Source organism: Dipodomys merriami, unplaced genomic scaffold, assembly GCF_024711535.1.
Source record: "Dipodomys merriami isolate MVZ:Mamm:240054 unplaced genomic scaffold, mDipMer1.0.p SCAF_915, whole genome shotgun sequence".
In the NCBI taxonomy this organism is placed as follows: domain Eukaryota; kingdom Metazoa; phylum Chordata; class Mammalia; order Rodentia; family Heteromyidae; genus Dipodomys; species Dipodomys merriami.
Window position 1 is genome coordinate 290588 of NW_027206530.1, and position 65237 is coordinate 355824.

At 61.6% G+C, this 65237-nt stretch overlaps 2 protein-coding genes across 2 annotated transcripts; one reads left to right on the forward strand and one right to left on the reverse strand.

The window, feature by feature from the left end:
• The first annotated feature begins 25611 nt into the window (after positions 1-25611).
• Positions 25612-28479, forward strand: LOC138821421 (uncharacterized). Its single transcript, XM_070013626.1, has one exon. The coding sequence runs from the start codon at positions 25612-25614 to the stop codon at positions 28477-28479; it is 2868 nt and encodes a 955-aa protein (XP_069869727.1).
• A 9909-nt stretch (positions 28480-38388) lies between these two features.
• Positions 38389-59207, reverse strand: LOC138821422 (fibroblast growth factor 18-like). Its single transcript, XM_070013627.1, has 5 exons — positions 59197-59207; positions 58963-59029; positions 57403-57583; positions 44118-44224; positions 38389-39387 (listed from the first exon to the last, which is right to left on the reverse strand). The coding sequence occupies exons 1-5, from the start codon at positions 59205-59207 to the stop codon at positions 39121-39123; spliced, it is 633 nt and encodes a 210-aa protein (XP_069869728.1). The 3' UTR covers positions 38389-39120.
• Between the last annotated feature and the right edge of the window lie 6030 nt (positions 59208-65237).

Below are 65237 nucleotides of genomic sequence, written 5' to 3' on the forward strand. Positions count from 1 at the left end.
CCCGCCGCCCCCACGCCGGGCCCGGGCGCCCTGGGGTGTGGACCAGCTCCTTGGTGGCCGCCCTGGCCAGCCGCCCGGAGCCCAGCCACCTCCGGGGACAGTCCTCGAAGAGCGGGGAGGGCGGGGAGGCGCCGCCCCGAAGGCTGGGGGTCGCGCAGCTGCAGAGGAGGCCATGCGTGAGAGGGCTCCACCGCGGGCCGAGGGGGGCCAGCCCTGGGGGACAGGGGCCCCTGGGCCCCCGCTCCCTCCCTCCCTCCAGTTCAGAAAGGAAAAGGACGCCTTTCAGAGAAGGGTCTCGCATAGCGCCCCAGCCCGGCCCGGGCCGAGGCCTCGGGCTGCTCTGTGGCTGTGAGCCAGGTCAGGGAACCCCGACATTTGCATCCTGCACTTTGACTTCCGCCTGAGTGTCAAGGGGCCATCTCAGGACCTCCAGACCGGCTGGAACTCTGCCCTCCTCCTAGCCTGGCCAGGAAGGAGCAGCCTGGAGCCCGTGGGAAGCCCTCGGTTCAGCAAGGCAGAGACTCCACAAGCCAGAGGTAGCACAGCCAGGCCTTTTGCTCATGGTTTGGCTGATCAGCAGAGGCCTGGAGAAGCAGTGGAGCCTAACGCGGCGCTCGGCCCTGCCCTCAGCCTTCTCTTGGCCTTCCCTTCTCTTCCCTTTCCTTCCCTTCTCTTCCTTTCCCTTTTGGCTTTCTGAGAAGAAGAACTGACATGTGCAAAGGCTCTGAGGTATGATATACCCTGAGCTTTACCACTGGCAGCATTTATTACAGTAACAAGAACAGTAGCCATTGGCTACGTTTATTACAAAACAAGAACAATACCAAGTATTTCTAGGGCACCATATGCCAAGCGGGGTTGTTTGCATTTGCTGTCTGAACTCATTAATCACCCAGTAACTACATGGCCTGATCTGCTTCCACACACGCAGCTTTGAAGATGTTCCTTCAAAAGGTAGTCTATGTCCTTATCACTTAAGTCTGGGCTGGCCTGACTATTGTTCTAAGATTCTGCAGGAAAGAGGCAGAGAAGGCCAGGAGTTTGCCCAAGGGCTCAGAGTTCGTTAGCAATGGGGAAATGAGTTGGAAATTAGGCGAGGGACGCTGGCACCAACTTGGTGCAGGTATTTACCAGGCAACGCCGTGTTCTGGACCTTGACCAGTGAAGGGCTTTGAGCAGAGGAAATGTCTGTGTTTCCTCTGTGATCTTCCCCGGGCTTCCCGTGGGTGTGCGCTAGAAAGGAGCAAGAAGCACGGGAGACATACAGCAGGACGCATATCGCCGCCATTTTCACAACAGCAGGAGCACAAACGCCCGTCGGCGGGATTGTGGATGCGTAAAGTACGCTGTACACACGCGCTCGCCGGAGGGGTCCACACAGCCGGGCGGGTCCGCGAGCCGGGCCTGGGTGTGTCCACCGTGACACCGTGAGACCGACCGCGCACCACGGCACACCACGGCACACCACGGCACACCACGGCACACCGCGCCGTAAGCAGCAGGAAGAAGCTCCCTGAGCCGCCGCTCAGCCCTGGGCGGCCAGCGAGCGCAGCCAGCACGTGCACCCAGCCCCTGGGCGGCCAGCGAGAGCACCCAGCCCCGGGGTCCCAGGAGGAAGGCGAGCAGAGCTGATTTTAGTCCGTCTTCTCTTGCTGTAACTGAAGAGCACAGGCCGGGGGCGGTTAGCTCACGGATTGGAGCCCGGGACATCCAGGGCTGGCCCTGGTGCCACACTGGACACGGGACCATGGCACGGGATGCCAGTTCTCACAGAGCCACCACCTCCACGGGGCCGCGGTCCGTGTGGGGACGACAGTCAGGGCCGTGGCCAATCCAGAGTGAGGGTCATTCCAGAAATCCCTCCCTCCCCGAGCCTCCCCTCCAAGGCCTCCCTCCCCTCCCCTGCCCTCCCCAGGCCTCCTCCCCTCCCCAGGCCTCCCTCCCCAGGCCTCCCTTGGCCGCCTGGCTTTCTGGGGCTCTGGCTCCCCCCCAGCCCCTTCGTCCACAGCCAGCTCCCCCCTTAGGCCTCCACTCTGAAACCCTGGGCCAAGCGTGAGGTGGTGGCCGGCCGAGGGGCCCCCGTGGCGCGCCCCCGCAGGGCCGGGGACCCCAGAGGGGCCGGGCTGTTTGTGCGGATGACATGTTTATGGCGCGGCCTGTCCTTACTCATGCTCTTGGCTTCCCCGCGCTGATTTGGTTGGGTGGATCCCAGGCCGGCTGCTGGATCAGGGAGCCTCGGGCCGGGCTAAACAGAGCTCCCTTGAACGGCTCCAGCCCCTGCCCCTCCCCTGCGCCTGGTCTTTCCCACACTAGCTCTACTACCCGAGGCAGCATCGGCCTGGGAGGCCTGGGGGCACTTCTGCAGCACCTCCTCTCAGAGGGGGAAACCGAGGCCCCTCCGGAAGGGACTGGCCCAGGGTCACCGGGCGAAGGGGTCAGGGAGGCCGGGCCCTGAGCCCCCACCGCCACGCCTCCTGCATGCTGTTTGTCTGGGAGAGGCCTCGCAGCTCTGCCCCGGGGGGCGGCAGACAGTGACGGCTCTGCTTTTACACTTTCATTCCATAGGAAACTGGAAACTGGCCGTCAGAGGTGCTGGGCGGCCCGGCCACCGGCCACCCCACACGGGCCCGGGCTGCCCCGCCCGGACCTGGCTGCGGCCGGCCGGAGGCCCTCAGAGGCCCCAGCCTCTCCCTACGCCTCCGGAGCCCGGCGCGGGCCGCCAGGCCTGGCTGCCCTGAACCCTGACATTTAGCTGTCTCTCCAGCCCAGGCTGGGGAGTCTTTGGCCAGAGCTGCTGCCAGGCTTCAGCATCACCTCCTGCCCGGAGGTCACAGAGCACCTGTAGGGGGTCATAGGGCATCTACAGCGGTCACCGGGCACCCGCAGGGGTCACCGGGCACTCACAGAGGTCACAGGGTACCAACAGAGGTCACGGGGCACCCGCAGGGGTCACCGGGCACTGGCAAAGGGGGCTCTGAGCCTCTTCCAGGGACTGGGAACCCAGCGCCCGAGAGCTCGGTCCGCTCTGCAGAGCACACCTCCTTCCCCGAGCTCTGTGCTGCAGCAAGGCCGAGGCCGGTGCCCCCCGGACGGGGCTCCCAATCCTGGGCTAGCCTCCCCCCTCAAGCTGACACGAGCACTGAATGCTGTGTACTATGTCGACCCTTAGCTGAGTGCTGTGTGATAGGCATGGACAAAATACAAACATCTCCAGACGCCCAAGGGAGAGGAGCTCGGGGGCCGTAGACCTGTGACCTCGGATCGTTACATTAGGAACCAAGACACACGGCACTCACAGACGGACATAACCCCTTACGCGACTATCGAAGGATCATACAACATACATAAATAACAAAATTATAAAACTACATTGCATCTAATTACATGTTTTTATCATACATACTTTTGGAAGACATTCGCGTTAGCCTCCAGTCATGCCAAATCATCTTACACAAACTTACAGCGTGTGAAAGTCAATGAGAGGTATCTTAAGTCAAAATTCAAAACTTGAGACGGTTTCCGTTGAGTGCTGTCATTTCACACCATCGTAAAGTCAGAAAGCGAAGGTGAAACCTACCCCATGTTTTCTTTAAAGCCCAATTCGGGTAGAAACCAGCGTGGCTGCAGCAATGGTGTGCAACTCCTAGCTCCTTTTCTATGTGATTTAAGAAACACCAGTAAACCAGAGAAGAACCGAAACAGAAGAGCAATGGCACACACTTGTCAATGGTACTGAAGTTAAGCTGCTATTAGTTCAAATTTAGGACGTTGTAACTTTGGAATGTTGAGTGTAATTCACATAATAACCATAGTAAAAGCATGCAATAACCAGCAGTGTAAATTCTGTAATATGGTACCCAATTTAAAAAGGATCAGGTATTAGTTAGTACAGTCATTATAGAAAACAGTGCAGAAGTTCCTCCAAGAACTGGAAACAGGACTCTGCATGGCACAGTAATCTCACAATGGGTATACGCCCAGATAAAATGACATCACCAGGTCAAAGAGACAACAGTGCTGACGTTCGACTCAGTCCTCTTCATGGGCAGCCAAGAGTGGAACTAAGCAAGCCTGGGTCCTGACTGGCGTGAACTACTTCACAATGTCTATACACTTCAGAAGCTTACACTCAGAGCCCAGAATGAGAGTCATGTGGTCATCTCCATTGGTGGAGAAAAGGCCTGAGAAGAGGTATTTTAAGATTTCTACACACAGTGAAAAGTATATATCGCCCATCTAAGAAACCCAACAAATCTCTGGCTGAATGAACATATAATAGTGCACCAGAGACAGCATGATTAAACTGCTGAAAAATAGTGATAAGCTGGTGCCAGTGGCAGACATCTGTAATCCCAGCTGTTCAGGAGACTAAGACCTGGAAGATCATGGTTCAAGCCCAGCCTAGAGAGGAAAGTCTGTAGGATTCCATGTCCAATTAACCAGCAAAATGGCAGACTGGAGGTGTGGCTCAGGTGGTAGATCACCAGTTGTGAACAAGAAAGCTGAGCAATAGGGTAAGGCCCCGAGTTCTAGTCCCAGTACTGGTACATACCCCCCAAAAAAGGGAGAAAGAAAATAGCTTATAAACAGCCACAGAAGAAAAGATAAATAACAGGATGGAAATGCCGTTAATAGTCTTGCTGCAAAAAATCAAAGAGCAACATTGTAAATTACTCCAAGGAAAATAAAATCTACTAACCCACTGGTAAACCCAGAAAATATATTTTCCAAAACAAAAGTGTTTCAGAATGAACATCCTTAATGGGTGTTCAGGGACATTTTCCTCAACCAGAAAGGAAAACATGGAAGATGGACGTTTCAGAAGAACAAAGAACGCAAGAAAAGGCAAATAGATAAATATGAAAAAGTCCTCTAAATTATCGTTTAAGCTTTAACAAATAGTAGTATTGAGTGTGGTCTGTAACTTATACATCAATAAAATATAACAATAACAATATAAAGAAATACATGTACCACACAAAAGCATGCGATTGTGAGGTTCTCATACTATGTACGGAGTGGCCTACAACCAGGTGATACTGTATCGATACTGATACTGTTTGATACTATGTATTTTGTCATACTTAGTATACTGTGTATGAAGATCATTTGACTGTAATAAGTTAAAGATTTATACTACAAATCCCACTAATGTTACAAAGGAGTTACAGTTAATAATCCACAAAGGGACTAAATAGAATCCTAAAAATACTCAGCTAATCCAACAGCAAGTAGAAAAGTGGGGGAGAACCAAACAGAGGTAGGAATAACAGAAAGCAAATATCTCATAATCACATTAAATGTAAATGTTCTAAATACTCTCAATTAAAGGGCAGAGATTTTCAGAGTCACAAGTCTCAACTGTACAGAGAGACCCAATTATCTATAGAAAGTATGAACTGTGAAGTATAATGACCCCAAAATAAGTGGAAAGTAGAAGGATTTTCACCATAGATACCAAATTACCCCTAGTCAAACGAAAGGTGGCATTGCTTCATGAATACTGGACCACGTGGGTTTCTGAGCAAAAATCTCAACAGAGTAAAGAAGGTCTTTTACCCATCAAGAAATAACAGTGCAGCGAGTTCATACACTTAACAGAGGAATTGCAAGAAACAGACAAGCCCAAGATTACACTCAGAGCCTTCAAGGCTGTTCTTCCCGGAATGGATAGAAGGAAAACCGGTGAGAATACAGAAGGACTGAATCTCCCCATCGGCCACTTGACCCAACTGGCATCCACTTCAGGCTCCACCCAATGGTGGCACGAGGCACATTCTTTTTGAACGCACACACACAAAACATCTACTAAGATAGACCACATTTTGGGCCACAAAACAAGTCTCAATAAACTTAAAAGGAGTCTAGTCCTACAAAGCATGTTCTCTGACCACAGTGAAATCAAATTATAAATTAATAACAGAAAGATCTTTGTAAAATCCACAACTATTTGAAACTAAATAGCACACTTCTAAATAATTGGGGGGTCAAGAAAAAAACAAAAGAGAAGTAACTCAAAGTAAATGAAAGTAAAAACACAACATATCAAAAAACCATGGGCTTCACTTAATGCCATCTTATGAGGAAATTTGTAGCACTCAGTGCCTACAGTAGAAAAGAAATGAGTTTGAACATGAGAGACCGCAAGTCTACTTTAAGAAACTAGCAAGCAAATTAAACCAAGGAAAGCAGAGATGACAAATAATAATAATAATCATAATAATAATTTCAACAAAAGTCAAAGACACATAAAGCAGAAAAACAATGGAAAAAATCCATTTAATCAAAAGCTGGCTAGTTGAAAAAAATCAATAAAATCTAGAAAACACGTAGCTCAATTGATCAAACAACAGGAACCAGTATGCACATCATTGATACCAGAAATAAGCTAATGAGATCATCATAAATGGCATCATTAAAAATGTTCACACAAGTAAAATGCAGTTAAAACATCCCCCAAACAAAATTCCAATACAGATGGTTTCACTGGTAAATGCTATAAAACACTGATGAAATAAATAATAGCCTTTCTACACAAACACTTTTAGAAAATTGAAAGGAATGGAATACATTTCAGCTCCTTCTGTGCGGCCAGCATGACCGAAATCAAAACCAAACTAAGAATCACAAGATTGGAAAACTCTGGAGCAATGTCTCTTGTAAACACAGATGCAGAGCTGATGGTAGGACTACAACACGTAGAGTCCAATAAGTCAAAGACAGAACGCTGCTGCATAAGGAAACGGACTCCGGTGCTAGGAGTATGTGTGAGTACGATCGTCACCGTTGGTGCCAGTCATTACGGCAAAAGCTACAAGAAATAATACCGTCCTCATAATAGGTGCAGAAAAAGCAAGAGACCTGCCCCCCACACACAACAATCTAATTTCTCTTGATTTAAAAACAAAAGCCCTTGTAGCAGCGCTTGAATAAAGGAAATCCCTCAGTAAAGAGTGAGCTACCAGGCTCAGGAGTCGGTCTGGTCTGATGTCCCACGGCTGGAGCAGCTCAGCCATGTTCATGTGAAAAAGTCAAAGGACTCAGCAAAGACTACAATGAATATGGTCAGCAAGGTTGCAGGACACAAGAGCAGTAGACACACGCAAAAATCAATTGTGTTTCTATCTGCTAGTAATAAAATTGAAATCACAAGGTAAAAACTAACACCACTTACAATACATCAAGAATATAAAATGTTAGCCAGGAAGACTTAAACGGAAAGACAATGAGCAGGACTTCCTAGTACTAAAGTGTGATGTCTCCTCCCATTCATCCAAAGATCTCACACAGGCTCAAACAAAATTACCAGCGGGGGGGGTTCTCCCTTCTTCTGTAGAAACTGACCAGTATATTCTTAAATTCATACAGAAACTCACTTTTAAACAACTCTGAAAAGAATAAAGTTGGAAGACTAATAACTACCTTCAAGACTGGCCTTAAAGCTCCAAGGATCAAGGCAGGGTGTTAGGAAGGTAGAGGAGAAATGGACCAGAAAGACCGAATAGGGTCTAGAAATAAATCACACACGATGACTGCACAAAGACGTTCAGAGGAAAGGGGTTTTCTTTTTTAATGATGGTCCTTGGGCAGGAGAAGGGGAAAAAAATCACTCACAAATGACTACAAATAATAATGATGGAAAGCAGATCACTCATCATCTGAGATGACTGTGATTGCAGAGGTGTGGGGAAACTTCTAGAGATAATCCATGTGCTCGCTGCCTGGACTTGGGCATCACATATCAAATCATGTGGTTTTTAGCTTGTGTACTTTACGACATGCGAACTACATTGCTCTACGCTCATCCCCAAACAGAGATCTGGTTGGTTTTATTTTATTTTTACATGGTACCAAATTACGTACTGGACTCAAGTACCTCGTTCTAAATGCAAACACACAAACAAGGCAAACGACATACACTGCTAGACACAAGAATTGAGGGAATTCCAAAAGTCAGGCTTCTGGCAAAAGTATAATTATCTCAGAGGAAACTTGAAATGTGAGCAGGAATGGAAATGGTGGAGAGGGTAACTATGGGCGTGGTAGACTCTTCTCAGCCCGACTCCCTCTTCAGGAGGGTTTTGGCTAGTTGTGGTTAAATCTTAACATAGGTTTTCTTTTGAAAAACACAATGATATCTAACGTGGAGGGAAATAAAACAGAGCAAAGAAACCATCAAAATCATAGTTCAGAAGGAAATTGGAACAACAGCATTTGAAGATGATTTTGTTGTTCAGTAGGGAACAACAATATTAATTTTCTGTCTTATTGTTTAGTTCGATATGTTTTAGAGCAACTAGGCATGTAGAGAAGTTTGACATGTAATTCACATGAAATAAAATTAACGCAAAATTAACAACAGAGTTAAATATAAGACCTAAGACTACAGAAATTTTAGAAGAAAACATGGACCAGTTCTTTGTGACTTCAGATTAGGCAAAGATAAAGAGGATCAAAACATGTAAGAGAAAGCTCATAAATTAGACTCCATCAAAAATTTGTAATATTTGCTCTTCAAAAGACCATGGAAACATGAGCCACACAGTGCGGAAAATGAGTAAGCCGCCGGTTTAAGAAGCAGCAATGCATTTAAAGGTCAGATATTAAAAGCCCGTGATAATAACATTCACACAGTGCAGCTTCCACCACACTTTAAGGCCAATGTATAGCCTTCGATGTTTACATTTTCAGAGAAGAAACCCAAAACAAAATGCCAAAGAGGATACAATAAGGAGAGCAGTATTGAGAAATAAAACGTATAATACATGGGATTAGCAAAACCAAAAGTGTTCTCTTTGAGAGACTCATAAAACAGACTGTGGTGGCGGTGTATGCCTGTAATCCCAGCACTCAGGAGGATTAACAGCTCAAGGCCATCCTAGGCTAATGGCAAGATGCTGATTCAACTGAAGAATGAAATAAACCTCCTGTCAGACTAATCAAAACAGACGTCGCAATAAGCAATATTGAAGAAGCAAAAAAAACGAGAAATACAAACAGATGGCATTAATATTAAACAGACAATACAAAAATGTCATGAAGAGCCAGGCACCGTGGTTGCTCCTGTAATCCTAGCGCACAGGGGCCTCCGTTCCAAATGAAATTTCAACACAGCAGTTCGTGGAGCTCAGCCGATGATTCTGGTGGTTTCAAGAGCCACAAACAGCCAAAACACTGCTGAGGAGGGAGGCGGGGTGAAGGAGAGCCCGCCGCGCCGTGTCGGGCTCGGTGGCTGTGAGCGGCCATGGGCAGGTAGATCAGTCCAAAGCACAGACCTGGCCACGCCTGCGTCCTCTCTGGGTCCTCTCCCCGGCCGGAGGGAGGCCCGCGGCTCCGGGGGAGAAGCTGTGCGGGGCAGCGTGGGACAGGCCAGGTCCTGAAACCCTGGCGCTCTTGGGCCGTTCAACAGAGAAGGTGGCCAGGCCTACGTTCCGGGGCTTTCTGTCACCCACTGCAGATCCAAAGTGCTCCCCAGAGGTCCGTGGGTAGGAGACTTCACCCCTGTGTTCCCGGCCTCTGTGGAGGGGCTGAGTTGAGGCCCAAAGACCGGGGCCCCGGGGGGACGTTAGCCGAAGAAAGGAGGGCTGGGCCGCCGGGCCGCCCTGTCACCGGAGCCCCTCGCCAGACACCCTGCCGCCCGAGCCCCTTGCCAGACACCCGCCAGACGCCCTGCTGCCCAAGCCCCTTGCCAGACGCCCGCCAGACGCCTGCCAGACACCCGCCAGACGCCCTGCCGCCCGAGCCCCTCGCCAGACGCCCTCCAGATGCCCGCCAGATGCCCACCAGACGCCCTGCCCCCTGAGCCCCTTGCCAGACACTGCCAGACGCCCCCCAGACACCCACCAGACGCCCTGCGGCCCGAGCCCCTCGCCAGACGCCTGCCAGACGCCCTGCCGCCCAAGCCCCTTGCCAGACACTCGCCAGACGCCCTGCCAGACACCCGCCAGACGCCCTGCCGCCCGAGCCCCTTGCCAGACGCCCTCCAGATGCCCGCCAGATGCCCACCAGACGCCCTGCCCCCTGAGCCCCTTGCCAGACACTGCCAGACGCCTGCCAGACGCCCTGCGGCCCGAGCCCCTCGCCAGACGCCTGCCAGACGCCCTGCCGCCCGAGCCCCTCGCCAGACTCCAGGCTGTGGACTTGGACTTCCAGCCTCTGAACCTGGGGGACAAACACACTTGGGTGGTGGCTCTGTCTCCGCGTGTGCGTCAGCAAAGCCAGCGGCTGCCGAGATGCGGACCGTCCACCTGGCAGGTAGACTCGGGCCACCAAGCCAGCGAGGAGACCACAGCCCAGGCCACGCAGAGCCCACGGCAGCCCCTCCGTGGGAATGGGCTGGAGGACTGAGCCTCTCCCCGCAGCACTCGGACACCTGCCCCAGGACGCCTCCCAGCCCTCTGCCCTGTCCTGGCCCCATGTTTCCAGCCGGCACTTTCTAGAATCACCTTCCAAGTCAACTCCTTGCACACACACACACACACATCCTGGTGAAAAGAGCCAAATAAGAGCAAGGGAGGCCAAGAGGGAGTTTCTAGAAAGTGTGGGAGGAGGCGGCTGGAGGACACTGGCGGGGAGCGAGCCAGGTGTGCGGTAGCAGATGGGCTGAGGGGAGGAAGGCAGGGGCCTGGGCCCGGCCCCGCCCGCCCTCCTCTTCCTGCCCTCCTCTTCCCGCCCTCCTGCCGCCCTCCTCCCGCCCTCCTCCCGCCCTCCTCCTGCCCTCAAGCGCTCCACCCACAGTGCCCCGTGCTCCTGAGCCCAGCGAGCTGTCGGAGCCGGTGTGGACACCCGTCTCACCAAGTCTTTCCTTGGCACCGGAGCTGGTTTGGAGAAAACTAACCGTACCACGGGCTGAGCTGGGCTCTGAGCCCGGGGTGGAGGCCAGCAGGCCGGGGCGGGGTGGGGGGCCTTCCCCGGGCCCTGACCCCCGGCCGGACCCCGTACGCACACCCGTGCCCGGGTCACAGGCGTGCGACCGCATCCTCGGTGTCCGGGCCGGGCCCGGGTGTGAGCTGCGGCCGGCCCGGTCACCAGTCAGAGCGGATGCTTTGAATTTAGACCCAGGTTTATGAGCCGCGGCGGCGGCCGCCGCACACACGGAGCCCAGCTCCCCGGCCAGGGAGCTTGGAGCAGAATGAAAGCCGAGGGGCTAATTTTAGCCAGTACCTATGAATGAAACTTGACCCGGGCCGGCGGAGAAATGCCTTCCACAGCCCGGGCCAGGCCGGTGTGGTGATTTTCTGCTAAATTAGGCAGTGCCTACAAACAGGTTACCACGAGGCCTCAGATCTTTTCCCTTCTTCCCGCTGAGCTGGTCGAAACCCTTCCTTTCTGAGTATCTCCTGCTCCCAGAGGCCCCGGGTTTCACGGAGTTCCCGGTTACTAATCCATCGCGTCTGGGCTAGTTACCCCTTCATTCTCCCTCCCTCTCTGCCCTGCCCGTCCACCAGCAGCCGGGCTCCAGAGGCCTAGCAACACGGGAGGGCAGAGCCCGCGGTGCAGCGGGCGGCGCTCCTAGGCCGTGGACCGGTGAGCGCGAGGCCCACGTCTGCCAGTCCCTGCCATCTCCAGCATGGCCAACAAGGATGCTGTGTTTAATTACGGTACAACCACACGGTACAACACCATACACCGTTCAAAATGGTGACTGATAGATAGACATATATATATATGCATATGTATACATCGACGTGGAAAGGCACTCTGGTTACATATTATCTGGATTTTATAAAAGGGCTCAGTTGGTCCTGTGTGTGGCACCAGTGAAACTCACATGGAAAAATACTCAGAAAAACACTGCGTGTGTTCTGGTGGTGTGCACACCACTTTTTGCCACGGCTCCCTGAGCAACACAAGTGTGTATACAGCAGTTACATGGTACCAGCAATGAACGCACGCAGGAGGTGTACGCGAGTGCTGTATCGAGTCATAGGAAGACTCCAATTTCTGTAGAGAGTCTTGGAACCAACACTTGGAAGACACTCAGAGAGGACTCAGATACCGTCCGCTGCATAGAAGCAAAGATCATATAAGAAGGTACTAACAGCCGGGCCCTGGTGGCTCACCCCTGTCATTCTAGCTACTCAGGAGGCTGAGATCTGAGGATCCCGGTTCAAAGCCAGCCCGGGGAGGAAAGTCCGTGAGACTCTTCTGTCCAATAAACCACTCAGAAAACCGGAAGTGGTGCTGTGACTCAAGTGGTAGAGCGCTCACCTTGAGCTGAAGAGCTGAGGGACAGCGCCCAGGCCCAGAGTTCAAGCCCCACAACTGACAAAAAAAAAAAGAGTGGTATGAGCAAAGGCCAGGAGCGAATGCATCCAGACCGCAAGCCCAGGCAGCCGGGGAGGACACAGCAGGGAGGGGAAGGTAGAAGGAGGTGGATGGATGGGTGGATGGATAGATGGATGGATCGGTGAGTGGATGGATGGATAGGTGGGTGGGTGGATGGATGGATGGATGGATGGATGGATGGATGGATGGGTGGGTGGATGGATGGATGGATGGATGGATGGTAGAGGAAGACATAAATTAATGAAGAGTTAGTGTTTAGACAAGAGAAATTCGGGAAGTTTAGTAGAGGAGCTGGGTCATTTTGGGAGCTCTGAGTGGGAGCTGGAGGCTGAGCTCACACCACGCCCTGGAAGCCCACTTCCTCACCACACGTGAGTGGAGACCACCCTGAGCCGTGGCCCTCTGAGAGGCAGGTGAACGGAGGAGGCACAGACTGCAGGCCCGACAGAGGTTCGGACCTCACCACGGCCGTGCGCCAGCTACGGTGACTTCTCCTTTATGGCCCGTGGGTGGACTTGTTCCATAGGGTGTCCTGAAGTGCCAGGCACAGAGTAGGGGTGCGGAAATGAGGCTGCATCGGTTACAATGGGCTGGGAGCGGACAGAGGGGCCTGGGCCAGGTCCGGAGCCCCGGCCAGACTGTGACCTGTGCCGTGGCTTTGAGCAGGGAGCCAGCAGCCCAGCCAGATGCCCCGCTGCATCTGTCACTCTCCCGGCCATCAGCTGAGTGGGCCCGCTGGCTGGCCACCCTGGAGTCCTGGTCAGGCCGGGAGGGGGGTGCGGGGGGGGGAGGAAAGAGGGGATGGGGGGGCATAGCACCTGCCCTGCCCCACCCAGTTCAGGGGCAGAACTTGGCCTCTAGGTTCAAAGCCCAGTTTCTCAGGAAACTCAGACACGGGGAACTTTCCATCCACATGGCAGGAAAAATTTTTTTTCAGAAAGGGAAAAAAACTAAACTCGTTATCCTTTGGCTTGCGGGAGAATATTCCTTTTATGTTAAACTGTCGGGGGGGGCGGATTCTAGCTTCTTCTCCTTTGCCTAATTGATGCAAACATGACACATAATGACGTTGTTTTAATAAGACTTCGGTTTTCCAGCAAGAGTGAGGGGAGGAAAAAAAGGAAGAAAGCTCTTCTCCTGGTCCAGCACATTTCTAGCACAAATATTTTGCTTGCCTTGGCCCTCCCCCCCCCCCCCCCCCCCGCTTCCCACCCCCCGCGGCCCTCCCCCCCTCCCCGCGGGCCCCCCACCTCTCCCCGCGGCCCCACCCCCACCCCCGCCTCTCCCCGCGGCCCCTCCCCGGCTTCAAAGGCACACCAGCCCGGATCTGGGGTGCAAAGCTGAGCCCACACTCCCGGCCCTCCTCCCTTCCCCGGCGTGCAGGCCGGCCAGGCCGGGCCAAGACAGGAAGATATGTTTTCCAGAAGCAGCACCTGGCTGCCAGCAGCCGCTGGCTCCTGACTGCGCTATGCCCCGCCCTTCCCACCCTACCCCTCCCAGAGGGTGGGGGCGCCTCAGACACCCAGGGCTCCCCCCTCGCCTCTCACCCCAGAAACCCACTGGGCCTCTTCCCTGCAAGCTGGAGCCGGGGTGGGCAGTGGAACCTCTCTACGCCCTCAGCTCCCCCGGTGGAACTGCCCTCAACGTAACCCGAGTCCCACCTCCACCTGACTTCCCGCTGGGCTCTCTTCCACTCCTCCTTCTCCGAAGCCTCCATGTGTAGCCCCAGGGCCTTTGCTTCTCTCTGGATGGGCTCTCATGGCTCCTTTGTCCTCTTCAGCTCAAAGACCTCCAGGACAGCTTCCCTGTCTCCAGTCCCCGTCCCCCCCCTCCCCCCCCCTGCCTCTCAAGACAGGGCCTGAGGATGGAATGGAGGTCTGCCCGCCGCTCGGCTCTCCTGCGTACAGCCCTCCATTCTTTCCTCTCAGCGAATGGAAGGAAGGCAGCGGACGTGGGCCTGTCCAGGCCTCTGCGGGAAGGCCGCCGTCGCTCACTGCTGGGCTGGGTGCCGGTGCTGCTGGTGACGGCTAGCCCGGCTAGCCTGCTGCAGGGAGGTCCCAGGAGCTGAGGCTGGACCGTGGCTCTGATGACAGCCTCCGGGGCAGGCCCCTCCCCGCAGTGCCATGCTCGGCTGATCTCCATCATCCTCCCAGGACCTCAAAATAGCACTGCCGATCAGATGGTGATCATCAACCCCCATGCCATAGATGGAAAGCCGGGGCTCACAGGACAAAGCGCTACAGGAGGCAGGCCGGAGGCCTCGAAGCGGGCGCGATCTGAGGCCAGGGCGAAGCCTTCATCAGACTGTTTTCTGTCGCTATCATGAAACACCACCAACAGTCACTTGTAAAGAACGGAGGCTCACGGATCCCACGGCTTTGGACGAGGGGAATCCAGACCGGGGCACCGCACCACGGCGCATCCGCTTGGCATCCGGCCAAGCCTCTGGCTGTCTGTTGGCACGGCCAGGGGCAGGGTGCGGTGAGGCCAGCGTGCACCGCGCTGCTCTCTCGGCCCCACCAAGCTATTCACCCACAAGTGACGCAGTCACTCCCAAAGGGTGTGCCTTCAAAGGCCATCAACACGGGCACGGCGTTCCCAACAGCCAAACCAGAGGGGCGCACACCACTATCCTAGGATGTGTACTCTGTTTTCTAATGTCCCCTAAATGCTCATTTTTAATCACACACTCAAAATGTGCCTGTGCTTAACAGTAGACAGATGGATGGATGGATGGATGGATGGATGGATGGATGGATGGATGGATGGATGGATGGGTGGGTGGTGGGTGTGGATGGGTAGGTGAATGGTTGAGTAGATGGATGGATGGGTAGATAGATGGATGAGTAGGTGAGTGGATATATGGATGTATGTATGGATGAATGATGGATGGATGGGTAAGTAGATGGGTGGGTGGATGGATGGATAGATGGGTGAATGGGTAGGTAGATGGGTGGGTAGTTAGGTGGATGGGTGGATGTGTGGATGGGTGGGTGGATGGGTGGATGGGTGGATGGATGGATGGATGAATGATGGATGGATGGGTGGATGGGTAAGTAGATGAGTGGGTGGATGGATGGATAGATGGGTGAATGGGTAGGTAGATGGGTGGGTAGTTAGGTGGATGGGTGGATGGATGGATGATGGATGGATGGGTGGGTAGGTAGATGGATGGATGAATGGGTGGATGGGTGGGTAGGTAGATGGATGGATGGATGGATGGATGGATGGATGGATGGATGGATGGATGGGTGGGTGGGTGGGTGGATGGATGGATGGTTGGATGATGGATGGATGGGTGGATGGGTGGGTAGGTAGATGGATGGATGGGTGGATGGGTGGGTAGGTAGATGGATGGGATGGATGGGTGGATGGGTGGGTGGATGGGTGGGTAGGTAGATGGATGGATGGGATGGATGGATGGACGGATGGGTGGGTGGGTGGATGGATGGATAGATGGATGGATGGATGGGTGGGTGGGTAGATGGGTGGGTGGATGGGTGGGTGGGTGGGTGGATGGGTGGGTAGGTAAATGGATGTATGGATGGATGGGTGGGTGGATGGGTGGGTAGGTAAATGGATATATGGATGGATGGGTGGGTGGGTGGTGGATGGGTGGGTGGGTGGATGGAAGGATGGATGGGTGGGTGGATGGGTGGGTAGGGAGATGGATGGATGGATGGATGGATGGATGGATGGATGGGTGGGTGGGTGGGTGGATGGGTGGGTAGAGAGATAGATGGATGAATGGGTGGATGGGTGGGTAGGTGGATGGATGGATGGATGGATGGATGGATGGATGGATGGATGGATGGATGGATGGATGGGTGGGTGGGTGGGTGGATGGATGGGTGGGTGGATGGGTGGGTAGGGAGATGGATGGATGGATGGATGGATGGATGGATGGGTGGGTGGGTGGATGGGTGGGTGGATGGGTGGGTGGATGGATGGATGGATGGATGGGTGGGTGGGTGGGTGGGTGGGTAGATGGATGGATAGCATACATGGATACATGTATGCTAATAAGGACCAAGGTTCCAACTCTGCCTTTGTACTCTTCTGTACCCAAACCTCATGCACATCCTAAAGCCAACTTCAGGATCTGTTCCTGCCCTGGGAAATGGCCCAATGTGAAATCCAAGCAGCCAGGCCTCGTCCGTCTCTGTCCCCACCACCCACAGAAGGCGCTAACACCTTCCTGGGCCACGGGCCTGCCCTCCTGGAGACCTCAGGATGAGGGCGTCGGCGAACACACTCAGGCTGCAGGGAGACAGAGGCTGGGGGAAGGGAAAGCACCCGTCACGGACCCTCAGCCCTGAGTGCTGGGCTTGACCTAGGTCTCGGCGGGAGGGTCTCCTGTGCTGTTCTGTGTCCAGCTAGGAACTCAGCAACCCCCTCAGCGCAGGGCGGCTCAGGCGCAGCCCAGGCCCATGGAGCCGTGAGCTGGTGTCTTCCCATCTTCTGGCTGCGTGGACAGCCCTGATAGACAACAGGAACCAAGAGAACATGTCTCGAGACAAGCCCAGGGCCTCTGTTCTCTGCCCGGACTGAGGCCCATCTGGCGGCCTCTTGTGCCCTGTGGGGCCCTTGCAAATGTCCCTGACCCTCTCCTCCCTGCCTTGAACTTAGAGGTGTAAGGGCAGAAAGGCCCAGGCAGGAATGGGGCTCTGGCATTCTGCCAACCCCCTCCAGCCTGCTCTCCCCACCTGCTGCTGCCCGGCCTGCTCTGGCAGGAAGGCAGGTCTGGGAGGGGCAGGTGGGTCTGGATGCCAGCCAGCCAGGCCGTGTCCCCCCCCCCGCCCTGCTGCCCGCCGCAGCCAGCTATGTGGTAGACATTCCTAGGCCTGCTCATTGATATTCAGGAATGGAACATGAGCGGCTCCACTCTGGGTGCCCAGAACCAACAGGCAGGAGCTCAGTCCCTGCGCCTGCCTCTCTCCCCTCCTGGGCCTTGCCAGCCTGAGAGAGCATCCCAGGACACAGACACCAGGTCTGGAGAAACTGAGGCCTGAAGCCCCCGGCGCTCCCAGATGGGTGGGTAGACATGTGTCCCCCAGAGAGGCCCAGCAGGCAGGCCCTCCCGGCCCCAGGGGCTGACCCCCGCCGGCCCAGCAGCCTCACACCTCTGGGTTTTTGCAGATGGGCTTGTTTTTCCATCTCTGACCTGAGGGTCGTGAGGAGGAGGGGCCATGGGAGCAGCTCCAGGGACTTGGGTGCAAAGGCCCCCTCACCCCTGCTCACCCTCCCCGCGGCCAGCACACCACCCTCCGGGGCCGTGACGCACCCCTGCGGGTCTCCGACGGACCCTGCTGGACTCAAGTGGCCGCTGGGAGGACCAAGGCCAGCCCCTGAGGGCCACTGCCCCCCCCCAGCAGCATCGCACAGACAGACAGACAGACCGGTGTCCCGGGTCCCTCCTGTGTCCCCACCGCCTCCTCTCACGCACAGCTCTCCCCTCAGCCTGGTCCCACGTCCTCGGGTCCATCCGTCCTCCAGGAGACCTGCCTGGCCTCTTCCCCGATGCGGGCCTGCGCTCTCCACACTCTCCCGCAGCAGCCCAGCTCACCCCGCAGCCGCCCTGTGGGCTCCCCTCCACCACACTCCACACCGCTCAGGTCGCTCGGACACCTGTTCCACCCCCCGCCCCCGGGCCTTGCCTTAGACATCTTCCCCAAGGCATCAAGTGGCTCCTCCAACCACCCTCTCCTGGCCACCCTCTCCAGGCTCCCGTGGCTCTGATACACCTCTGATCTATACCACCACTGCTCTACATACGGGAGACCCGGCACTGCCTCCTGGGCACAAGCTCCTCGCGCTAACCGGGCCCCTTGGAGAGCCGTCTCCTGGGCGGCGGGGGCGGGGCATGAGCACACGTGCACGTGTGTACACATGTGTGGGGCGTGTGCCTGTGTGGCCTCATCTCCCACGCTCCCCGCTCTCAAGGAGAAAGTGCTACTGCAGCCAGCGAGCCCACATGTGTTTCTCATCACGTCTGTGTGTCGTGAGAAGATGTGAGGAGGAGCGGTGGCCAGGCCAGATGGCTCCGCTCCCTTGGGGAAGGGCTGTCTCGGCTGGAGCGCGGGGTTCAGCCGCTGGGGTCCCCTTCGGGGCGAGAGAACCGAGAGGGGTTATTTGGCGTCTGGGGTCCCGCAGCAGTGTGTATAGGAAGGCTGGGAGGAGCCGGTGGAGATGGAAGCTCCCACAGGGCCCCAGGTCAGCCACGCAGGGGGGAGAGGCCGAAGGACACAGCCACGCAGGGGGGAGAGGCCGAGGGTCACAGCCACACAGGGGGGAGAGGCCGAGGGACACAGCCACGCAGGGGGAGAGGCCGAGGGACACAGCCACGCAGGGGGAGAGGCCGAGGGACACGCAGGGGGAGAGGCCGAGGGACACAGCCACGCAGGGGGAGAGGCCGAGGGACACAGCCACGCAGGGGGAGAGGCCGAGGGACACGCGGGGGGAGAGGCCAAGGGACACAGCCACACAGGGGGAGAGGCCAAGGGACACGCAGGGGGGAGAGGCCAAGGGACACACAGGGGGGAGAGGCCAAGGGTCACAGCCACGCAGGGGGGAGAGGCCAAGGGACACACAGGGGGGAGAGGCCAAGGGACACACGGGGGGAGAGGCGGAGGGTCACAGCCACACAGGGGGGAGAGGCCGAGGGTCACAGCCACACAGGGGGAGAGGCCAAGGGACACGCAGGGGGAGAGGCCGAGGGACACAGCCACACAGGGGGAGAGGCCAAGGGACACGCAGGGGGAGAGGCCGAGGGACACGCAGGGGGAAAGGCCGAGGGACACAGCCACGCAGGGGGAGAGGCCGAGGGACACAGCCACGCAGGGGGGAGAGGCCGAGGGACACAGCCACACAGGGGGGAGAGGCCGAGGGACACAGCCACGCAGGGGGGAGAGGCGGAGGGTCACAGCCACACAGGGGGGAGAGGTCAAGGGTCACAGCCATGCAGGGGGGAGAGGCCAAGGGTCACAGCCACGCAGGGGGGAGAGGCCGAGGGTCACAGCCACACAGGGGGGAGAGGCCGAGGGACACAGCCACACAGGGGGAGAGGCCAAGGGTCACAGCCACGCAGGGGGAGAGGCCGAGGGTCACAGCCACGCAGGGGGGAGAAGCTGAGGGACACGCAGGGGGAGAGGCGGAGGGACACACAGGGGGAGAGGCCGAGGGACACGCAGGGGGAGAGGCCGAGAGACACAGCCACACAGGGGGGAGAGACCAAGGGTCACAGCCACACAGGGGGAGAGGCCGAGGGACACGCAGGGGGAGAGGCCGAGGGACACAGCCACACAGGGGGAGAGGCCAAGGGTCACAGCCACACAGGGGGGAGAGGCTGAGGGACACAGCCACGCAGGGGGAGAGGCCAAGGGTCACAGCCACGCAGGGGGAGAGGCCGAGGGTCACAGCCACGCAGGGGGAGAGGCCGAGGGTCACAGCACACGGGCATGTGTGAGAACACAATGGTATCCGGGCACAGTGCCAAACCCTCGGACTTGTCACAGGCTCGCAGCGCCCTGCCAGGTGGATACGGGACAATAGTCCATGACGTGATTTCTACCAACCCTGGCGGCCATCTGCCTTTCCCACACTCAGCATCTTCTCAAGGATTTGCAGATCCTCATCCACCTTCTGTCTGCCACGAGCACCTGCACCCAACCGCGCACCTGCCCGCGGACCCCTCCGTCCACGCATGTGTATCGCAGTCCCATGGCTACAGCCAACCCAGGCCCAGGCAGACACCAGCCCTTCATCCAGACAATGCCCACACCCAATCAATCACCCATTGGTCCACCTGTTCCCACACTTACTGCCTGGCCAATCACCATCTGCCTCTACTTATTCAATCAATTATTGCAGGATTTCTCCACCCGCCCATCCATCCATCCACCCATCCATCTATCTGTTTGTCCATCTGTCCATCCATCATCTACCCACCCCTCCATTCATCCTCCTTCATCCCCTGCATACGTCGTCCGCCCCGCATCCGCTCCGACATCCAACTATTGCAGCCCACATAACAAAACACATGCCTGCTGAGACAGCCAACTCGGCCAGGCCAGGGTGCCTAGATATTTGGGCCTAACAGCGGTCCCAAGGCTGCTGTGAAAACATTTTTATTTTTTTGGTCTGCTCTGGTTTTAGAAAAGATTTGTGTTTAGCATAGCAGATGCAGAATAAAGCCAATTACCCTTTACCCTTGGATGAGCATGACGTCATCCAGTCCACTGAAGGCCTCAAGAGAAAATACAAAGCAAAGCAAAAGCCCAGGTCCCCAAGAAAGCAGACCGTCTCCACGCTGCCCTCCGCCCAGCCCGGCCTGGGGTCTGCCTAGGTCCCCAGCCTGGCCCTTCTCCAAACGGGTCTGTGGTCTGTGCTGTGTGTCCATGGCCGTGTGCATAGCCACACCCTGTTGTTCAGTTTAGGGGAGGAGACCCTGGAAGCCCCACGGCGGCCATCCATCCTGACCCTCTGCCCCTGACCGTCTAGCTTTAAGCGTCCTGAGAACTGTTGGAGGTTTCGTTGCATTTTTAACTACTTGAAATGCAGGTGTTCACGCAGTATCTGGTGTTGGTGCTCTGGGACGATCCACCACGCTGCCCGGCGCCCGCTGGACGCCCCTGGAGCTGAGGAGGTCAGCCCGTCAATCAGGAGAGGCGGGAGCAGAGCAGAGCCAGTGGACGCCTGGGGAGGCCGGGCGGGGTGGTGGGGTGGACAGTCCGTACAAGCGACGGCAGGACTGGCAGCGAGAGGGAGAGGTGGAGGTGTCCTGTGGCCTGAGGTGGCTCCGGGGCCGGCCAGGGCAGGGGGACGGGGGGCCGGAGCTGCAGACAGGAGCTGGCAGTCAGGCCGGGGCCGGGGCCGGGGCCTGTGCCCGCGGCAGGTGCTCCGTGAGGGGTCCCACTTCCTGCCTGTGTGGCTGGGGCCCGTCCCGGCTGCTCCCCGCCTCCCTGGGGCTCCCGGGGAGCTCTTGGAGCAGCCTCGCCCCTCGGGGCCCCTGCACAGATGGAGAACAGCCATCTCAGGCCAGGCCAAGCAGGGGCCCCGTGTCCAGCTGGAAACCCCATCTGGGTGCTGCGTGGTAGGTGTGAAGCTGCTCCTGGCTCAGGCTGACCAGCTCAGAGTGTAAACCGTTGCTGCTGCCATAAATCCCCCTGGCCATAACATCCCTCCTTCCCAGGGGTCCCGGACGGGTGTGAGAACCGAGGGCCGGCCGGGCGGGGCAGGGGGGACCTCCCTGACTTCAGGGCCTCCGGCCTCCCAGGCCCTCACATCATTCCTGTCATGACTCAGGGCCCCAGCACTGAAGCACAGCTCTGGCCTTGTGATCAGGGCCAGATTCACCCCAACAATGCCCCAGTCCCCCGCCAACCCCGCTGTGAGGAACGCTGTTTCCTCACAGACAGGAAGCGTCCGCACAGGCCAGCGGCCCTCCTGGCCCGACCTCTCCAAGCCTGAGCCCAGCGTCGTCACCCGAGGCTGTGTGGTCAGCAAGGGACGTGGGCCACGTGCACCCACACCCGTGGCGTTGTGAGGCGACACTGCGACGTCCGGAAAGTGCGGTCACAGAGGATCTTACGATCGCCTGAGAGGTGACTGCTCGATGGTATGAAAAGAAAGCCGGTCCTCGGCCAGGGCCCCGCGAATCAGTCCTGAGCCTGCAGGCCCTCTAGGAACCCAGACAGGACAGAGGCCCCGCGGTCTACCTGCCTGTCTGGAGAAGAGGGCAGCCATGAAGCAGCAGATGCAGGTGCTGCCCCAGTGTTGTCTGACCTCCACGGCCACTTCCATCTTGGGACCTCGGGTTTTACCCACAAAACAGGGAGAGGAAACACATCCTGGGATTGGGGTGCTACAGGGTTCAATAAAACTCCCCTCGGGGATGCACATCACACCTGGGTGTGGCAGCTCATGCCTATAACCCCAGACAGCATCCAGACCCCATCCAACCAGCGAATCGGTTGTCGTGGCTCAGGCTTGCAATCCAGCTACATGGGGGAAATAAGATCGCAGTGCCCGGCCACACAAAGACACAAGCAACTAAAGGAAAAGGGCTAAAGCAGTAAGCGTATGCCTGTCTGGCAATCACAAGGCCCAAGGCCCCGAATTCAAACCCCAGTACCACCAAAAGAAAGGAAGAAAGAGAGGCTGAGAGGAAGGAAGGAAGGGAGGAAGGAAGGAAGGAAGGGAGGGAGGGAGGGAGGGAAAGGCTGGGAAGAGAAGAACTGGCCGTCCAGGCCCCCATCTCCTGCCTGCACCTCTCCTCGCTCGCCGCAGCTCAGTCGGGCAGAGCTGGGAGGCAGAGGCCGCTCGACCAAGCCGCGCATCAGGTTGCTAGTTCTGGAGACTGCGCACCCCAGCATGCCCGGCCAGCGGACCCCAGCCCGGCGGTGGCCACACCCCCCGCTGAACCCGGGGACGAGGCAGCTCAGGTCCACGGGCCTGGACTGCCGTTCTTGAGCCGAATCCCGGGGCCTGGCCTTCCGGGGAGGCCTAAGAGGAACTGACGGCTCAGTGCCCAGAGGAGGGAGGGCCGCCCCGGACCCACCTGGACCATCAGACGGGCCGGGCCCCGGGGACCCCGAGAGCCCTGGCCTGGCGGTGTGTGCGGGGAGCCGAGGGGCCTCGGCCAAGGCCGGCTTGCTCGCCTGCCAGTGTCACCATGTTTCCGCGTCACCACCCTGGCCAGCTGTCATCGAGTCGAAGAGACGGCACACACCAGCCAGCCGCCGCGTTGGGGCGTGACTCCACCACGTTTTCCTGGCTGTTTTCTGTCAAGCCTGATCTGGAGCCACTCCTGTCTGACGAGCACCCAGATGCGGTCCACCGGCACCTGTCCACCCTTACCCCGCGCTCCGGCCCTGGGCTCCCCCCCCCCCCGGACGCTCCCCTGGTGTGGCACGGTGCTGGGCACGCTGCAGGTGCCCCGGGGACCCGGCTATCGGCGGGGATCAAATCAACAAGAAAGCAATGTAAAGGCCGCGGCCCAGGAGTCTCAGTTTCTAGGAGACCCGAAAAGAAGGGCCTCTATCCGCACGCGGCGCGTCTGCGGCCACGGGCACCTCCAGGAGCCCAGGAGACGGGGCCCTGCCAGCTTGCGATTCTGATGTGCCAACTGGACGGGGCCGGAGCCCCCTGTGCGTGGAGGGTGTTCAGGTGTGTGCACGCGAGTGCAGGTGTGTGCACACAGAGCCCCCTGGAGAGAGCAGAGCGGCCTTGTGCCAGAGCAGCGGTGTGGCGCTTGCTCTGCGCCCCCCACGCCTCCTGCCGCGAGCCCTCGGCACTGGGGTCCTACTGTGCGCCGTCCCTTGTCACCCTCGGCCCTGCAGGGGTCTCAGTGGCTCATTCATCCCGTGAACTCGCGGACCAGCTCTGGGTCTCATGGGGGGGGGGTCATGTGACCCCCAGGATGAAGATCCACATTTGCTGCCTGGTCATCTCCTCTCCCAAAGCAAGCCAGGGACTGGAAGCGGAGCGCCCAGGCCCACAGCCCAGGCCCTGGGATCTGCAGGCAAGATGGAGCAGGCAGTGCCCCATGCGGAGCTAGGAAGCAGGTGTGAGGGGCCTGAGAAGGCTCCCGGCACGCCCCCAGCATGCCCCCCGCCCTGTGGAAAGGACCGGAAGCCGGCAGAGGCGAGGGGGCCCCCTCCGCCCCCCTCCGTGTCACACAGAGCCACTGAGGAAGGTCACAGAGCAGCCAGCACTGGACCCCGGTCCAGCGCCCCCTCCCTACGCCTACAAGGAAGCAGGGATGTTTCCCTGGATCGCAGGGAGGAGCAGCAGGCAGAGTTCCCAGCCGCCCGGGCTCAGACAGGCTGGGGACAGCGCCTGGACCGGCACAGGTCTCCGGTGACCTGCGGATGGCCGCAGCCAGGACGAGGCTGACCCGCATTCCCGTCACGACTCAAGGGGTCCCCCGCCCCCACACACTCGAACAAACCTAGAGAGGCCCCTGGGCCCGCAGAGCCGGGTGCCGGGCACAAGGGTTAGGAGGGGGTCAGGGGTCAGCTTGGAGCAGGGGAATTCCCCAAGGCCAGGAGAGGGGCGGCCGAGCGGGCGTCCAGCCCCAGCTGTGGGCTGTGGACAGCGCCAGCTCCCTGCCGGCCCCGCCCTTCCCAGCCGTGCGTGCTAGCGGGGCTCCCTGAAGGGGCTCTGCCGAGGCTCATTCTGCCTTTGTCCAGCCATCACACCTGCAGATGGGGGGCTCAGGCCACGGGAGGGGGGGACTGCAGACTTCGGAACCACTCCTAGCCAGCACAAAGCCAGAGGCTCACGCCTGTCATCCCAGCTACTCAGGAGGCTGAGAGCTCAGGATGGCGGTTCAAAGCCAGCCTGGGCACGAAAGGCTGAGAAACTCCTATCTCCAATAAACCACCAGAAAACTGGAAGTGGCGCTGTGGCTCAAGTGGTAGAGCGCTCGCCTTAAGCGGAAGAGCTGAAGGACAGCGCCCAGCCCCAAAACCAACAAACAAAAAAGTGCATTAGAGACATCAGGGGCGCCGTGCAGCTGGGCGTCCATGACAAGGCCAAGGGCGGGTGACCAGGACATCCGGTCCCTACCAGGGTCCACTGGGAACAGATGGAGACTGAGCCCGGGAGATCAAAAAGACCCCCGGGTCAGGAGAAGGCTCCGGAAGAGCCGGAGGCCCCTTCCCAAGTCCTCCCATCCTCCGGCGTCACTGGGAGTCCCAGGCCGGGGCAGACACAGAAACGGCTCCCCCCTGGCAGCCCACAGGAGTGCTCCACGGCCCACTGCCGGTGCGAGGCCCTCAGATCAGATCGCCCACCCCCTAGCCTAGCCCAGGAGGGGCCCTCCAAGCTCGCCTGACCCTTTAAGAAGAGAAGGGGGGCCCTTCCCACCCAGCACCCCTCGGCCGCAGCTGCAAGGATCCCGGGATGCCCCCCCCCGACCTCAGCAACCCCGCAGCCCACCACCCCAGGGCCCCACGCCCGGGCCCCAGCCCGGGGAAGCCCCCATGGTCCCATCTGCTCTTGATTGTTTCTGGCCGGGACTCCCCACTGGACTGTGGGGCCGGCCCTTCCCACTCTGAGTTGGCAGCGGGGAGAGTGTCTGTCCATCTGTCCAGCCCTGGGCCTCCGGGGCCGGACCTGGGCCAGCCAGTGTGAGGGGCGGAGGGCAGGGCTGTCCGGAGGGAAGCCCCCTTCCTAGGAGCCAGCTCTGCCCCACACAGGGCCGCCCAGGCCAGACTCCTCGGAGAACTGATTTGCCAAGAACAGCCAGATCCCATCTCCTTCCACCTATGTCATGAAGCCACAGATCCTGAGAGCACCACCCCCCTGGCCTGCTCAGGGATGGCACCTGCGCTCTTGTACACCACCCCTGCACCCTGTGTGATCCTGTACACCACCCCTGCACCCTGTGTGATCCTGGACACCACCCCTGCGCCCTGTGTGCTGTACACCACCCCTGCACCCTGTGTGATCCTGTACACCACCCCTGCGCCCTGTGTGATCCTGTACACCACCCCTGCGCCCTGTGTGATCCTGGACACCACCCCTGCACCCTGTGTGCTGTACACCACCCCTGCACCCTGTGTGATCCTGTACACCACCCCTGCGCCCTGTGTGATCCTGTACACCACTCCTGCACCCTGTGTGCTGTACACCACCCCTGCACCCTGTGTGATCCTGTACACCACCCCTGCACCCTGTGTGCTGTACACCACCCCTGCACCCTGTGTGCTGTACACCACCCCTGCGCCCTGTGTGCTGTACACCACCCCTGCACCCTGTGTGCTGTACACCACCCCTGCGCCCTGTGTGATCCTGTACACCACCCCTGCACCCTGTGTGCTGTACACCACCCCTGCACCCTGTGTGCTGTACACCACCCCTGCGCCCTGTGTGCTGTACACCACCCCTGCACCCTGTGTGCTGTACACCACCCCTGCGCCCTGTGTGCTGTACACCACCCCTGCACCCTGTGTGCTGTACACCACCCCTGCACCCTGTGTGATCCTGTACACCACCCCTGCACCCTGTGTGCTGTACACCACCCCTGCACCCTGTGTGCTGTACACCACCCCTGCACCCTGCGCCCTGTACACCACCCCTGCGCCCTGTGTGCTGTACACCACCCCTGCACCCTGTGTGATCCTGTACACCACCCCTGCACCCTGTGTGATCCTGTACACCACCCCTGCGCCCTGTGTGATCCTGTACACCACCCCTGCGCCCTGTGTGATCTTGTACACCACCCCTGCGCCCTGTGTGATCCTGTACACCACCCCTGCGCCCTGTGTGATCCTGTACACCACCCCTGCGCCCTGTGTGCTGTACACCACCCCTGCGCCCTGTGTGCTGTACACCACCCCTGCGCCCTGTGTGCTGTACACCACCCCTGCGCCCTGTGTGCTGTACACCACCCCTGCGCCCTGTGTGCTGTACACCACCCCTGCACCCTGTGTGCTGTACACCACCCCTGCACCCTGTGTGCTGTACACCACCCCTGCGCCCTGTGTGCTGTACACCACCCCTGCACCCTGTGTGATCCTGTACACCACCCCTGCGCCCTGTGTGCTGTACACCACCCCTGCACCCTGTGTGATCCTGTACACCACCCCTGCACCCTGTGTGCTGTACACCACCCCTGCACCCTGTGTGCTGTACACCACCCCTGCACCCTGTGTGCTGTACACCACCCCTGCACCCTGTGTGCTGTACACCACCCCTGCGCCCTGTGTGCTGTACACCACCCCTGCGCCCTGTGTGATCCTGTACACCACCCCTGCACCCTGTGTGATCCTGTACACCACCCCTGCGCCCTGTGTGATCCTGTACACCACCCCTGCGCCCTGTGTGCTGTACACCACCCCTGCGCCCTGTGTGCTGTACACCACCCCTGCACCCTGTGTGCTGTACACCACCCCTGCACCCTGTGTGCTGGACACCACCCCTGCACCCTGTGTGATCCTGTACACCACCCCTGCGCCCTGTGTGATCCTGTACACCACCCCTGCGCCCTGTGTGATCCTGTACACCACCCCTGCACCCTGTGTGCTGTACACCACCCCTGCGCCCTGTGTGATCCTGTACACCACCCCTGCGCCCTGTGTACTATACACCACCCCTGCACCCTGTGTGCTGTACACCACCCCTGCACCCTATGTGATCCTGTACACCACCCCTGCACCCTGTGTGCTGTACACCACCCCTGCACCCTGTGTGATCCTGTACACCACCCCTGCGCCCTGTGTGCTGTACACCACCCCTGCGCCCTGTGTGCTGTACACCACCCCTGCACCCTGTGTGCTGTACACCACCCCTGCACCCTGTGTGCTGTACACCACCCCTGCGCCCTGTGTGCTGTATACCACCCCTGCGCCCTGTGTGCTGTACACCACCCCTGCACCCTGTGTGCTGTACACCACCCCTGCGCCCTGTGTGCTGTACACCACCCCTGCGCCCTGTGTGATCCTGTACACCACCCCTGCACCCTGTGTGATCCTGTACACCACCCCTGCGCCCTGTGTGATCCTGTACACCACCCCTGCGCCCTGTGTGCTGTACACCACCCCTGCGCCCTGTGTGCTGTACACCACCCCTGCACCCTGTGTGCTGTACACCACCCCTGCACCCTGTGTGCTGGACACCACCCCTGCACCCTGTGTGATCCTGTACACCACCCCTGCGCCCTGTGTGATCCTGTACACCACCCCTGCACCCTGTGTGCTGTACACCACCCCTGCGCCCTGTGTGATCCTGTACACCACCCCTGCGCCCTGTGTACTATACACCACCCCTGCACCCTGTGTGCTGTACACCACCCCTGTACCCTATGTGATCCTGTACACCACCCCTGCACCCTGTGTGCTGTACACCACCCCTGCACCCTGTGTGATCCTGTACACCACCCCTGCGCCCTGTGTGCTGTACACCACCCCTGCACCCTGTGTGATCCTGTACACCACCCCTGCGCCCTGTGTGCTGTACACCACCCCTGCACCCTGTGTGCTGTACACCACCCCTGCGCCCTGTGTGCTGTATACCACCCCTGCGCCCTGTGTGATCCTGTACACCACCCCTGCACCCTGTGTACTGTACACCACCCCTGCACCCTGTGTGCTGTACACCACCCCTGCACCCTGTGTGATCCTGTACACCACCCCTGCACCCTGTGTGATCCTGTACACCACCCCTGCACCCTGCCGGTCTGCTTAGAACCTCAGCTTGGGAAGGTTTAGGTTTGGGCTGCATACCTGTCCACCAGGCCAGGCCTCTGTTTGATCTCTAGCACTGCAAATCAACCAGGTTAAATGCACCCGGCTCAGTGTGCTGGTGTATACTTTAATCCCAGCACCCAAGAGGCTGAGGCAGGAAAGTCTCAAGTTCCAGGCCGGCTTAAGCAACATGGCCAGGCCCCACCAAGGGAGGGCTCCAGCCGCACCGCCTGCCCCTCCGTGGCCTGAAGCCAGGGACACTAGCTCACCGCCTCAAAGGGCAGGGGTGGTCCTCCCCCGGGACGGCTGCCAGGGGAGGGGCCCCGCCTCCCTCACCCCTCCATGGGGCCGCCCCTCGGCTCGTGTCTTCTCCCTTGTCTGTCCCTGCCCAGAAGAGGATGTGCAGACCACAGCACCACAGCGTTGCTCCCTGCAGAAAGAACGGGCACGTTGGTCCCAGACCAGGGTCCCCACAGACCCACCGCTCCTGTCCCTGCGCTGTCACCCCTGGAATCAACGTGCGGGGAGAAGAGGGACACGGTCAGGAAGCAGGGAGCGAGGCCAAGCTGCACCGCCCTGGCCAGCATGGCGGCCCTGCCTGCCGGGGCCTCGCGTCCCCTCCGTGATGTCCAGGCTCCTGCAGGGGCTGTGGGCCGGGGCTGAGACGCCAGGACAGGCAAATTCAGCCTTCAAGTGGCCCTGGCCTTTGTTTGCTTTATCGAGTAAAAGAAAATACATGGAACCTCTCGTGGAGGGGACGAAGGGAAGGAGGACCTTTCATCCAAGAGAAACCCCCTCCAAGGAGGCCCCGGCCAAGACAGGGCAGGCCAGAGGCTCTCCAAGTGCGGCCGGTGGGAGGCTGGGGGAGGCCGATCGGAGAACGCTGCAGAGGAGCCCCACAGAGGCTGCTGCGTCCCAACGCTGAGCAAGAGAGTCCTCCCGTCTGTCAACGCCTCAGGGCCACCCAGAGCCCCCATCTCACGCTTCCTACTCCACGCACCCCTAGCCGGGCAGACCTGCTGCTCCTCCACGGTTCGCAGCCCAGGGCCTGCCCTGGGGAATTCTGGGTCCCTGCACCATAGTTTTTAGGACAGGCCTGGAGGCAGAAGAGGCCACCGGTCTCCTCAGAGGAGTCTCAGACCCCCGCCTCCTGCGTGGCCAGAATTGTGGGTGAGAACCACTGTTCCTGGCCAGGAGATGGGGCTCCAAACAGTGTGCCCTCCCTTGCCCGTGACCTGGGGCAAGCTGGAGAGCTCTTGGAGACTCTGTCCATGGAGCGGTTGGCTGTATCGGATTCTCGGCAGATTGAAGTGAGGTAATGGATGAGGGTGTTCTGTAAACTGTACAGAGTATTCCTATCACTGCCAGGATGGAAGAGAAGTTGGTAGCAGAGTTGTTGACTAATTGCAGAATACTGGGCCAGGATGAGGCAGGTAGCCTCTTTGTCCAGAAACAGTTTGTGAGGCAGTGTCTTTGTGAAGCTGGAAGTCTCCAGAAACGTCATTCAAGCCAAACGAAAACCTGTTGACTGCAGACATTGGAAAATCTTTGGCCAATGTCTGCAGGTGAGATGTGACCTAGCGCTTCACTGGTGTCACCAAGGCTCTGGTGTCTGTGTACCTGTTGGGGGCCTAGCTACTGAGCACATGCTAACAACCTAAGGTAGGCTTTATGAAAAATAAACCACGTTGCCCTTTATGCAGCACAAATAGAAGCTTCGATGACTTGGGAATCCAAGTCTCTGGTGGTATGCAACAGAAGCCAACGCGAGCCACGGAATGTGGTGGAAGAAGCCTGTGGGGCTGTAAAGCAAGGTTTGGAAATGAGCTGGCGACCGGCAGGCCCGGGCCCAGCGGGGCCTTGTAATCATCCCAGAACCCCCAGGGCAGTGGGGAAGCGAGGGACCGAGCGCCCACCGCCCCGGCCACATCTCAGAAAACTCCCTGCAGGCTGCAGGAGAGAGAGAGGGCAAAGCAGGGAGAGAGGAGAGAAGAGGGGAGGGGCAGGGGGACTGGGCGCGCGGGTGGCGGAGGGGATGGGGCCCAGGCTCGGATGTAAGCAGCACTCACGGAGAGAAGCGGAGGGTGCGGAGACTCGGCACGGCTGGCCAGACAACCACCCCCCGCTGAGCAGCACCATGGCGGAGGTGTGGCCCCCCTGTCTCCCACGGAACCGGGGCCGTGGTGGTACCACTTGTCCTACAGCAGGCCAGGCCAGACGGCCAGCCCGGAGGCGGCCCGGGAGAGAAACCACCGGTTTGTAGCCGACATCGGGGTGGTTATCCCCTTTGGGTACAGAGTGGAGCGTCCAGAGCCAAGTTCTGGAGCGCTGTTGGCCTCGGCTTCCTGCCCGAGGCTTCATCTGCACAGAATTGCAGAGACGTAAACATGATGGCCGCATGGAGATCCCGGTTAGGAGGCCGCACGCCATCAAACCGTGGGAGATCTGACCCCAGAGGCTGCCCGGCCGCCCTCCCCCCCCATCCCCACTGCCAACGCCCAGTCCTTCAACATGGTTAATTAACGTCAGGAATTATGACAATCGTGGATGGCGCCTCTGATCTGCTGACAGCTGATACAGAGGCGGTGGCCAAGATTCCCCATACACACACACACACACACACACACACACACACACACACCTCCACTGAACACACATACACAACCCCATACACACACACACCACTCAACTGAACACACATACACAACCCCATACACACACACCACTCCACGAACACACATACACAACCCCATACACACACACACCACTCAACTGAACACACATACACAACCCCATACACACACACCACTCCACGAACACACATACACAACCCCATACACACACACACCACTCAACTGAACACACATACACAACCCCATACACACACACCACTCCACGAACACACATACACAACCCCATACACACACACACACACACACACACACACACACACACACACACACAACTCCACCAAAGATAGCTTGCATCTGGGGTTGTAATTTGGTGACTTTTCCATCTGTATATGGCAAGACACAACTTGTGCTGACCGAGGCCAAAGGAAGAGTCAGAGATGGCATCTCTGCATGGCATCTCCTGCAACCATGATCAGCAGCCTCGCCAGCCCTGCATCCCCCAACACCCGGCCTACGACAGGCCTGTACTTTCTGCACGGAGTCAGCACGCGTTGGTCATTAGCAATAGAACCCCATTGAATGTGCCAAGTAGTCCATACACCAAACAAAAACAATGCCAAACCAGAGGAAGAGCAGAGAACCAGCAGCAGCCAGCAACTCAAACACCACAGAGGAAGAGAACCAGAGACACCAGCAACTCAAACACCACAGAGGAAGAGAACCAGAGACACCAGCAACTCAAACACCACAGAGGAACAGAGAACCAGCAACCAGCAACTCAAACACCACAGAGGAAGAGAACCAGAGACACCAGCAACTCAAACACCACAGAGGAAGAGAACCAGCAACCAGCAACTCAAACACCACAGAGGAACAGAACCAGCAACCAGCAACTCAAACACCACAGAGGAAGAGAACCAGAGACACCAGCAACTCAAACACCACAGAGGAACAGAGAACCAGAGACACCAGCAACTCAAACACCACAGAGGAACAGAGAACCAGAGACACCAGCAACTCAAACACCACAGAGGAAGAGAACCAGCAACCAGCAACTCAAACACCACAGAGGAACAGAACCAGCAACCAGCAACTCAAACACCACAGAGGAAGAGAACCAGAGACACCAGCAACTCAAACACCACAGAGGAAGAGAACCAGAGACACCAGCAACTCAAACACCACAGAGGAAGAGAACCAGAGACACCAGCAACTCAAACACCACAGAGGAACAGAGAACCAGAGACACCAGCAACTCAAACACCACAGAGGAACAGAACCAGCAACCAGCAACTCAAACACCACAGAGGAACAGAACCAGCAACCAGCAACTCAAACACCACAGAGGAAGAGAACCAGCAACCAGCAACTCAAACACCACAGAGGAAGAGAACCAGAGACACCAGCAACTCAAACACCACAGAGGAACAGAACCAGCAACCAGCAACTCAAACACCACAGAGGAAGAGAACCAGAGACACCAGCAACTCAAACACCACAGAGGAAGAGAACCAGAGACACCAGCAACTCAAACACCACAGAGGAACAGAGAACCAGAGACACCAGCAACTCAAACACCAGAGGAACAGAACCAGAGACACCAGCAACTCAAACACCACAGAGGTGAGGGCCGAGAAGTAGATAGGTAAGTAGATGATCAGAAGATGGTTGATAGATAAGTAAATAGGTAATTAAACAGAAGGCAGACGAGATAGATGATAGCCAAGCTGCTAGACGACAGAGGATGGATGGATGGATAGATAGACAGACGGACGGACGGACGGACAGACAGACAGACAGACAGACAGACAGATAGATAGATAGATAGATAGATAGATAGATAGATAGAGATAAATGGACGGACGGACAGACAGACAGACAGACAGATAGACAGATGGATGGATGGATGGATGGATAGATAGATAGATGAAAAGAAAGAATAGGTAGGTAGAGGTAGATAGAAGATAGGTAGGTAGGTAGATGAAGTTCCTTCATGCTGTTCTCAGATCCTACCTCCTCAGAAACTTCTAGGCCAGTCTGGCCTTTACCCATGGTCCCCCAGCCTGTGACTCTGGGGCAGGTAGGGTGACAGGCGATTGCCACCATGCCAGCCTTCCAGCGCCTTCTCTGCGCACACTGGATCACTGCACACTTGTGGCGCCAGGTCCACTTTCCCTTTGCAGAGCTGGAAGTGGAACCCAGGACCTCGCGTGTCCCAGACAAACGCTGGACGGTGAGCCCCAGACGTCACCTAAAATCCTGCTCTGCTGTGCCCGACCCACCAGGGCTGGGTTGTTCGGAGGGGCCATAATCCTTCCCTGGGCCCCCAGACGCAGCTGCGGGGTGGGGGGGGGGTGTCAGTGTGTGTGTGTGTGTGTGTGTGTGTGTGTGTGTATGTGTGTGTGTGTGTGTGTGTGTGTGTGTGTGTGTGTGTGTGTGTGTGTGTGTGCGCGCGCGCGCCCACGCTTGCATGTGCAAGGAGAATTAGGGAGAGGCAGTCGTGAAAGGAGACTTCAGTCTCAACCCCAGTGCCGCAGGATCTGGTCTATTGTGGGCTGTAATTGTCTGTTTGCTTAAGTGAAGCCTTTTACCTGGATTACCCAGCACTGAATACAAAGGAAGTAGCTCCCCAGGAAGTTCAAAACCCACCACTTGCAGGGCTCTAATCGCCTCAGGGCTCAGGTCAGAGGTTACTGCCAGATTAAGATCTCCAGGAAATAAAAGCGGTTCCAGACTTCTGAATGAGCTCAGGGCTCCTCTCCTCCACGGGCAAGCCAGGCTTCATTCCTAATGGAAGCCCCCCCCCCAGCCAGCCCCCAGCCCCCACTGCCTGCTCCCGCCCCTCCTGGCTGACCACAGCCCCCCCCCAGCCCCCTGCCCCCCCCAAGGCCTGCTCCTGTCCCTCCTGGCTGACCACAGCCCCCCCCCAGCCCCCTGCCCCTCCAGGCCTGCTCCCGTCCCTCCTGGCTGACCACAGCCCCCCCAGCCCCTTGCTGCCCCCAGCCTGCTCCCGTCCCTCCTGGCTGACCACAACCCCCCCCAGCCCCCTGCCCCCTCCAGGCCTGCTCCCGTCCCTCCTGGCTGACCACAGCCCCCCCAGCCCCCTGCCCCCTCCAGGCCTGCTCCCACCCCTCCTGGCTGACCACAGCCCCCCCCAGCCCCCTGCCCCCTCCAGGCCTGCTCCCACCCCTCCTGGCTGACCACAGCCACCCCAGCCCCCTGCCCCCTCCAGGCCTGCTCCCGTCCCTTCTGGCTGACCACAGCCCCCCCTCCAGGGGCCCCCCCAGGCCTGCTCCCGCCCCTCCTGGCTGACCACAGCCCCCCCTCCAGGGCCCCCCCAGCCTGGCTGGAAGTACTGAGAGCAGAAGGAGGGTGAAGCAACTTGTGTGACCGACGCTGTCCTGGAGGTCTCCACGCTGCCTGAGCATCTGGAGCCCTGGGAGTAAGTCTGTCCTTCCGCCCCGGAAGTTCGGACGTTCAATGGCAGGACCCCAGGCTTGGAAGCCAGGCTGAGAGTGGGGATGGTGAACAGGCCAAGCCAGCTGGAAATCAGTGGCGCACCTGAAAGGGAAGGGAACGTGCGGGGGGGCAGAGGTACCAAGTCCCCATAACACGGCCACCGCCAAAGACCAGCCTTCCAACCACAAACGGGCGAACCGATGAGGGCACCAAGTCCCCATCACACAGCCACCGCCAAAGACCAGCCTTCCAACCACAAACGGGCGAACCAATGAGGGCACCAAGTCCCCATCACACAGCCACCGCCAAAGACCAGCCTTCCAACCACAAACGGGCGAACCAATGAGGGCACCAAGTCCCCATCACACAGCCACCGCCAAAGACCAGCCTTCCAACCACAAACGGGCGAACCAATGAGGGCACCAAGTCCCCATCACACAGCCACCGCCAAAGACCAGCCTTCCAACCACAAACGGATGAACCGATGGAAAGACAGACAAGTGCACGGACGGATCGACGGGCAGACAAATGCATGGATGGATGGATGCATAGATGCATGGACGGAGGGACAGATGCATGGACAGAAGGACAGACGGACAGGTGGGCAGAGGCATGGATGGATGGATGATGCATGGGCAAGAGAACAGATAAATGAATAGATAAGACATGAAATTAGCCATGATTTGCTGTCCCCAGGACAAAATGAGTTACTCCTACCAAAGTTTGCTTGGTACTACTAGACCGTCTACCGGCGTCAATGTATCCCAGAGCAATATTTCTCCAAATACAAAAGAAACAAGATAATTAAAGGAAAATTGACAATATTCCTACCATCTGACTTCCCACACACCTGAATCCAACATGACCTCACTTCTACCAAGACAGGAGCCACATTTTTCCCCTCCTAGGACAGAGACCAGCGTGTCCCCGGGGACGCACAGCACCGTGGGTACTATTCTGTAATCTGGAGCTGTCTGCAGCACGAGGCAAGGCATGCTGGGAACACAGGGTTCTGAGGTGGGAGGGAGAGAGGAGCGGAGGGGGGTGCGGGGGCAGGGACTGCGGCCCAGAGACCAGGGCTGGACCCGGAGACCTGGTGTGCATGATCCCAGGAAACGACAGTACCTGCCCAGCTCTGGAAAGCCACCATCTCCTGAGGCGCACGTGTTCGGAGTTGAGAGCTGTGATTTGAGCACCGCTCCTGTAGCCTGGGTCACACAAGCAGGATTGAGCTTGAGATGAAGAGCAAACGGGAGACAAGTGGTCCTCAAAGTCTGGCCCTCGGATGGGCAGTGGTGGTAACCTGGGAAGCTGTTGGAATTCGAGCGCCAGGCCTGCCCCAGGCCCCGAGACGCTGCGCGGTGGGTGGAGCCGAGAGGCATCTCTCCTGGAGATGAGGAGCACCTGGCGGGACACCTGGGCTACTCCGCCTTCCCCCGCCCGGCTCTGGGCGCACACCCCTCCCCAGCCCAGCTCCGGGACTAGCCATGACCTACAGCTGGTCAGTTAAACTATTCGACCTCCCTGATCAGAGACTTATTCAAGGGTTGGGCCGGACTTATTCAAGGGTGGCTCACACCTGTAATCCTAGCTAGTCAGGAGACTAGAAAAATCCAAATCAACCAGCAATGTGGAGTTATGGATCAAATGGTAGGCCACCGGTCTTGAGCAGAAAGCCAAGCAAGAATATAAGACCCTGAGTTCAAGCCCTAGTGCTACACCCCCCCAAAAAAGGGAGAATAAACATCCTCTAAAGTATTAATCCAGCAGGATATAAATCTGGAACTGCAGGGAAAGCCCTTATGAGAAAGAAACCAATCAGAGGAAAGAAAACATGACCCAGCTCCAGCTCTGCCCGAAGCCAGACCAACACCAGTGCACATTATTACACACGCTAACGCATGTCCACATGGAAGTCCGCTTCCATGTCTCTCCATCACTTACGCAGCCTGAAGAGCCCTGAATGCAGCAGGCAGGGGTGGAGGAGAGGAGAGGCAAGAACATTGCTTCAAGCCTGGCTCTACCACGTCCCGACTGTGTGTCTCTGAGCAAGGCTCTTGACTTCTCTGATTTCCCACCAGTTTCTTGGGGTGGGGGGTGTCATGGTCACATGCAGGGTTTGGAGGTCTGACCAACTATTTTGAGAGACTCCCTTCCCAGACTCAGTTTCTCTGTGGGTAGGAAGCAGATGAAAAAAAAAGAAATGCCAGAGGGCAGTGAGTAGGAATTAAATGACAGACAGGGGCGGGGACAGCGGCCACGCCAGGGGTGGACCAAGGACACAGGTCAGTGGCGGTCTTCGGAGAGCACCCAGCTCTCGGGACGGGCTCCGGGGTGACCGAGGCCTGCAGCTGCGGCCCGTCAGCCTGCACGGGCTGGGGAGCTGCCTGCCCAGTGGGGCCGGACAGGAACTCCAGCAAGTGCTAATTGGGCCCGCGAGCTGCCCTGGGAGGCGGGGGCAAGGCCTGGTTAATGGCCCGTCCGCTCCACGGGGGGCCGCACGCCGGTCACCTCCAGCCTCCCGGCCCGAGACTCAGCCAGGAAGCCAGGCACGCCTGGACCGGGCTGCGCCTGCCGCCATCTGGTCCCCAGCTTGGCCTAATGTCTGCAGCAGACCCACCGGCTAATTGGGCGGCTGGGGCACTGCGCCCCATCTCTAGCACGTCATTCACCATTGTTTCGTGTGAGCCCCGGTCCGGGCCAGGGAGAGAAGGCTCTGCGCGTTTATAGGACTTTCAGGCCCCGGGCACCCCAGCTTGGCCTGGCGCGCGTCCAGCGGGTCCCACAGGCAGACCGGGAGCTCCTGCTCCCGGTGCCTTCCCCGAGCCTTCCCCCCGCCAGGGCCGCCCCCCCACCCCGCCTGGCTCTGTCCCCACGCTGGGCCGGGTCTGTCTCCACTACCTCCGGGAGAAGGCAGGAGCAGGTGGCCGGGGCTGAGACCAAGACCCCAGCGTCCTCTCTACCCTCCACTTCTTTAGATCCAGAAGCACAGGGGAAGGCAGACAGACAGACGGATGGACGGATGGATGGATGATAAAGGAAATTCCAGATATCAAACTGACCTGGAAACCCCACCCTATTTCCTTGTCCAGCCTGTGTTTGGCAAAATAGAGCAACGACTCAACCAAGCCCTACCCTACGACCTCCATGAGTTAGGACAGCTCTGGGTATCTTGTTCCTCAATGGACCGCCTGTGCCCAGAAGAATATCTAGCTCTTAGAGGTGCTCAGTAAAACCAGGTTGAATGAATGGACCCATCAGTAAATCAGTGAACAATGCAAGGAATCAGAAGAAAAATGAACTACTAGAAGGGACCTGGGCATAGAAACTTGGCGTGAAGAGGTTCTAGTTGCATACATGTGAGTGATTGAGTCGGCCCTGAACCAGCCACATAGTAAATGAAACCTCTGAAGCCAAGGTTTTTATCTTACTAAGGCAGACGCATGCCTGCAGCGCAGGAAATGCTGGGTGAATCCTGGGTGAAGGGACAGGTGGATAAATGCGTGCGGGAAGGGATGTAAGAGACGGATGGATGGATAAAGATACGAATGAACGCAGGGAAGAAGAGGCGGATACGTGAATGGGTGGATGAGGGGATGAAGGAAGGAGGCAAAGAAACAGATGAAGACATGAAGGAAAGGATGGAGATACATGGAGATGTGAACTAAAGAACAGATGTGCACACATGAACCAATCCATCAGCAAGTGAGCCGGTTCCAGTCCTTAGAGCAATGAACACAGACCAAGACGCAGCAGACATAAAGAAGTTGCTCCAGCCACCGCTTGCCTCCGGCTTTGTTTTTAAATAATCTGTCTGTTGTTTTTAATGGTTGAGGCAGTAATACTTGGTTCATGAAACTGCAATATACAGAGAGGTGAAATAAATAGCTCATATATATAATATATATAACATAGCTGGTTTTAAAGGATTCCCTCATCCCTGGTGTCATGGAGTCGCGGAGGGGCTGGAGCGGACCTCAGGACCGCTGCAGCGCGGTCACCATGATTGGACGCGGGCGTCCGTCTGTCGTCGAAGGTCGAGGCGCGGAGAGTTCCGGGGTGCCCCTTTCCTGCGCGGTGTCTCGGGTCAGCTTGCAGCGGACAATAAATAAACAGCTGCAAACCGGAGAGCGATTTTTGTTGGCGTCTGGGGCGAGAGGTGTGGACCGGGAGGGGGGGTGGCCTCATGGGGGGGGGCACCGCCCTCTCTTTCCGATCTGTTTTCGCGTTGTTCCTTCGCTTTCAGAACCTTTGGGGGAAAGGACTTTGGTCTGCCAAGTCCCGAGTGGGGACCGCGGGCTGTCTCCTCCGGGAGAGGCGGCCCTGGGCCCCACGGGTCTCCCGGCCCTCGTCCTGCGTCTGGCTTCACCTGCTCGGCGGTGAGATCCTTATCGTCCCCCCCCCCCCGCCCCGTGAGTTTTGGCTCAGTCTCTTCTTTTAAACACAATGTACAAAAATAGAGCTTCTTCCTTGTCTTCTTGTGTAAAAATATCCCCCTGCTGCAGTTCTCCGGGAGTGAGCGGCGCGGGCGGCGCGGGGCCGAGGCCGGCCTAGCCGGGGTGCGTGGGGCGCACCCGCCGGGTCCGCTTGGTCACCGTGGTGTACTTGAAGGGCTTCTGCGGCTCCAGCTGGCCCCGGGGGTGGCGCTTCATGAAGTGCACGTCCTGCTGGTTCTCGCGGGTCCGGGGACCCTTGCGGGCACGGCCCTTCTTGGTGAAGCCCACGTACCAGCCCGAGTACTTGGCCGACATCAGGGCCGTGTAGTTGTTCTCCAGAACCTTCTCGATGAACACACACTCCTTGCTGGTCCCGTCTTGCTGCAGGGGAGAAAGGAGGCATGTTAAAGAGAGTCTCACGGCCCCGTCCACGGGCACCGAGGCCGGTGCCACGCCACGCCCCAGGGACAAGCCCGGCTCCACACGGCAGCGGGTGGGAGGGTGGGGACCTCGGGGAAGGGCTCTGGGAGGACAGGCCCAGGGCCGGTGGACATCATTCGGGGCTGGAGAGTCTGGTCAGGCAGGGGCGGTGATCTGATGGGGAGAGGCGGCGGGCGGTCCTGCTAGCCTGACCAGGGGCCTTGCCAACACTGGACTTTACAGTGCGCCCTGGAGAAGCCGCAGGAGTCCGACTCGACTCCATGAAGTGTCATTGTGAAGAGGCAGGGGTAAAGAGAAGGCAGGCGAGAGGGACAAGACTGCAGGGCCTGGGCGGGTGGCCGTGTCGGGGGCGGGGCGGGCCGCGGGCCTGGCGGACCTTTCAGGTAACAGACCCCACTGAGCCCAGGAGTCCACTCCTTCCCAGAGTCCTGCGGAGCCTCTGCGCTCCTACCGGAGCCGGAGCCCTGGGCCCGGCTGACCAAAGCACTTCCCACAGGCCCCGTGCCTGGCCGGGGCCCAGGCCATCGGGCAGAGCAACGAACAGGGCTGGGTTCACACTGGAGGGCCTCGTAAGGCTGAAACAGCGGCAAGCCACTGTACGGCCGGGAGGAGAGCCGTCTGACCGTGACGCCAGCACCGCGAAAGCAAGGCCAAGAAGAGGAACAAGCCCTGGCCCATCGTCCGGGCTCTGGAGGCAGCGTGCCTGGCATTCATGGCTCTCCGCCATCACGCAGCGTACGTAACGGGGCCATTTCCCGTCCCGCTGTACCACTTGCAACCAAAATGAGTTGTGACAGATTTGCACAAAACCCGACATTAAGTCAGCTGCCCAAGGGCCGCTGGACCCCCCGGGGACGCCGCTGGACGGAGCTGCATGGTGAGGGAGTGGCACATCTCCAAGCTTGGTCCCAAGTACAATGAGAGACTTAGCGCCGTCTAACGCCAGCGTCTGGGCTACTGGCTCTGGGGGGTCCCAGGCTTCCTGGGCTACCAGCTGGGGAGGGCAGGGGGCACTGGACTTGAGTCCGCAGTCGAATGAATTCTCAGAGTGAATTCCTGTGTGACCTCGGGCCGGCCAGCCCCACGCTCCACGCCCAGGATTCCTCCCCAGCCGACGGGCACCCTGGCCTGGGCACCGCAGACCCAGCGTGAGGAAGGGCTTACGCGTGGGTCTGACACGCGGTAGGCAGTTGCTGGGTGGCTCTGCAGGGCTGGCCGGCCTTCCTGGGCCCGTCCTGGGCCCAGCCGCTGCAAGGCAGGGCTCCAGCCAGACGGACTGCTTGGGGGGACACGCAGTTGGGAGCCTGAATTAGCAGCCTGGAGTTTCCAAGGAACATCTCCAATGTAGGCCGGGCCACTCCTGGCTCCAGGCGGCTCCCGGGCCACGTGGAGGTGGAAGGGCAGGTTCCAGCTTCCATTGGAGGTGGAAAATGGCCGAGCGTTTCCAGGAACGTTCACCTTTGTGCAGAGGGCAGGCCGACCTCCGCGGACCACGGGGATGGGGAGAAGGGCAGAGTGGAAAGGGGCAGGGCAGGGGCCACCCCGGGACCCAAAGGCAGCGTGGTGGGGACAGCGGCCAGGGAACACAGGCTAGGCAGCCTGAGGGGAGGGCTCCCTGGGCTTGGGTCCTCCATGAAAAGTTCTGGAAGCTTCTCAAGTCAGGACCTTAGACAAAAGTCAAAGCAACCAGAACACTTTCCCACCTCCCCCAGTTGGGAGCCCGGAGAGAAGCCCCTGGCCTCTGCTCCCGGTCACTCCCGAGGACAGCCCGGGCTCAGCCAGGACCGGGCGCCCAGAGCGTTTGCAGGTCAAGGTCCCTGAGACGTCCGGTCTGCCGCTGGCAGGGCCAAGCGCACTACGGCTTAGAGAGAAGGGATTTGGGGACTGCTGGCTCCCGTTACTTCTCACACAGGTCTCACTGTGGCTAGGCCAGCCCAGGGCCTGGCTCTCCTCCTGTGCCCCGCGCCGCTGGGATCACAAGCAAGCAGCTCGCCATGGCTGGCATCTCTGACACCGGGTCTCGGACACGCTTTGCGGGGCTAGCTTTAAACCCCAACCCAGCCGTCTCCACCTCCCAGTACCGGGGTGACGGGCGTGAGCCCTCACCCCGGCCTTCAGCAGCTGGAGGTGAGATGGAGGGGACACAGCCCCCAGGACTGGCGGGTGAGGGGTCAAAGGTGCCTAGGGCTGAGGGCTGACGGGGCTGGGCCTGCGGGCGGCAGGGCAGCCAGGGAACTCGGCGGGCTGATGCAGCCCAGGGCGCAACTAGCGTCAGGAGCTGGGGCACCTGAGCTGGCGCTGAGAGGACCCCCGGCCGGCCCCCTGGCTGTGCTTGGTGCTCCGCCGGCGATGTGCCAGGGGACAGAACAGGGCAAGGAAGCCGTCCTGGGACAAACTCCAGAGGAGCAGAAGCCGGGGCTTCCCAAGGGCAAAGGAATGCGGCGAAGCAGACGCGGCTCCTCGGCGGTCAGCGGTCAGCGTGGCCGTCCGCAGGTGAGGAGACCGGCTCCGTGAGCCGCCTGGGGCTCGAGCACCCGGGCAGCCGGGGCCGCGTCTGTTCCTCGGTCACTTCTGCAGATCCTAGGCCAGAGGCCTGGGCGAGTGGACCCACCCAGAGCTGGCCTCGCCCCACTCCCGGGGCGGCCAGAGAGCAGGTACCGGGGTGGACGGGGACACCCCGGGGCACAGAGGGGACAGATGCAGGCGCCGAGGACAGAGCTGCAGGCGGGGACGCTGGGGAAGGGGAGTGGGCGCAGGACACCCTGGGGCACAGAGGGGACAGATGCAGGTGCCAAGGACAGGGCTGCAGGCGGGGACGCTGGGGAAGGGGAGTCGGGTGCAGGACACGCAGGCGGGGCTGGGGACGTGTCGGTGCACAGTTGGCACCGCCAAGGCCAGGCCAGGGCGCGCCGTCCTCGGGGACCTGAGGTTGGGGGAGAGGCGGAGACGTGGGACCCGACGGGGCCCTTTGGCCGAGCACAAGCCGCTGGCAGGGCCAGCGGGGCCGGTGCGTCCTGTCCACAGGCCCTTCCCTAGGCCGGGAGCCACACAGCGCTTGGAGCGGGGCCGGCCCGGCCTTAGCAGACAGATGGAGGAACCTGGAGGCCGCAGCACGGGCAGCGGGTGAGAAGCTGAGCAGTCTGGGGCCAGATCCCAGGGCCAGACAGGTCCGAGAGCCTGGCCGCGGCTCTGCGGTTCCAAGGCTGGCATCGGCCCAGGCTTTCTGGCCAGGTGGACGGGGAGGAGAGGGGCCGGGAAGGGGAAGCGGCGGGGGAGGCGGAGGCGGGAAGGAGGGCGGGCAGCCGCCACGCCAGAGGACCAGTCACCCACACTAACGCTGGGGAGGCAAGAGCAGGAAACCGGAGCCGGCTCCCGTGGATGTGACTCAGCAGCGGAGCCCAGCCCCTCCGCGCCCCTGGGGTCCGGACCCTGGGAAGGGCGTTGCCTCCCGGCCTCTACAGAGAAGGGGGCGGGCAGCAGCCAGGGTGATGGGCCAGGCAGGGGGACCTGCACCCGCCCGGCCGCGGCCTGACACCCGGCCGGCCTGGCCTGGACGGCGGAAAGTGAATCACTAATTCAAACCATTTGTCGGCACCCAGGCCGTGCTTCGGATTGCTATTATTTTGCTCTTTCTGCCGCGTGGGGTGGGGTGGGCAGAGCAGTTTCATTTTTTCTTCTACGCAGCTTTGCGTCCGGCTCTCGGGCGGCCCCTGGAATGAGGGCTTCCCCACAAACACAGAACCGGTGTTTCCTTCTGTGAAATGGGACAGCTGTGCTACCCGTCCACCAGGACTGCCGGGAAGAACCGGTTTTGCTCAGTGTTCAAATGGTCAGCTAAAAGAAACTGTGACCAGTGGCATGACAATGTTTGGCCCACAAGGCTGGCCTGGAGGGGGAGGGGGAGGGCTGGGAGAGCGAGGATAGAGGATTCAGCCTCAGAGAGACCGCAACCGTCTCCTCTTACTCCAGCATTGCCGTGAGCCACGCTGCCGCTCGGCAGAGCCCCGGTGACTCGGTTGAACAGGGGCTGACACTGGAGGCCGAGATGCACTGGACAGACACCTCCATCCTCCCTCCGGGTTGGAACTGAAATCCCTGTGTGTACAACTACGTCAAGGCAATTTTGAAAAAGAAAAACCTGTGGTGGTGAGGGGGGAGACTGTGGCGGGTGTGACGTCACCACAGAGCCGGGGGGACAGGGCATGACGTCACCCGGACGCCGTAGACAGCAGGTGCGTGACTGCCGGCACCGGGCAGATCCGAGGCGCCCAGAGCTGGGGGGGGAGGGTCCCTGCCTGCCCTCCTGCATTTCGTGAAGCTTCCTGTAATACAATCTTTCTGAAACACCAGAACCCTGAGGCCAGGGCTGAGGCTGTGGCAGCACCCTGGCGATGCGATGGTTAACACGACAGTCACGGGCTTGGCCACCAGGCACACGGGCAGCAGATCCGCAGGGCCAGCAGGGCCCAGGGCCCTGTGTGCAGCGGGGGACAGGGGTGCACACGCACAGACGGCCGGGCTGGGCCGGCTGCAGGGCGGGGGGGGGTGACAGGAAGAGACTGGGTGGCCCCTCCCTCACTCCCACCCCTGCCTCCCCCTGGGGCGGTGCTCCTGGCGGCCAGCCGCGCCCGAGGCCCCACGCCACGCCACCGCCCCTCCCCGGCACTCACCTTCCCCACCAGCTTGCCTTTGCGGTTCATGCACAGGTAGAACTCCGTCTCCTTGCCCTTGATCCGGACTTGGCTTCCAAAGGTGTCCGTCTCCACGATGAGCTGGGCTGTGAGGGCAGAGAACAGGGGCGTCTCAGCCGCCGACAGCGCCCCCGCCGGCCGAGCCCCCCGCGGCCAGGCGTGAGGAGGCCCTCCCCCTCAGCCCGACCGGGAGCCTCTCAGTCCCCCTGAGATGCAAGGACTCCGGCAGAGGTGAGGCCTGTGTGCCCTGCCCTCGTCGCCCACCATCAGGACGGTCAAGCGCTCGGAGACCAGAAGTAGCCTCTCCAGAGGAAGGGACGGATTAGCACACGTGTGCGCCCATGCACACTCATGCGTGTGCGTGTTCATGCATGCGCTCACACACACACGTACAGACTGTGTGCATGTGTACACGTACACATAAACACACACGTGCATCCTGCCACTGAGACATCAAGCTATTTCCTCCACGGTCAAGTCCAGGACCCCTGCTCTGCCTCCCTGCGGTTGACCCTTGGAATCTCTGCCACTTGCAAGACCTGGGAAGACACAGGGATGCAGAACAAGACCTCGGGAAAGGGGTCATGTGATGTTCATCTGCCCTTCACTGCAGCCATCTGAGACCAGAAGACCAACCAAAACCCCACTTCCCCTGCTCCAGCTAGAATACCCCAGGCTAGACCCCTCCCTCTCCAGCTGGGACACCCCAGGCTAGACCCAGCTCCCTCCAGCTGGGACTCCCCAGGCTAGACTTCAAGACAGGGTGTCCAGAGCTGATCCTTAAAGTCCCGACTGAACAAGGGCACCAGAGGTCAAAGGGCAGTGGTCCCTGGCTTAGGCATGCTGTGTCCAGGGCCTTCCCCTCCCTCTGCCAGAACACTGTCCTCCAACCGTGGGCTGTGTGGGGTCCAGCGCGCGCGCTACCGTCTGAGCTCTCTCCTCTGGTCTTGAACTTCTGTGCCTGACTCTTACACCTCGGCCCTCCCCACACACAGAAGCAGGAGTTCTCTGATTTCGACCATCACACACACACACACACACACACACACACACACACACACACACACACACACACACACACACACACACACACACACACACACACACCAGACCCCCTTGCCAGCACCTGCCCCTCCTTCATACACAGAAGTTGAACATAGGTGACAAGGGACTTCCTTCTCCATAACAAAAATCACAGCCCCGAATTCCAGAGTTACCATATCCTTACAACTTCAGAGAGTGCACCTCAGTGCCCCTAAAATGCACGAGGTATGATTTTAATAAAAAAAATTACAAATATAGACCCTGGTGCCCTGCTGGGAAAATTGAAACCATGTGGAGCTTGAGATTGTGATAATTAATCTAGCCTCCTTTGACACCACTGCTAATTAAAATATGATCTCCATCCTTCCAAGGGGAGAAAGAAGAATTTACATAAAATTTAAAGATCTAACAAGAATTCTGTAACTCTGGGAAGGAGAGAGGCACACCGCCCACCCCCCACCCCCCACCTCCAGTAAACACGGGGTCAAGGGTGTCAGCCAGCTCTGCAGGGGGGGCAGGGGGGTACAGCCCCACCTCCTCCACTCACGCCCATCACGCTCTGCAGGGGACATCCGGGGCTCTGGGACCCTCTGCAGCATCTCTTCAGGAAGCTCTGGTCATGCCCTGAGGGAGCAGAGGGAGGATTGGGACCCCAAGGATGTCCAGAGCCCTGTGGAGAGGCAGGGGCTTGGAAGGCACAGGTGTAGCTGTACCTCCTGCCAAGGGCCTTGGCCTCTCCCCTGTAAAATGCAGAGATGCTTCCTGACGCTTCCCTCGCTCTGATGAAGACTGTGCGACACGGGCACGACCTGTGCTCACAGCTCAGGAGCTGTGAGTTGTTTCCTAAAAACTACAGAACCAAACTGTTTTCCTAAAAGACAGTGGAAAAGCCAGCTGCCTACAAGGTGGACCTGGGCCTGCTTCCCTTGATCCTGTCCTGTGCTCTTCATTTGTCTGGTGTCTTCCAGGCATTGAGCCTTCACAACAGCCTAGAGTTCACACCACAATGAGGATCAACACCCTGCAGAGACCACACCACAACAGGTGTCCACACCGCAACAGGCGCCCACACCACACTGTGACAGGAGTGCACACTGTGACAGGCGTGCACACCGCAACAGGCGCCCACACCACACTGTGACAGGAGTGCACACTGTGACAGGAGTGCACACCACACTGTGACAGGAGTGCACACCACACTGTGACAGGAGTGCACACCACACTGTGACAGGAGTGCACACTGTGACAGGCGTCCACACCACACTGTGACAGGAGTGCACACCACACTGTGACAGGAGTGCACACCACACTGTGACAGGCGTCCACACCACACTGTGACAGGAGTGCACACTGTGACAGGCGTCCACACCATGACAGGTGTCTAGACCGTGACAGCCATCCACACCATGAGCTGTGCTCACACCAGGATGAGGATCAACACCACTACCGCATCCTCGCCATGGCAGACCTCCAGACCATGGGGGGCATCTTGGGGTCCCAGGTTTGCCTCCATTTCTGGCACTACCACTAGAGGCTGTGGCACGGAGGCTGCGTGTGGCATGAGGCTCCGCTCTCATTTCTCGCCAGCTGCTCTGCTCCTTCCTGGGGACTTGGGAAAGGGGGGAAGCATTAGGACCAGCCCAAGGACACTGAAGGAAGTCCACTGCCAGCCTCCTCCCAGCATGCACCTGGGCCTCTGTCCCTAGGCCAGGCCCTGCTGTGTCCATGGAGCGCCCGTGTAAGCTCACTGAGTCCCATGCTCACGGGTCTGGCTGGCTCATGCCATTTCCAGGATAGATTCCACTGGAGCCCCGAAGGGCCATCAGTCAGTCCCTCTCTGCCCCAGCTCTGGACAGTCTCCAGAACAGCCTTGCACTGTCTGAGGGGCTGGGCTGGGGCTGGGCTGGAGCTGGGCTGGGGCTAGGCTGGGCTGGGCTGGGGCTGGCTGGGGCTGGGGCTGGGGCTGGGTCGGGGCTGGGCTGGGGCTGGGGCTGGGGCTGGGTCAGGGCTGGGCTGGGCTAGGGCTGGGCTGGGCTGGGCTGGGGCTGGCTGGGGCTGGGGCTGGGGCTGGGGCTGGGTCGGGGCTGGGTGGGGCTGGGCTGGGGCTGGGTGGGGCTGGGCTGGGGCTGGGCTGGGCTGGGGCTGGGCTGGGGCTGGGTGGGGCTGGGCTGGGGCTGGGTGGGGCTGGGGCTGGGCTGGGGCTGGGCTGGGGATGGGGCTGGGGATGGGGCTGGGGCTGGGCTGGGCTGGGCTGGGGCTAGGCTGGGGGGTGGGGCTGGGCTGGGCTGGGGCGGGGCTGGACTGGGCTGGGCTGGGGCTAGGCTGGGGCTGGACTGGAGCTGGGCTGGGACGGCTGGGCTGGGGCTGGGGCTGGGGCTGGGGCTGGGCTGGGGCTGGGGCTGGGGCTGGGTGGGGCTGGGCTGGGGCTGGGTGGGGCTGGGGCTGGGCTGGGGCTGGGCTGGGGCTGGGCTAGGGCTGGGCTGGGGCTGGGCTGGGGCTGGGGCTGGGGCTGGGCTGGGCTGGGCTGGGCTGGGGCTGGGTGGGGCTGGGGCTGGGGCTGGGCTAGGGCTGGGCTGGGCTAAGCGGGCAGGGCTACACTGCCAGAACTATGTAAAATCCTTTGGGGAGCCGTAGCAGCAGCCATTCTCAGGACAGACTCCACCCGGGGTCTGTTCCAGAGCTGGTCTGGCCCCCCCCCCAACCCTGACACAGCTTCGGGAGCCAGAGGCTCATCTGGGAGGAAGGGCCAGCACGGCCTCCATCCGAGGGCCTCCACCCCAGCCGCCTCCCTCAGCCACTCTCACCCCAGCGGAGGAGTCCTGCAACAAAGCCTCCTAGAGACCTCGAGCTATTAAGACACAAATCACAACTCCTTGCTGGAACCCTCAGCATCTGGCCCCATTGTCCCTTCCCAGGACGCACGGCCACCGTTGTTGCTCTCTGCACATCGGGGCCTTTGTATGAGCTTTGCCTGCCTGGAGCTTGCCTTGCTCAGAGCTTCCAACCTCCTCAGAGGGGCCCTCCCCAAACACACCGTCCACCCGGTCCAGCACCATGCCGCTTAGCGTTCCCAGCGTGGGCTGTGCTCTGGATGGGAGCGGTCCCCAGGGCCTGGCCGCCAGCCTGCGATGCGCTGGGAAGCGATGAGAGCGGGTGAGAGGGGTGGGAGAGGGTGTCCACGTCTGCCTAAGGGGGGAGGGCACCCATCCCTCCCCCCCCCACCGTGCTGGGGATGAGCGCAGGGCCACGCGCAAGCAAGGCAAACACACTGCTCTGCACCCAGCCCTCCTGTCTGTGCGTCTGTCTGTCCATCCCTGTCTCTGCTTCCTGGTCACCTGGATGTGAGTCTCCTCCTATCCCACATTCTTTTTTTTTTCCTTGAACTCTGTGCCTGGGCGCTGTCCCTCAGCTCTTCAGCTCAAGGCTAGAACTCTGCCACTTGAGCCACAGCGCCACTTCCGGCTTTTTCTGCTTATGTGGTGCTGAGGACTCGAACCCAGGGCCTCACGCATGCAAGGCAAGCGCTGGACCACTGAGCCACCTTCCCAGCCCCCAGTTATGCGGTGCTGAGGAATCGAACCCAGGGCTTCGTGCACGCTTCACGCACCAACCACTGAGCCGCAGCCCCAGCCCCGTCCCACATTCTTACCAAGAGCTGCTTCCCATGCATGGGCCCAAAGCAGAAGCTCAGCCAAGGACAGAAACTCCAAACCCAGACCCAAGAGGCCCTTCCCGATCCCCAGGGGATGGCTCGGTGTTCCCTGCAGGGACGGAAAGCCGGTCCCACTGTCTGCACTCCAGCAGGGCGGCCGTGAGCACGAGGCCCGCAGGCTCCTTCGCGCCCAGCGCCCAGCGCCCAGCGAGCGATCTGAACAGCACACGGCCGCCCTGAGCCGTCTGACAGTGACTGGCGCCAGTAAAGGGCGAAAGAGAGTCCAGGGCCTCCGGCCTCCACTCTCCACCAATCCCGGCCGAGCCCCAGCCTCCGCTCTCCACCAATCTGGCCACACCCAGCCTCCGCTCTCCACCAATCCGGCCACACCCAGCCTCCACTCTCCACCAATCCCGGCCACGTCCCAGCCTCCGCTCTCCACCAATCCCGGCCGTGCCCCAGCCTCCGCTCTCCACCAATCCGGCCACACCCAGCCTCCGCTCTCCACCAATCCAGCCGCGCCCCAGCCTCCGCTCTCCACCAATCCCGGCCGCGTCCCAGCCTCCGCTCTCCACCAATCCGGCCACGCCCCAGCCTCCGCTCTCCACCAATCCCGGCCGCGTCCCAGCCTCCACTCTCCACCAATCCAGCCGCGCCCCAGCCTCCGCTCTCCACCAATCCTGGCCGCGTCCCAGCCTCCGCTCTCCACCAATCCTGGCCGCGTCCCAGCCTCCGCTCTCCACCAATCCCGGCCGCGCCCCAGCCTCCGTTCTCCACCAATCCAGCCACACCCCAGCCTCCACTCTCAGCCAATCCCGGCCGCGCCCCAGCCTCCACTCTCCACCAATCCAGCCGCACCCCAGCCTCCACTCTCAGCCAATCCCGGCCGCGCCCCAGCCTCCACTCTCCACCAATCCGGCCGCGTCCCAGCCTCCGCTCTCCACCAATCCGGCCGCGTCCCAGCCTCCGCTCTCCACCAATCCCGGCCGCGTCCCAGCCTCCGCTCTCCACCAATCCGGCCACACCCCAGCCTCCGCTGTCCACCAATCCTGGCCGCGCCCCAGCCTCCATTCTCCACCAATCCGGCCACGCCCCAGCCTCGGCTCTCCCCTGCAGTGTGCCCACCTCTCGTGCCTGCCACCTGGGCTTGGGACAAACAGAAAACCCTCTGCTGGGGGACAAGGGACATCTCCGGCCAGGCCAAGGTGCTGGCTCAGGCCTTGTTCACCCCCGTCTCTAGGAAGGTCAGTAACTCTCGGGATGTGGAGCTCTCCCATTTACCCTCACGAGCTCTATCTAGCATGCCTGCCATCACCTCCACTCACAGGTGGGGAAACCGAGCCCCGAGAACCACCAGTGGCAGAGCCAAGGCTCAAACCCAGGCAGGCCGGGCCTGAGGCACTGGTCCCAGCCTGACCCCACACCCCGGTCCCCCTGTGTCACGTTCAGCTGGGACGGGAAAGGCTTTGTGGAGCTGTCCGCCAGTCCTGGGGCCTGAACTTAGGGCCCGGGCACTGCCCCTCACCTGCTTTTCTTTTTTTACTCAAGGCTAACACTCTACCACTTGAGCCACGGCTCCACTTCTGGCTTTTTGATGGTTCACTGGAGATAAAATTCTCACAGACTTTCCTGCCCAGGCTGGCTTTGAACACTAATCATCAGATCTCAGCCCCCTGAGTAGCTAGGATGACAGGCGTGAGCCACTGGTGCCTGGCCTGGCCTGGCCTCTCCTTCTTGGAGACAGAACTCAGGAACTGAGATGTCCAGGGACATCCCCCTGCTCCACTGCCAAATGACCTTGAAGCAAGAAGGGTCATATGCCTGCTAAGGAAGCTGCCTTCTAGCCAACACGAGGAGATGGGGAGCCGTGGGCACCCCACGCCAGGCTCAGAGGAGGAAGAATGCTTCCAATCTGGACATGAAAAACAGCCCCCAAATCCAAAGCAGGGTTTCGGGCGGAGACCCCCCCACACCTTATCTAACAGATCCCAGAAGGAAAAGCCACAGAGCCACTACCCAGCAGGAGCCTGGCACCCACCAGGGCTGGGGGCCGGGGCCCTGGGGGGGAATGAAGCTTCCAGCATCTTCTTCCACCTTCTCAGCCTCAGGAGAAGGGGAGGGGAGAATGGCTGGCAATATCATTCAGTACAAATCTCCTGTTGGCTTCCTCCTCTGCCAGGAGGAGGAAGGACAACACAAAAGATCAACGCCGCCAGCATCTAGCCGTGTCTGTAATCCCGGAGTCCCAGCTCTGGGAGGCTGGGGCAGGAGGAGGCAAGTTCAAGGCTATCCCGAGGTAAGACTCAGTGAGTAAAACTCTGTTGAGATGAGGTGGGGGGGTTGGAGGTACGGCTTAGTTGATAGAGCGCCAACCAATGAGCAAAAACATCAGGTACCAAGTTCAAGTCCTAGTCTCAGACAAGGAAAGAGCGAGCGAGCGAGCGAGCGAGTGAGAGAGAGAGAGAGAGAGAGAGAGAGAGAGAGAGAGAGAGAGAGAGAGAGAGAGTCATAACAGCTAGAATGTCTTTGGGCACCGACTGTGTGCTGGTCTCTGGGTGGAGTCTGAACACAGAACGGATGTCTCATCGTATCCTAACCCTGTTTGGCATAATAATGATGACACCATGTTAAGACACTGAAGCCAACAGCGCCGCACGGCTCCTGCCCAGAGTCACAGTAGGGCCAGGGCTGCGGACCGGCTCCTGAGAGACGGGCAGAATGCCGGCGAGTTCCACAGGCTGCACGAGAACAGACGGGGGCCAGCTGCCAGCACCAAGGAAAGAGCAGCGGCCTTGACGGATGGACTGACAACTGACCACGGCAGAGCCCCGGGCTGGGCTGCCCTCCCTCGAAGACTTGGAAGGGCGGGAGACAATGGAGGGAGGCAGAGAGACAGCCAGAGACCCAGGGAGAGGCAAGCCAGAGACACGGAAGACGCCACAGACAGGCAGCTGAGAACCAAGCTGGAGGATGCAGCCCGGCAGGGCAGAGGCCAAGGGCCAGGAGCCCCCCAGACCGCAGCCTCCCCAGCCAGCCACTTCCTCCAGAGAAGAAGCGTCCCCACACACCCCGCCTCACAGCCTCCGAAGTTGGGCCCAGCCTCCCTACCTCCAAAGGCGGGCGGGCGGGATGATGGAGAGACCGCGGGAGACAGGTGGGCTGGGGATCTTTCTGGAAATGTTCCCTCCCCTTCCCCCCCATCCTCCCCCCACACACACACAAAATGGCTTTCTCCAAAGTTCTCTTCTCCTAAGTCCCAGAGGAGGGTCTCAAGCCATGTGGGCTCACCGGAAAGAGAGAGAGAGAATCAATACTATTGATTAGAGCTATATTTAATCCTCTCTGTAGCTCTGGTGTGGCCCTGCCCGTGTGGGGCAGGCCAGCCGTGGGTGGCCACCGTGTCAAAGGACAGCTAAGGGGCTGGGTGCGAGGCCCCTCCCTGAGGTACTGGGAAGGAAGGGGGAGAGAGGGAGGGAAGGGAGACGGGTGGGGGAGGGGACACTCCTATGTGGGGCGCTTGGCGCCAGCAGCCCCCCACCCATGCTCTGGTGTCCCGGGGCGAGGTGACCCCACCCCCACCCCGGACCCGCGGGGGCATCCGAGCGTGTGCCGAGCGCCCGCCCGCGGTGTCTGTGCCCTGGGGGCACCCAGCGGGAGAGGCGGCCATCCACGGCCCAGGACATAATGGAGCTGCAGACAGCGAGAAGCTCTAGGAAGAAAAATAGACTGGAGACAATGAGGCCAGGGGCCAGCCCTGCACAGCTCGGGGGTCTGGGGACAGGAGACACCCCCGGCGGCACACCAGGGCGGCGGCCCGCAGGTGTGGGAGCTCCCCCGGGCGGGGCGGGCGGGGACCAGGCCCAGGCCAGCCCTCAGAGGCCAGCCCCGGACAGCGCAGAGCCCCTGCCCGGACCAGCGCAGAGCCCCTGCCCGGACCAGCGCAGAGCCCCTGCCCGGACCAGCGCAGAGCCCACAGCCCACCCAGCGCAGAGCCCACAGCCCACCTAGCACAGAGCCCACGGCCCACCCAGCGCAGAGCCCACGGCCCACCTAGTGCAGAGCCCACGGCCCAGCGCAGAGCCCCCGGCCACCCAGCACAGAGCCCACGGCCCACCCAGCACAGAGCCCCCCTGCCCAGCACAGAGCCCCCGGCCCACCCAGCGCAGAGCCCACGGCCACCCAGCATAGAGCCCACGGCCCAGCACAGAGCCCCCCTGCCCAGCACAGAGCCCACGGCCCACCCAGCGCAGAGCCCACGGCCCAGCACAGAGCCCCCCTGCCCAGCACAGAGCCCACGGCCCACCCAGCGCAGAGCCCACGGCCCACCCAGCGCAGAGCCCACGGCCCACCCAGCGCAGAGCCCACGGCCCCACCCAGCGCAGAGCCCCCTGCCTAGTGCAGAGCCCCCGGCCCACCCAGCACAGAGCCCCCTGCCCCACCCAGCGCAGAGCCCCCTGCCCCACCCAGCGCAGAGCCCCCTGCCTAGTGCAGAGCCCCCTGCCTAGTGCAGAGCCCCTGGCCCACCCAGCGCAGAGCCCCCTGCCCCACCCAGCGCAGAGCCCACAGCCCCACCCAGCGCAGAGCCCACGGCCCACCCAGCACAGAGCCCCCGGCCCACCCAGCGCAGAGCCCCCTGCCTAGTGCAGAGCCCACGGCCCACCCAGTGCAGAGCCCACGGCCCACCCAGCGCAGAGCCCACGGCCCACCCAGCGCAGAGCCCCCTGCCTAGTGCAGAGCCCCTGGCCCACCCAGTGCAGAGCCCACGGCCCACCCAGCGCAGAGCCCACGGCCCACCCAGCGCAGAGCCCCCCGCCCAGCCCCATGCGGCGCCCCCCGCCCGGCCCAGCGCAGAGCCCCCCGCCCAACCCCACGCGGCGCCCCCCACCCGGCCCCACGCGGTGCCCCCCGCCCGGCCCCACGCGGCGCCCCCCACCCGGCCCCACGCGGTGCCCCCCGCCCGGCCCCATGCGGCGCCCCCCACCCGGCCCCACGCGGTGCCCCCCGCCCGGCCCAGCACAGAGCCCCCCGCCCGGCCCCACGCGGCGCCCCCCGCCCGGCCCCACGCGGCGCCCCCCACCCGGCCCAGCACAGAGCCCCCCGCCCGGCCCCACGCGGTGCCCCCCGCCCGGCCCAGCACAGAGCCCCCCGCCCGGCCCCATGCGGCGCCCCCCACCCGGCCCAGCACAGAGCCCCCCACCCGGCCCCACGCGGTGCCCCCCGCCCGGCCCAGCACAGAGCCCCCCGCCCGGCCCCACGCGGCACCCACGGCAGGTCCCCCGGTTTCAGGCAGTCTGACCCTCACAAGGCAGGAGAGAACCAGGTTCCCGAGCTGCCCGGGCCCCCCCCGCAGGTCAGGTGACTCCCTCCCCTGCCCCTGGCCACATCAATCACCCTCCCAATAATATTTGTATTGATTATCTAGATTGGAAGCCTCATTGTCTCCCCCAGGGCTCACAGATGGGCCCCGGCCTCATCTACCTTTCTAATGGGACCCTGAATGGAACAGCAGAGGCCCAGGGCTCCCGCCCGGTGCCGGAACCCGGGACCCCAGGCAGGCTGGGAGCAGCCCCTGCCCGCTTGCTGTCCCTCAGCCCAGACAACGCACAGAGAAGGCAACCGGCCGGCCCTCCGTCACACAGCACAGGAAAGGCCCGTGCAGGCAGAGGCCAACAGCTCCTGCCCCCCATCTCAGGGTGTGGACAGATGGTTCAACCACAGTCTGACAACCCCCTCCCGTGCCCTCCTGGCCTAGAGGGGCCAGCAAGAGCTCCCAGAACCCCGGGAAGCCACCTCCTCCCTCCCAGCCAGCAGCTGCCCCTTCCCTGGCAGCAACCGGACGGAGGATCCCAGGGAAAGCTACCACCTGCTCTGGAGGAGGCTGAGGCTGGAGAGGACGGAAGGGGCAGGATCTGAAAGGAGAGAGACTGAGCCCAAGGGAGAGGGGACAGGGTGTGGGGAGGGAGCACAGAGCAGTGGACAGCAACAAAGGCAGGAGGGAGCCAGACCAGGAGCAGAAGCAGGGCAGAGAGGGCAGGCCAGGGAGGCAGAGGGAGTCGACAGGGCCAAGGAAGTGGGGGAGCAGCTGGCCCAGAGCCCGCCCCAGCCCGGGCCCAGCCCCCGCCCAGAGTGCGGCAGCCACGCGAGGTCACACCTGCCCTCGGGGCACAGGGAAATAAATGGTGTCCGGGATAAAAGGTCCAAGAATGAATTTGTCTTGTCACCTCCTGACCGAAGTGATCAGATGCTGGTGGGCCTTCATCCCAGAGAGGCCTGGGCCGGAGGGACCCACCCCCACCTCTGCCCACGTGCTCAGAACCCCAGCTCAGGGGCAGAACCCCAGCTCAGGGGCAGAACCCCAGCTCGGGGCAGAACCCCAGCCCGGGGGCAGAACCCCAGCTCAGGGGTCAGAACCCCGGCTCGGGGGTCAGAACCCCAGCTCAGGGCAGAACCCCAGCTCAGGGCAGAACCCCAGCTCAGGGGCAGAACCCCAGCTCGGGGCAGAACCCCAGCCTGGGGGCAGAACCCCGGCGCGGGGGTCAGAACCCCAGCTCAGGGCAGAACCCCAGCTCAGGGCAGAACCCCGGCTCGGGGACAGAACCCCAGCTCAGGGGCAGAACCCCAGCTCGGGGCAGAACCCCAGCTCGGGGCAGAACCCCAGCTCGGGGGTCAGAACCCCAGCCCTGAGCAGAACCCCAGCTCAGGGGCAGAACCCCAGCTCGGGGGCAGAACCCCAGCTCGGGGCAGAACCCCAGCTCGGGAGCAGAACCCCAGCTCGGGGCAGAACCCCAGCTCGGGGACAGAAGCCCAGCTCAGGGGCAGAACCCCAGCTCAGGGGCAGAACCCCAGCTCGGGGGCAGAACCCCAGCTCGGGGACAGAAGCCCAGCTCAGGGGCAGAACCCCAGCTCGGGGCAGAACCCCAGCTCGGGGGCAGAACCCCAGCCTGGGGGCAGAACCCCAGCTCAGGGCAGAACCCCAGCCCTGGGCAGAACCCCAGCTCAGGGGCAGAACCCCAGCTCGGGGGCAGAACCCCAGCTCAGGGGCAGAACCCCAGCTCAGGGCAGAACCCCAGCTCGGGGGCAGAACCCCAGCTCAGGGCAGAACCCCAGCCCTGGGCAGAACCCCAGCTCAGGGGCAGAACCCCAGCTCAGGGGCAGAACCCCAGCTCGGGAGCAGAACCCCAGCTCGGGGCAGAACCCCAGCCCGGGGGCAGAACCCCAGCTCAGGGCAGAACCCCAGCCCTGGGCAGAACCCCAGCTCGGGGGCAGAACCCCAGCTCGGGGGCAGAACCCCAGCTCAGGGGCAGAACCCCGGCTCGGGGACAGAACCCCAGCCCGGGGGCAGAACCCCGGCTCGGGGGTCAGAACCCCAGCCCTGGGCAGAACCCCAGCTCAGGGCAGAACCCCAGCTCAGGGCAGAACCCCAGCCCTGGGCAGAACCCCAGCTCAGGGGCAGAACCCCAGCTCAGGGGCAGAACCCCAGCTCGGGGGCAGAACCCCAGCTCAGGGGCAGAACCCCAGCTCAGGGCAGAACCCCAGCTCGGGGGCAGAACCCCAGCTCAGGGCAGAACCCCAGCCCTGGGCAGAACCCCAGCTCGGGGGCAGAACCCCAGCTCGGGAGCAGAACCCCAGCTCGGGGCAGAACCCCAGCCCGGGGGCAGAACCCCAGCTCAGGGCAGAACCCCAGCCCTGGGCAGAACCCCAGCTCGGGGGCAGAACCCCAGCTCGGGGGCAGAACCCCAGCTCAGGGGCAGAACCCCGGCTCGGGGACAGAACCCCAGCCCGGGGGCAGAACCCCGGCTCGGGGGTCAGAACCCCAGCCCTGGGCAGAACCCCAGCTCAGGGCAGAACCCCAGCTCAGGGCAGAACCCCAGCTCAGGGCAGAACCCCAGCCCTGGGCAGAACCCCAGCTCGGGGGCAGAACCCCAGCTCGGGGGCAGAACCCCGGCTCAGGGGTCAGAACCCCAGCTCAGGGCAGAACCCCAGCTCAGGGCAGAACCCCAGCTCGGGGGTCAGGGCGCCCGCATGGCCTGGGCCTGGGAAGGCTGCAAGGTGAGACGGGCCTTGGGGGGGGGAGGGGGGGAGCTCCCAGGGCCTCACCCCTTCCTGCCCAGCAACAATAAGGAAACGATCCCTGTGCCGAGGGGAACGTGGGTCTGCTCTGCCCACACACGTGCGCACGTACACGTGCACACACACACGTGTGCACACATACACACACATGTGAGCGCATACATTTACATGCACACGTGCATACGCATGCTCACACACACACCGAGCGCACCCACGCACCTGCACACACGCAGACACAAGCCCCAGGCTGATTCCCACCAACAGCGGCTAGACCAGAGACACACCACAGAGGCTCCGCCGACCAGACATCAGCCCCCGAGGCTGGAGACGCCTGCGGCCGGGGCGCGGTCATCACCAGGCAAGCACGGACCTCCCGCCAGCCCCGGCTTGGCGTCCACACCCTGGTCAGTCCCCCCAGGAGGCTCAGAGCTCAGGACGCCCGGCCTGGGGTGACTCGGCCAGCGCTCGGTGCCGCGGGTGGGCCGGGCCGGCACGTACCATACTTGTCCCCGTCCTCGCCGCGGGCGCTGACCCTGCGGCCCTGCACCTGGACGTGCTTCCCGCTGGTCCGGCTGTAAAGCTGGTACAGCCGCAGCTGCTTCCGGCTCACATCGTCCCGGGCCCGCGTCTGGTTCTCCACGTGGATGCGGAAGTCCACGTTCTCCTCGGCGGCCAGCACCTGAGCAGGGGCCGGAGAGAGGGGGAGAGGTGAGGCAGCCACGGACACCACAAACAGGCCCCGCAGGAGCCACGCCGTTCCTCAGGCCCGGCCACTGGGGCTCAGAGAGGCACAGGGCACTGCCCGAGGGAGGGAGGGCCAAGCACAAAGCTGGGGCCACCGGAAAGCAGGCTGGACGGAAGGAGGATGGGCGTGCTCACAGCTTCTGAGAGACCACCACGCACAGGGCGCCCGCTCAGGACCCTCCTGGGATAGGGTGCCGCAGACCACAGGCGGCGTGGCTCACGCCCGCCCGCGACCCTTGCCGTGGCTCACACCCGTAATCCTAGCTACTCTGACAGCTGAGATCTGAGGACTGTGGTTAGGAGCCAGGCCAGGCAGGAAAGCCTGTGAGACTCTGATCTCCACTTAGCCACCAAACAGCCAGAAATGGAGCCATGGCTCAAGTGGTAGTGCACCACCACCTTAACACAGGAGCTCGGTGACGGTGCCCAGACCCCGAGGGGCCGGCACAGAAGAATGGGCCGCCGTGGTGAGCCTGACCGACGTCTGGCCGGCCTCAGCACCGGCCTTGTGGGCCATCCCCCGCCCAGCCTCCCCCAGCTCTCCACAGGGGACACCCCCGACTGCCCTCTGCCGGCAGGCACCCTCTGGCAGCGCCAGGCAGCTCAGGGGCCAGGCCTCCTGAGGAGCCTCCCTTCTGCGTCTCCATGGAGCTGCCGTGCACCTGCCCCACGTGGCCCTCACCGCCCAGTCCCTCCAGCAGCTGCCTCAGGCTCCACCCTCCTGCTCCACGGCCTCTGCCTTGGGTGGTGTGCCCGGCCTTCTCCTGAGCCCCCCACTGGCGCCCCTTCCACCGCACAGCCCTCTTGGAGCGTCCCCAATCTTCCCACTGAACCCGGACGGGGTCCCCGGCTGCCCCCAGGGTCCGCCAGGAGCCCCAGAGCCCCCCCCCGGGACGGCTGTGCCGATCGCTGTCCAGGCCCCCAGGCCTCAGGGCCTGCGCTTGCGCCCCCCCGGCTCTGGGGCTCCTCAGGTCTCTGCTCCAGCCCCGTCTCACCCGGGTGAGCACCCAACGGCCTTCACAGACACCTCCTGAGCAGCCCCTGCCTCTGCCAGCTCCACGCTCCACCACGTCCCCCACTATCCATGTCCCCCGCCGTCCACATCCCCCGCCTCCCACGTCCCCACCATCCACGTCCCCCGCCGCCCACGTCCCCCCGCTATTCCACGCTGGAGGTCCCCCCCCTCGAGCACAGCCCCGCTCCCCCACTCCAGCTGCAGGCATCCACCCCAGTCCTTGTCTGGCTCCGCTCGGGCGTCCCTGTCCACACTGGCCTGCTCTTCCACCTGAAACCTTCCCTGACTCCCAAACTCACCACTGTCCTCTGCTTGGGAGCCTCACGCTGCTCTACTGAGAAGGGAGGGAGGCGGCTGGGCCTCAGCCTGCCACGCAGGGCAGACCAGGCTTTGGGCCTTGCGGCCGCAGCCTCAGCACTGGCTCCAGGCGGGCCAGGCCCGCCACACCCCGGCCCTGCCCGAGAGAGGCTCTCCACCCAACAGAAGGCACAGCTGCCCTGTGCCACGCCCACTGCCCTCCGTCCCCTACCTACGGAGCAAGCATGATGAAGAATCACGCGCTTCACGGCTGCTCCAAAGACTGAGCACCCAAGGCCCCACAGTCAGTGCTGCAGGCCGGTATGGAGGCACAGCCCTGGGTGCCGGAACCTGGTACGGAGGTGCAGCCACGGGTGCTGAAGCCCAGTACCGAGGCGCAGCCGCAGGTGCCGGAGCCCAGTACCGAGGCGCAGCCGCAGGTGCCGGAGCCCAGTACGGAGGCACAGCCGCAGGTGCCGGAGCCCAGTACGGAGGCACAGTCACAGGTGCTGGAGCCCAGTACCGAGGTGCAGCCACAGGTGCTGGAGCTCAGTACCGAGGTGCAGCCACAGGTGCTGGAGCCCAGTACCGAGGTGCAGCCACAGGTGCTGGAGCCCAGTATGGAGGTGCAGCCACGGGGGCTGGAGGCCGGTATGGAGGCACAGCCCTGGGTGCTGGAGGCCGGTATGGAGGCACAGCCGTGGGTGCTGGAGGCCGGTATGGAGGCACAGCCCTGGGTGCCGGAGCCCGGTACGGAGGCGCCATGGCCAAGTGTCCTTGGCTGGCAGGCATGCACAGCAGCGCTCAGTGCAGCCTCTGAGAAAACACCAGCGGCTGTCCAGACCCAGCGCCCTGGGAGACAGATGTAGAAACTGAGGCTCCAAAAGGTCAGTTCAAGCCGGGCGTGGGGGGCTCACACCTGGAATCCTAGCTACTCAGGAGGCTGAGAGCTGAGGACTGTGATTCAAAGCCAGCCCGGGAAGGAAAGTCCGTGAGACTGTTATTTCTAGTTAACAACCAGGAGACTAGAAGTGGTGCTGTGGCTCGAAATGGTACAGTACTGAGCCAAAGACCCTGGGGACAGAGCCCAGACTCCGAGTTCAAGCCCCACAGCCACCAAGCAGGCAGACCCTCTCAGAGGCCTGACCCGCAAGCCCGCCCGTCACGCCCCAGCCCTGCCGGGCGGCACACACCTCTCAGCCTGGTCTGCGCCCCAGACGGCCCACATCCCAGCCTGGTGCTCGGGGCACTGGGAGGCCACGGCTGCCGGACCGCCCCGGGGCCTTTGACCCTCCCGCAATGAGGTCTGGAGGCTGCCTGGCTCTGCTCCCTCCTCCCCTTCCTCCCCTCTGCTCACCAGAGACCTTATCGATCAGAGGTCAAACCAATCTCCTCACCCCAGGCCCGAGGGGGGGCCACCCCTGCCCAGCGCAGCCTCCATTAATGATTTTCGCCCTGGCCCGCTGGACAGGATGCGCAGAGTGGCCGGCGGCCTTTCCCAACGCCCATTTTTCCTCCATTCCAGCTGCACTCTGAGCACAGCAGTCTGCATGTGTGTCCTTCCGGAAAGCCCGGAGTGCCTGGGCTGCCGGGCAGGGCCTGGGGTGGGCCCGGGGTCTGCGCTCTTCCACCCAGCCCCCTGCACCTGCTCTGAGGGCCTGCCTAGCCCTGCTCCAGGGAGGGCCCTGGACACGCCACTGTCCCAAGTCCAGCTGGTCCACGTTACTACAGGCTCTGGGTTCTGCCTCAGGAGGCCGCCGGCAAAGGGCCGTGGCAAAGACAAGGGAAGGCGGAGGGACAAAGGGCCCTCCCGACAAGACACGCAGGGCCCAGGGCGGGCCAGGGGCCTGGGGAGCCGCAGAGGGCGCCCTGGCGGAAGCTGGCGTCGCACAGAGCCACGGAGTCCCCAGGGTGCCTGGAGCCATCTCCAGGGCCGCAGAGCCCCCGGCTTCCGAGAGCAGGAGCTGGCGCTGCAGCAGGGGAGGGAGCCCGCCCAGGGCCGCTCTGCCCGCTCTGCCCGCTCACCAGGGGCGGATGCACAGAACCCCACAGCTGCCAGGTCAGGCAGGGAAAGGTGTCCCTCCGGAGGGGGTGACTCCCCACCTCCACGCCTAGAGCATCCTGCCCCCCCACCCTGCCCCGCCCCTGCCCTGCCCTGCCCTGCCCCTGCCCTGCCCCTGCCCCCCCCACCCTGCCCTGCCCCTGCCCCCCCTGCCCCGCCCCTGCCCCCCCTGCCCCGCCCCTGCCCCCCCACCCTGCCCCGCCCCTGCCCTGCCCTGCCCCTGCCCCCCCACCCTGCCCCGCCCCTGCCCTGCCCTGCCCCTGCCCCCCCACCCTGCCCTGCCCCTGCCCCCCCCACCCTGCCCTGCCCCTGCCCCCCCTGCCCCGCCCCTGCCCCCCCTGCCCCCCCTGCCCTGCCCCGCCCCTGCCCCTGCCCCCCCTGCCCCGCCCCTGCCCCCCCTGCCCCGCCCCTGCCCCCCACCCTGCCCCGCCCCTGCCCTGCCCCGCCCCTGCCCCCCCACCCTGCCCTGCCCCTGCCCTGCCCCGCCCCTGCCCCCCCCACCCTGCCCTGCCCCTGCCCCCCCTGCCCCGCCCCTGCCCCCCCTGCCCCACCCCTGCCCCCCCACCCTGCCCCGCCCCTGCCCTGCCCCGCCCCTGCCCCCCACCCTGCCCCGCCCCTGCCCTGCCCCGCCCCTGCCCCCTCACCTGCCCCGCCCCTGCCCCTGCCCCCCCACCTGCCCCGCCCCTGCCCCCCCCACCCTGCCCTGCCCCGCCCCTGCCCCCCCACCCTGCCCCGCCCCTGCCCCCCCTGCCCCGCCCCTGCCCCCCCTGCCCCGCCCCTGCCCCCCCACCCTGCCCCGCCCCTGCCCTGCCCTGCCCCTGCCCCCCCACCCTGCCCCGCCCCTGCCCTGCCCCGCCCCTGCCCCCTCACCTGCCCCGCCCCTGCCCCTGCCCCCCCACCCTGCCCCGCCCCTGCCCCCCCCACCCTGCCCTGCCCCGCCCCTGCCCCCCCACCCTGCCCCGCCCCTGTCCCCCCTGCCCCGCCCCTGCCCCCCCTGCCCCGCCCCTGCCCCGCCCCTGCCCCCCCCACCCTGCCCCACCCCTGCCCCTGCCCCCCCTGCCCCGCCCCTTCCCCCCCTGCCCTGCCCCGCCCCCGCCCCACCCCCCCACCCTGCCCCGCCCCTGCCCCTGCCCCCCCCCCCGCCCTGCCCCGCCCCCGCCCCCCCTGCCCTGCCCCGCCCCTGCCCACACCCCCCAGCCTGTCCATTAAGCTGCCTGTGTATTGACTGGCAGGGCAGAGCCATCAGCCTGCGAGAGGGCACAGCCCGTTGGGCCTGGGCTGAGGCTCAGCCTCCACCTCCTCCAGCATCTGCCTCCTCTGTACAGATGGCCAGCGGGTTCTACCGTTCGACAGCCAGCCCTAGAGCCCGTCTGGGGTGGGGTGGGCCAGTTGAGACCTCAGCTCCTAGCCTCCCTCCCTTCCCCTGCCCGATGGCCCCAACAGCCCCTGCGCTTCCTCTTCCCTGAGCCCTCAGGGGGAAAGGGTACGGTTCATGCCTGAGATAAGGATTCTCTCAGTCCAACCAGGAAGATCTCCAGCCTTTCTCCCCATCCCCCTCTGCCCAGTCTCCAGATACCTCCAGGTCTCTATCCCCCCCTCCATCCTCCCCCCCAGGTCTCCTCCAGCCACCCCCCGGGGTCTCCCCCCCTCTCCATCCTCCCCCCCAGGTCTCCTCCAGCCACCCCCCGGGGTCTCCCCCCCTCTCCATCCTCCCCCCCAGGTCTCCTCCAGCCACCCCCCGGGGTCTCCCCCCCTCTCCATCCTCCCCCCCAGGTCTCCTCCAGCCACCCCCCGGGGTCTCCCCCCCTCTCCATCCTCCCCCCCAGGTCTCCTCCAGCCACCCCCCGGGGTCTCCCCCCCTCTCCATCCTCCCCCCCAGGTCTCCTCCAGCCACCCCCCGGGGTCTCCCCCCCTCTCCATCCTCCCCCCCAGGTCTCCTCCAGCCACCCCCCGGGGTCTCCCCCCCTCTCCATCCTCCCCCCCAGGTCTCCTCCAGCCACCCCCCGGGGTCTCCCCCTGTATCCACCCCCCCCCCCGTCCCCACCCCTCCCGTCTCCTCCCACACCCCCGGCCACGGCTGACCGTTCCCTGATGGGCGGCTGTGCTGTCCCACCTGGCACACATCCTCGACAAACCCGCACGTGCACCCAGCGCCGAGCACAGGCTCACAAGATCCCCACCCAGCGCCTTCCTGGGGCGCGCTGCTCTTGGGAACTTGGAGCTGCGACTCCCCAGTCCCAGGGCTGTGACAGGCCGGCCGTGCCGGGCTGGGGAGGGCGCCCTTGCCAGCTCCCCTCCCACGGAACACTCCGGACCCCAGACACAGGGGGCGCACCGCGAAGCGGGCATGGCGAGCCGCACGTTTCCGGCTGAACGGCTGCGAGAGTGCTCTTTGTGCAGTGCTCCTGCGCTCCCCGCAGCGGCCCCGGAGAAGGAGGCGCGCCTCTTTTCCCCATGCCTAGATGGGAGGGTGGAGGATTCACGACTATTTGCTGAGCGGCTCTCTCCTCCACCAGGGCCTCTGCGTTTGAGCCCCGAGCCCGAGCCTCAGGGCCGTGAAAGGGTGAGCCCGCACGACCATCCTTAACGCAGTCCGGTGGGTCTGCCAGGCCTTCGCGATGACCAGCCGCCCGCAGCCCCGCGGCCACGCGCCTGCTGCTGTTTCAGAGTGAGCCGCACTGTCAGACAGAGCCAGGCCGGCTCTGCCGCAGCCCTGGCCACACCGCAGGGCTTGGCATGCCTTCACACACACACACACACACACACACACACACACACACACACACACACACACACACACACACACACACACCAGGCCTGAGGCAGGGGCGGCCCTGGCCCACAAACACTGAGGTTCCAGGAGGTGGGAGATGGGCAGCAAGGGCGTGGACATAGCCACTGGCAGGGAGGGGGGAGGAAAGGACCCCCCCAGGGATGCCAGAGCCAGACGGGCCCCCAACACGTGCCCCCTGCACGCTGAAGCCAGACTACGGGCTGTTTGGATTTTGTGGCTTTGTTCTGGGTTGGTTTTGTTCTGACCCTTTTACACGTGCTAGCCTCCTGCGACCCTTCACCACGACGCCCTGCTGCTAGAGAGCCAGGCAGGTGGCCAGGTGACGGCGGCTGGCAGGCCTCGGGTGCCAAGCCTCTCCTGGGCCCTGTCTCTCCCCCCTCCGGGGCGGTTTCCCCAGACATGGCAGCTGAGCTCCGCGACCGGCCTGAGCCCCACGGGCTGTGGTTGTCACGGTCACCCTTGGGACCCATGGCCACAGAGCTGCCCTCTGCCGGGCAGAGGCCGCACCCTACCCCGCTCCAGCCCCCGGCTCGGGCGGTGCCAACCACGAGAAATTTAAAAAATCCACCTCCTTATCAGGGAGTGCGGTGACAGTCTAGGCTGCAGGAATGCTGGCGGGGCGCCAGCCCCTCCCCTGCGCCCAGGAACGTGGCTGGGGGTGCGGAAGCCTCCCCCTGCAGCCACCACACACCACCTACCCCTAATTCTGGGCCTCACCCCAAGTGGGCACACTCCAGGAGACCAGCGCCACCCCTTCCCGCTGGTCCCGGCTCCCACGCCTCTCCCCGGGACCCACACTAAAGACCTCGCCACACACACCTCTCCGCGTGGCTCCACCTCCCCGGATGCTTTCTGAACAACTTCAGGATTCCTTCTAGCAACGTCAGCTTGACGGGACCAGCCCTGATCCAGATCCAGAGCCGGGGCGTGCCTTCGGACGCACTAGCTTCCTACCTTCTGGGGTTGAAACTCGGGGCCTCACGCTGCCAGGCCATGCTCCGCCACTGGGGCCATGCCTCAGCCGGTGTCCTGCTTTCGCTCATTCTTCAGGAAAGGTCTTGCACTTCTGCCTGGGCTGGCCTTGGACCGCCAGCCTCCTGCTCTCACTCCCAGGGTGGCTGGACGAACGGTGTGAGCCATCCAGCCCAGCTTAACATCCCTGCCCCTTCCTCGGCCAGTCCTCCTCTCCAACGAGAGCAAGAGACATGTGGTCTCTATCCCTTCACGGCACGGAGGTTACGAGAGAACAAATTCCTAGAAACTCGGCAGTGGAGGCTGGTTGAGACCAGGGACTGGCCAGATCCTACTCCCAGGCTACGGAGACACCGGCTCCGGCCAGTTAAGTGTTGAGTGAATGCCTGACCTGAGTGGTTCTCTAAGATACTAACAAGGAGCCAGGAGACAGTGCTTCACGCCTCTAA

Coding starts and splice junctions, on each gene's coding strand:
- LOC138821421 (XM_070013626.1), top strand. CDS start 25,612: ATGGCACCTGCGCTCTTGTACACCACCCCTGCACCCTGTGTGATCCTG.
- LOC138821422 (XM_070013627.1), bottom strand. Junction 57,584..58,962: donor CTCCCAAGCAGAGGACAGTG/GTGAGTTTGGGA, acceptor GCCCCTGCTCAG/GTGCTGGCCGCCGAGGAGAA. Junction 44,225..57,402: donor CGAGGACGGGGACAAGTATG/GTACGTGCCGGC, acceptor CTGCCCTCACAG/CCCAGCTCATCGTGGAGACG.